The sequence below is a fragment of the Monodelphis domestica genome, chromosome 2, assembly GCF_027887165.1.
Source record: "Monodelphis domestica isolate mMonDom1 chromosome 2, mMonDom1.pri, whole genome shotgun sequence".
Classification (NCBI taxonomy): Eukaryota; Metazoa; Chordata; class Mammalia; order Didelphimorphia; family Didelphidae; genus Monodelphis; species Monodelphis domestica.
Window position 1 is genome coordinate 317,376,257 of NC_077228.1, and position 72,089 is coordinate 317,448,345.

Below are 72,089 nucleotides of genomic sequence, written 5' to 3' on the forward strand. Positions count from 1 at the left end.
AAAGAAATAAAATCTATGAAATAGTAAAAGTAAAATTTAACAAAAATCATAAGATCTAAAACAATTAAAAAAATTTTAGTATCACTGCTGTGGGGTGCAGAAGTGTACTCCTGGGGTTCGGGAAGGATACCTTTTGCAAGACTCCGAAACTTAACTTAAAAGTAAAGAGAGATTTTGTTAGTAATTTTGAATTTTTGGCAAGCAAGACAGCATGGGTGAATGCCTCAGTTCTGAGGTTTTTATATTCAATGAGGACTTGACTCTGGGGCAAGGCATTGGGGAGGAGTTTTCCTTGAAGACATGGGGGTGATTCTCATGATTTGGATCAATGGGACAATCAAAGGAGGATAATCCTCTCAGGGTCAGATCTATTGGGCTGGGAGTCAAGGGAGCAAAGGAATTTCCCTGATAATAGTTTGCCTGAGTTTCTGGGGGTGCAATGCCCATGACATCACCTCTCCAATATCTTTTTTCTGTCCTCTTCTCTCTACTCCATTAGCCATCATGGTTGTTCAGTAACTCATTAACTTTTGAATGGAGTGATGTAATAACTATTCAAACTGGTCTACCTCACATTACTCTCCCCTCCAATTTATCTTCCATACAATTGCCAAAATAATCCTCTTAAAGCATCTGACCATTTAACTATGTTCCTTAATAAAGTCTATTGTCTCCTTATTCCCTACAATATAAAATATAAAGTCCAGTTTGACTTTGAAAACTTTTCACTACTTGATTGCTTCCTGTCTTTCAAAACCTTCTATGTATTACAGTGCTCTACAATTCTGTAGTTCAATTATATTCATTACTTGACATCCCTTATACAAAATGCTCCATTTTCCATTTCTGTTCCTTTAAACTAGCTGTCCCTAACACCTGTAATGTACTCTTTCCTCAGTGCTACTTCTTAAAATACCAGCCTTTTTTCAACTCTCAGCTCACATAATATCTTCTCAAAAGACATTTCCCAGGGTTCTCTACCTTCCCCCAGTTTCTAGTGCTTTCTCCAGAAATGTTAACTTACATCTACACTGCAAAATTCTTTAATGCACTTACTTATGTATGTGCCATATAGTAAATATTTAAAGAATGCTTGTTTAATTGATTGCTGTCTCAATAGATGTTATTTTTATTGAAGTGGCTATTTCCTTTCATAATGCAGAGTACAACTTTACTAATTCATACAATATACAATTCTTTTCATGTTTTTATGCAAATTCACCAAAGAATGTACCCAGGATGATTGTAGTCTTCTAGATTTTTCTGATAAAATTTGGATAGCAGTGGGATATACTTGCTGCCTAATTATTATCCTTAGCCTTTTCACATGTTTATACCATTTTCTTTTCTGGTCATACATCTCTCTGAGGCTTTGTCTAATCTATCAATTGATCATATTAATACCAACCAATTCCTATTATAAATTGTCATTTCATCATTACAATATCAGTGAAAGAAAAACATTGCTTTAAAATGGCTTTTGTTGAAAAGGTCATTAAAATTAATGAACCATTTCAAAACTTATTTGTCCTGTTCAATTATTGAATTATATCATTTGTTATAAAACCTGTGAAATTTGCCACATACAGACATATGAGCATATGTCTATATGTGTGTTTATATATTTTTTTCACCTGACAGGTATTTATACTTTATGCAAAAGAATCATTTGTGTGTGGCTTGATAGAGATAGATATGAATGAATACCGTAGAATGACATCTAGTATAAAACTATATGGGCAATGAACATTTTTCTTAGTATAGTGGAAAGATGATTTGATATCAAGACACTAGGCATCATGGAAAGTGGATTTGTCATCACAGAAATGACTATCAAATCCAAACACTGATACTTCCTACAGATTTTAGCTTGGGCACATTACTTAACTGCTGAGTGTGCTAAGGATAACTTAGTTAAGCCACTCCAGTTAATTTATATTCATTGCTTAATGTCTTTTTATACCTCATCTCCTTTGCATGTAATTTCTTTCAATATTAAGCATTTTAGTGATAAATTGTATCTACAGACTTATTAGTAAGTAATACTCCCAATAATTGATCGAATAACTATGCATGTATGTAATAAATCAGTAATCAAATAATCATAGTGTGAATAAAATAAGAACAATAAAAATTCCCTCTACTATCTTGGCATGATAGCCTTGCCAACAGAAGTTTGTGCATTCCTTCTAGCATCTTGTAATAGATCCAGATATTCCTGAGGCTGTCAATGTATGATATCTCATTTAGGTACAAAATATACTTGGCTCTCTTTATATCACAATGTATGCAACAGGCTGCTATGTAATCTGCCCCATAGAAAGAAGATAAGAGAAACCATGGCCTAAACCTTCAGAGAAGATTCACCTATTAGACCTTCTTGAATGGAAATTAAAGTTGGTTGCCTTACCTCTAGAAAAAAAGACATTGTGGTTTTGCTTCTTTCAAGGGGAAATTTGTATAATCTGATTCTTGATAAAGTATAAATACCTATTAACTGAAAAACTCATGGCCTCAGACAATACTGACTTTGTGCTTTCTACATTGACAATAAAACCAGGTTTACTCAGAAAATCATTCCCCAAAATCTTTCTTTCATGAAAGCCCAGTCTTCATTTCTTAATTGAAGAAACTGGTAGAGTGTTGGTAAAAGTAGCTAAGTTGCTTAATGTTATTATAGTTACAATATTGCTATTACTGTGTATAGAATTCTTCTGGTTCTACACACCTTGAAAAGTTCATATAAATCTTCCATGTTTTTAAATTTTTTTTAACTATGCCCTTGCTCATTTCTTACAAGACAAAACTATTCCATTACAATTATATATCACAAATTCTTCAGAAATTCCCCAGTTGATGCACATCTCCTCAATTTCCAATTATCCTCTCCCCACACCCCGGAAGTACTGTAATATTTTACATGTCTGGCTGCTTTTTTATTTTATTTAATCTCTTTGGAATACAGACCCAGAAGTAAAATTATTGAATCATGTCATATATAAAATTTTATAACCATTTGAGCATAGTTCCATATTGTTCCCTGGAATGATTATCCAGTTCACAACTACATCAATAGTAAATTAGTGTATATGGATCTCATCCACAGTATCAGTTATAGGTATCAGTAATGCCTATTGATTTAAAAACTGCTCAGGATATACTCCATTAGGAAGTCAAATGCTTTGTTTTTTTAACCCTTACCTTCCATCTTAGAATCAATACTGATTCTAAGGCAGAAGAGTGGTAAAGGATAGGCAATGGGGGTTAAGTGACTTGCCTAGGGTCACACAGCTAGGAAGTGTCTCAGGCCAGATTTGATCCCAGAACCTTTGATCTCTGGGCCAGGCTCTCAATCCACTGAGCCAACCAGCTGCCCTCAAGTCAAACACTTTTGGTGGTCATGTCTATTTTTTCTGCCTTATGTTGCATTTCAAAAAGATATAAGATCATATTCTGAAAATAAACAAAGTACTTTTACATCAAAAAATAACATCTTATAAGGTTGTACCTGATATTGTTAAAACAAAATATGCAACTTTCAAAGAAGTTACAAAGAAATGGGTTGAGCGATGCATTTAGAATAAAATCATGAAACAAGAGAATAGTAAATAAATATACTAATACATATATTTTAATTAATATATTAAATATATTTAATAGAATATTTAATTCATTTATTTGTTAATTTATTAATTGGCTTATTAATAAATTAAATAAAAATTAAAAATAATAAAAATAAAGCAATATGACTTTAGTTAACCAGAAAAACTAAGAATTTTCATGAATATTTTCATGTTTAGATAACATATTAAAGGCATTAACAATATTCCATTGACTTAGTAATAACAAGAAAAATCAGTGTGCAAAGGAGCATTAGAAAAAGAGAAAATAGAATGGAGAAATAATTAAATAATAACATTCTATTAAAATATGTAATTCCTCATAAGTGAATTTGCATGTGTGTGTGCCTATGTGTCTATGCATGTGTATAGAATTTGGGAAAAGATAAAGTGAAGACAACTGAGTAAGGAAAATGAGATAAGTATGAAAGGCAATTAGAGAGAGAGATTCTCTTTCATCTGTCATGGGAATGCAGATGAGTCAGGCACTTTTTTGGTAGTGTGTGTGTGTGTGTGTGTGTGTGTGTGTGTGTGTGTGTGTTTCTTCTATCTGGACAGCTTTGCAAGAACAAGAAATATAATGAGTTTTAGGATATCATGAGTTGAATCTTTCTATTAGTAAAGGGAACACTGAAGATGTCATAGCACTTTCTCTAGAGATGATAATTATTTAATAGGGCATTTTCAATGTAATCCATTTGACAGTGGAGACTTTAGTCCCTAAGTAGATGACATATATTTTAGCATGGTATTTGTTCCCATTGAAGGGAGGGAAAAGTGCCTGCAAGAGAATCTGCTTCTTAAGGTGGCTTACAAAGGGGACATATGCCCAGATTTAGACTGTATTTCCTTTCTGAAACATTTTTTTATCTGACCTTGGGAAAAAGAGGATAGGAACAAAAATGAATTAAAAGGGAATATAATAATAAAAGTAAATTTATTGTCTTTGTGATTAAGCACAATAAAGGAAGATGGAAAAAATTGGGGGAGGGGTTCCAGATTAAAATTAGCACATGAAAAGTGATTTTCAAAGGCACACATTCTGATTTAAAAGAGAGAAAAATGGGGGCAGCTGGTTGGCATTCTGGATTGAGAGCCAGGCCTAGAGATGGTAGATCCTAGGTTCAAATCTGGCCTCAGACACTTCCTATATGTATGACCCTGGGCAAGTCAATTAACCCCCATTGTCTAGCCCTTAACATTCTTCTGCCTTAGAACCAATGCACAGTATTTAATCTAAGACAGTAGGTAAGGGCTTTAAAAAATAAAATAAAAAAATAAAGAGAAAAAATTAAAATCTCTATATAAATTTGAAAGGAATGAAAGAAATATGATTATAATATTAATGCAAGTGGATTAAATTCAATAATAAATGAAATAATTGAGGAATGAATTTTAAAAAGCCAACAATTTGCTGTATATAAGAAACACATACTAAAACAATGAGGGACTGGACCAACTTTCAGCATGTTATTCCAAAATAAGAACTATTTATATTTATACCCTTAGGGGAAATAAAAAGGGAACCAAATTATGCTTGAAGATCCTATAGGCAAACAAACTGTATCCTCATTTTTAATAGAGATATTAAATAGCATGAGATTCTCAAATATTAATTTTTCTCAATTGCAAAAAAGAATTGGATATCAATAAAATAATTTTGGAAGATTTTATAAATAAATGGAAATTAAATAATTAAATATTAAAACAAATGATAGTTTTCAAAGTTTGACTTTCAATGATAATTTGTTTGTATGTACATTTACATATATATCAATGCATATATAAATATTATAAATGCATATATACATACATTTTCACTGTATTTTTTTATTTCTTGACTATGAGATATTATAAACTTTATGCATTGTTGTGTATATTCCCTTGTCTCTCTAATCCACTACTGAATAAATGAGCCAGTAGTCCCATGGGATATCTACATCAAGACACTTTTATATTCAATTATAACATGCTTGATCCCATTGAACAATGTATTGACTATTATGGAATATTAAGGAAATGGTATCGAAATGGTATCACTTGATTTTTTCCTTTCAATAGCAATAAGTTGATTACTATATTAACAAAACAAAGTCACATATAAACACAACTATAAGATAAATAATGTTCAAGTATCTGAAGTGATTTTTATTCATCACATTCATAGACAAATGCTTTATAAAAGCCTAAGATCCTTGGAAATTGAAACAAAAGATAAACTATTCATTAATACTTCAATTATTTAGTGACTTCACTTTATGTGCCAACCTATACTTCCTTATTTTAGGAAACTCAAAAAAAGGAAAAATTTCTCCATCTCATTAGAGAATTAAACTATTGTGCAATTTTTATAATTACAAATTGACTTCAACCTCTTAAAAGTTAAGTGACTTTTCCAAGGTCTCCAAGCTAATATGTATAAGACATTGAGAGTAAAATTTCATTCTCTTTCCATGTTGCCTTTATAAGTAAAATACTTGTATTTGTGACAGAAACAGCAAAAAAAAAAATCAAGTCTACAAGTATAGTAGAAAGAGTTCTTCACCAGTAACTTCCTTTACCAATGAAATGTCACTTCCTTGATGAAACTTTCCTAGATTCCATTGATTGTCAATGAACTTTTGCAACTATATAATGTAATTATATGTCAATTGCGTGATATTTCAACGAAGCAGTTATCTGTCTCCTGGTTTATCAGGCATAGATTGACTATTTCTTATTCTTTGCAAATAATATTAATGTCCTGCTACATAATTATCACAATCACTCCAGAGGGAGACTTTAACTAGGTATATCTATGGATAACAGTGCATAAATTGGACTGCTCATTATTCCTCACTCTTGACACATGCCTTTTCCCGTTTTTTTTTTCTGTTTGTATATTTTGTATGCTTTTGATAATATCTTTTGTGTTTCTTCTTACAAGTCTATCATGGTTGGTACTATAACTGTCTACTTAATCCCACCATACATCTCTCTTCTGTTCTTTGGGTCCCATGGAATTCAGATTCTTCTAAACCCATTTATCCAATGGTATACCCATTTCCCCTCCCCCCCCCAAATGTTTTGTTTAGAAAAAGAGATTTTATGGAAGGGGCATCTTTTAATTGTTGCAACTACTGTACATTTTCTTTAAAGTAATTCAGTACATTTTTCTCCTATACAATACTGTGTATTATTTTTTTTGTCATGGATTGACACAATATTTGTTTATGAACTATAAGGATAAATTAGGAATTTGGGAAAATTTAGGGGTTTGGTAGTTAAAGACTGTCTGAAAGCCTGAAGCCTAGTTTGAAATACTAAGCCAGAGTTCATGCTTGGAATTCTGAGGGACTTGAAGAGTGGAGTGACCAACTGTCAAGGGGCTCTTGGAGCTTAACTGTCTCTTTCCTGGGGAAACTTGGAAAACCGGAGTGACAGTTTGGATAGGAGAGAAAGTGCAAGTTGGAGAGTTGTTGAACTAAGAAGACCAATAGAAGAAGAAGAAAGATCTCTTTTGCATCTCTGTGTGGCTGAAGGCTAGAGGCAGTTTCCTGAGGCCTAGCAAGACCCAGGAACTTGATGTAGCCTGACTAGGCTAAAAACTTGGCTAGCCTATCAGTTGAAGAAATGAACTGAATTTTACTTGGAGGCAGTAATTTAAGATTTATATAAGGATATTAACTATTAGAAATGAGTTTATTTAGAATAGATTTGCTTTTAGAATAGTATAAGGAGATCAGTGTAGACATGAAATTTCACGTGGAAGAGACCTTGTGGGAGGTCGTGGAAAGGGGAGTGGGACAAGGTAGACCCCTTTTAGGTTTAGGAAATACTGTCCTCAAACATGTGTTTCATTTCTCCTTACCTTTCCTCAAAACTGTTAAATCTTATTAAATTGAGTTTTTTTTGTTTGTACCAGTTGCCTCCAATGTTGTATCAATCAGTCTTTCTTAGGCAGGTTACAAGTCCTCAGGTTTAGATCACCTGGCAATCAACTGATTTACTAACAACAGCAACCAAATCCTGAAGATAAAGTGTATCCCATTTTCAACTCTACAGAACTAACTCAATGGGCTGCCAATAAAACATTTTATTATCTGGGCAAAATGCCTTCTTCATCTATTTTGCTGTTTCCTATATAAAGTTTTCTTTCTCCCAAACATTTGGATATATACCTACTGTCTTCTCTGATAAAAAAAAAAAAAGGTTTCTTGGGATAAGGACATTTTATTATTTTCCTCTATCTCCAGGGTTAAGCATATTCCCAGCTAGATAATAGTTGCTTAATAGATGTTTGTTGATAAATTTAAAGTTCAGTCCAGTTATTTCAGAGAGACCATGGAAAACACTGACATGTTTTGTGATATTTCAGGGCTTGATGTAATCAACATATTTCTCTGAATATAATTCATTGCATGATATTAATACAAGGATTGTTTTAAAATGTCATCAAGGAATCTTGTATAATTCTTAAAATAATCTTTGGAGATATTTTATTAGAGAAGAATACTTAAGTCTGAATTTTCTTATTCAAAATATTTTTTTCTCACAGCCAGCAAACAAAACATAACCATATTGTACTCCCAAGATTGCAGTCAACTGTATGTCTGTAGAAAATAATTTATGGAAGCCTACCTGTTACTTTCTTAAGTTCTTTCTTAATCCAAGTGTTCATCAAGTTTATTTTCAAATAAAGAAAATATTTTACATCTATTATATAAATTAATGTAATATATATATATGCATATATGTATGCATATGTTCATGTGTGAATATATATTTTTATTAATCTTTTCCCTTGATGTCTCTACCACCTTTGATACTATCAGTCTCTTCTTGATATTCTCTTTCCTGATTTTTAGGGAAAAACTATTCTTTCCTTTCCTCTCCAAACTATATGACCATTCTTTCTCAGTCTCTTTTGCCAGCTCATGCCTGCTAACTATGAACCCACCCCCCCCCAATAGCATTTAAACTTGGGCCCTCCTCTCATCTCCCTCTACCCTATTTAACTTGGTGATCTCATTAGCTCTTATGGTTTAAATTATCATCTCAGTGATAACAATTATCACTCTAGTTTTCCAGACCTGTCCTCCTTGCTTGTCTTCAATTTTTCATCTATAACTGACTAATTAGATATCTTAAAATGAATGTTTTATGACTATAAATAACTCAAATGCCAAAAACTGAACTCATTTTTTTTTATTTTGACATCTTTCCTTACCACTCTTGAAGGCATATTCATTCTTTTCAGTCCCCCAATTTCTCAAATTAAGTCAGTTTCTTTTCCTTCCAAAATTTTAACCCCTCACAATTTGTTGCCAAAGTCTGCCAATACCACCTTCTTTCCTCTGATAGTGCTGCTAGCCTAGTAGAGGATCTCATCTTCTTACACCTGGAATATTTCAATAATCTTCTGGGTGGTCTATCTTCAACTTTTCTCATCCCATGCCAGTACATACTCCATTCAGTCACAAAAGTGATTTTCTTAAAGCATATATCTGTCCACATCACTCATCTATGCAGTAAACTACAATTTCCTCTTTACTATATATTCTTCGATCTTTGGCCTCCTTGCTATTACTCAAACAATGTATTTCATCTCTTGGGTTTAAGGAATTTTCAGTGGCTATCCTCTATGCTTGTAATGCTCTTTCCTTTCATTTCTACCATATGGTTTCCTTAGCTTTCTTCAAGTCCCAGCCAAAGCACTCTACTTTGCAAAAAGCCTTTCTCAAATTCTTAATTCTGTTGCCTTCCCTATGTTAATTCCTATTTATCTTGATGGAGATTTCCTGTACATATTTGAATATGTATACCACAGATTGTTAATTCCTTCAGTGTAGGGGCTATCTTTTGCCATTTTTTGTCTATCCCCAGAACTTAGAATATTGCCTACCACTTAACAGGTACTTAATAAATACGTACTCATTTATCTAAGAAAAGAAGCTTCTCTCTCTCCTGTCTCTCTCTCTCTCTCTCTCTCTCTCTCTCTCTCTCTCTCTCTCTCTCTCTCTCTCTCTCTCTCTCTCTCTGTCTCTCTCTCCTCTTTCTTTCTCTACTCTCTCACAGTCTCTTGTTCTCTCTTTCTGTTTGTGTCTCTGTTATGTCTGTATGTCTTTCTGTCTGTCTCAGATTCTCTCCCTCATCTCTCTTAAACATTTACATTTTTCCCCCTTCTGGTTATCTTCAGATTGAATTCACTGGCAATTTTTAAAACTTTGTTGACTTCCATATTAACTTCTTTGTATATCTAATTAGGCCTAACTAGTTAACTGACTTTATGTGCTATAGTTTTATTTCCTTTTCTGAAGATCGTTTCATAGAAATAGTGGTTTCTCTTTTTTCAATACTGAATTTAGGATACTACAGAAATTTAAGCATTACATATTTGTTATCTTCCTTTCCAATTTATCTTTAAAATAGTATGAAACAATAAGGCTCAGTTGTTTTCAAGTAAACCTTTCTGCAGATTAATTTCCTTCCTAGTTTTCCTTATTATATTTTTTCTTTTTAATATTCTTTCCTTCTCCTTTATAATATTTTGTAATGAAATTATATTATATATCATTGATAATTATCAGTCATTAGTTTTGATAAATGGTATTGATATCTTCCTACTGTGCAATGAATTTCCTAGAGACTAATACTGACTGAAAATGCAACTTTTTCAAACATGATATCCATAGTTATTTGTAAGCAGTAAATATATGTAATAAATAATTGTTAAATTAATAAATAAATGGCTCTTATACAGGACACTGATTTCCCATATTGCTCTAGTCCTATTAATGCTTCAGTACTTAGATTCATTTAAAACTAGAATTGGAAGGAGGTAGCAAGATGGCTCAGTGGATTGAGACCAAGATCTGGGGATGGGTCCGCCTGGGTTCTAATCCAGCCTCAAATACTTCTTAGCTGTGTGAGACTGAGCAATCCCCATTACCTAGCCCTTACCACTCTTCTGTCTTGGAAACAATACACTTTATTGAATCTAAGATGGAAGACAAGGATTTCTAATTTAAAAAATGAAAGGATACTTAAACAAATATCTGGCCCATAATAACTACTTTTGGATGCATAAAGATAGCTGAACCACACATATTGATGGTTGGTTGTCTATGAACTGCAATAGATTCTTCAGAATTATAGATTCTATAATTCTCCTTAATAGGAATAATGAATTTGTTTTCTTTCAAGGCATTTATCTAAAATTATAAGTTGAGTAAAGCTCCCTTTGAATATTGAGAGGTTGCCTGAAATTATGGATGAAAGTTAACTTCATCATCTTGATTACTGTGGTTCAAGTCCTATCTTTAACTATACTATTTGTGTGATACTAGGCAAGTCACTACTCGGGGTCCCAGTTAACTCTCTAAGGCTATAATTTGCAGAGCTTTTGTTGATCTGCTATATCAGAGTGAGTGTCCTCATCATTGAATCCTATATACTGCTGAAAAAAACACAAGACTAAACTGAAAAAAATATATATATATGTATATATATATTTCCATTTTCTGTTTCCTTGCAATGGCATTTTATGTGTATATATATTTCATATATAAAATATTTCATTGATATTCATCTCTATCATACCTTACCAATGATGATAAATGACCTAAACAAGGACCTGAGCCCATATCTTTTCACATTCTTTCCATCTTCTGAAGCAACACAATCAATCCATGGCTACAGTTTTGCTATATAATATACAGCCTATGGGGAAAAAAAGCTGTTCTTCCTCTGGTGTCACAGGGGAGTACAGAATCCCTATGTGCCCTTACAGCAGCCTGTTCCCCCCACATAGTTGAGGAGGTTGGGGAGCTTATGTAATACCTTCTTAACTCCACACATGTGTGCTCCTTTTCTGAACTGAATGTACTCATAGATGTTAAGGAATTTAAACTAGTCTATCTAAATCTGCTCAAAAAACCCTTCATTTAAGCATTTTCTTCAATTCTTCAGATTTTTCTTTAGCTGATGTTTCAAAATCAACCTTTAAGTAAGATATAGACAAAGCATTTTAAATAGCAGGAAGGATATGATGATGTTTAAAAGTAAAAACAAGGGCACAGCAGAGATCAGAGGTATGTTTTCTAAGAATCAAGTTGTTTTGTTATACTTTGCCATATATATTTTTGTATATAAATATGTGTATATTATGCATGTTGTTCCACCTGGTTCTGGTTTCCCAAATTAAGAGGCACACCGGATAATGTAAAAGCAAGAGGTACTGCTTTATTATAAGCTCAAGCTTGGGTCTCAATGCCTCCAAGGCAGATGGGACCCTGAGTGAACAGGAGGGGAGGATTATACAGGGTAGGTTTGAGCTGTAAAAGAGGATATCTTATCAGTACAGTTGGGAAACATAGATTAGGGTTCGGCCCCTGTGGTCAAGTGTCAGCTCATGGTGCCTAGTTCTGTTTTTCTTCTTCAGAACAGTTGGGGAACTCTGGGTGGGGTTAGGTCATGGATCAAGAGTCTTTGGGAGGATGAGTCCTTTGGTTGTTCAGACCTTACAAAGTGTATACAAAATGTGTGTATCTATGTGGGCAATGTATATATGTGGGCAAAAACTCAAATGTATCCTCATTAAATTTTCACATTTTTATCTCTATGTTTCTATACTATACTGGGATACACTTAAGCCTTATACAGAGAGAAAAGGAAAGCTTTATCTGCCCTCAACTGCTCCAGACACCTGAATGAAAAACAAATGAAGTGAATATCTGTTATGTGAACAGTCTTATATTAGATGTTGTGGGAAAGAAAAGGCAGTTGTTGGATGGAGTCTGAGGACTGGGGATCAAATCTTGCTTCTTTCACAGTGTCTGTGTTATTGATCAAATCCCTTAACATTTTTATACTTGAGCTTCCTCATTAGCATTTGGATTAAATTATGTCATCAGTCCTTCTAAATCTATATCTATGATCACTCACTCAGTGGATTTAGGATTGTAATTTGTATGAATATTTTAAATTATCCACCATTATTAAGCTTAAGATTTAATAGGTAACAATAGACTCAGTCTATTATTAGCTAACATAATTTGATCATTATTAATAAGGGAATAATATTTTATATTGGAGAATAGATGTCATCTGTTATTCATTTTGTTATTATTATTAATTTGTTTACAATATATTATTTACCTGAGGCAGCTAGGTGGCTTAATGGATAGAGTTCTATACCTGGAGTCAAAACGACCTAAGTTCAAATCTGGACCCAAATTCTCCCTAGCTTCCTGTCCCTGGGCAAGTCACTTAACCTCTGACTGTCTGACCAATGTCATCCATTGGTCATCCACAGCATAAAGAAATGGCAAACCTCTCCGGTATCATTGATAAGAAAATTCATGAATAGCTATGGTCCATAGGATCACAAAGAGCCAGACACAACTGAATGAATTAAAAATGAAAATTATTAAGCTACATTAATCTTCAATAAATTGCAGAGAGAAAACCACTATCCTCAAAAATGATGGATATATGGAGTGCGGTTTTTGCCTGAGGCTACTTTTAGAGTCTCTATCTCTGCTCCTGTGGTTCACACTCTTCAGCCTCCTGGGGTGCCAAGTCTATCTGCTCTCAGGGGTAGGCCCCTGGTGGTCTTAGTCAGCTCCCAAGGAGCTAGAGTTACCCCTTGCTAGCTCTCAATCTGGCACTGAAGGTGGGGTGGGGGAGGGTTGATCAGATCAGAGGTTTTGATGGGAGCTATTTCAACCCCTTAGAGTGTGGAAATGCCCAAATCCTACATACCTTCAATGCTATGCCCTACTGTGGGGTCCCTTCATTCATTTGAACTTGTGTTTGTTTTTTTTTTGTTTTTTTCCTTTTGAGGTAGTCTATGTTGGTCTGTGGTGAGGAGAGTAAGAATCTGCCTTCTACACAGCAGCTATCTTAACCTGGAAGTCTCCTAAAATTCATTTTGGAGTGATCAGTTTTGCTCTCTTATATATGCAAAACTACACTGTGAAAAATGGAAGAAAAAAAATCCATTCAGCATTATTCCATATGTAAACCTTAAAATTTCCCAGACCCTACTTTATAAGATTGGATTAAGACCATTCCCCATTTGGGCAGTGAACTCTACTTAAAGCAGGAATGTGAAAATTCTACTTTACCTACTTGGGTCTGCCCTAGGGGAAGATAAAGTTGTAAACTCTTTTCTGAACAATGAAAAGTACTTAAACCCATACTTTTCTTAAGCTAAGTACCTATAAAGATCAAGCAACTTGTGAATTTACAAGGAACAAAGAACTGGAAAACTTACTCAGAGCTTTCCTGGTGTGAATTACTCAAAAATCCACACCTTCTTAGGTGTAGACTAAGAATGGGCAGTCCTTTAGAAACATCTACAGTGATTGGTAGATGTAAGGACTTAAGGGAGGTGACAGAGGAAATTTTGCCCTTAAAAATAAGAGCTCAGAGAAGAGCAAAAGTTCTGGTTTCTGATTCTCATTCTGAAGGAGAGCTCCTTGAGGAGCTCCTCTGAGGGGCTCTGTCCCTCTGGGGTAGGAGCTCTGGAGGCTCTTGAGAGAGGCCCTTTGAAACAATCTCTGGCTGGAAGACTCTTTGAGGAAGGACACTGGCCTGGTGTCATTAGAATTCCTTACTTAGACAGATCTTATGGTGAGTTATAAAAAACTGACTGATTTCTCTTTTAAGACTCAGGTCTAGGCCATATTGGCTTGAGGCTCTTCATACTTATTCCTTTCTTACTTTCTCTCTCTTTCTTTGAGTACTCATTGTATTGTTAATTAAAATCTCTATAAAACCCAATTGACTTGGGTATTTGAATAATTGGGAATATTTCCCTGGCAACCACCTTATATTTGATTTAAAAACCAAGACACTGTAGTGAAACATATTTCTGTGGTCAAAATTTACTCACCCTTTCTTATATCTATCACAATTTATATCTTCCACTATTTTTATCACTACAGTTTAAGACCTCAACCATTTTAAATCTTACACATATCTGGTGTCCCAGCACCCTGGTTATTTGGAGCCACAGGTCTCTACTTTAACATGCAACCAGGCTTATTTTTTATTCACAGAAATTCATGTTAGAAGTTAAGTGACCTCTTCATCACAGAGCCATTATAGCTTAGGTAAAGGATTTGTATATATATCCTCCTGACTCTCGGATCTACTATCTAATGTATTTATGAAGCTCTTTCTCATTCTGGAGTGATTCTTTCTAAAGTTATATTTTCTATGTGCATGTGTGCTTCCAAAACTATTGTTAGAATTTAATAAACACATTTGCAAAAACCTTTTTATATAAGGAGACTAAAAGTGATATTTTAGGATTCATACTCTCTACCAGTTTAACAAATATAAATTTTAAAGGAGCCTACTGGAAGTAATAACCCCATTTGGTTTCTCTAACAGAAGAGAAGCTCAAATGAAGACTAAGGTCAAAATTTCAGAACAAGAAATGAGGGAGAGGCTTGCCGTGGCAGGTCATTGGGAGAAATAGACTTGTCAGGTATAATTTTAAGGAGATAAGTCTGATGTCAGAATGATTTGAGTTCAGATTTTACCTCAAAGACTTAACAGATGTGTAATCCTGGAGAAATCACTTAATCGCTGTTTTATTCAGTTTCCTCATTTGTAAGATGGATATGATAATACTACCTATTTCCTAGGGTTATTGTGAGGAAAAAATATGCTAGTAATTATAAAATGTTTAGCACAGTGCCTGGAACATAGTAAATGCTATATAAATGTTACTTAACTTTATTTACTAATTTTATAATTATTCTTTAGATTAAACCATGCAGATAACTAAATGCTTAAGATATTTATGTATAGAGCTAAAACAGATTCCATGTGATTTATATGAAAGTTTTATTTTGTTATTCAATTAATTTCAATTATTTTCCTCTACAACTCCTTTTCTCAATATTCTCCCCAAAATCCCTTACTCTCACTTCTCCTGACCACATTTATCCATAAAAGGATCTCATGCTCTGTAGCTTAACCTTTGCTTCTTTACTAAGAAATGTAGTCTTTCAGGCAGTTCTCATGCTGGGTTGAGGAAAGTGTTTGTATATCCTGCATATACCTGCTTATTTTTTTAAATTATTTTTACTATTCAGAATAACTGCTTACCAAACATATTTTATTTCCTTTGTGCTTCCGGCTAAATTCTGCCCAATAAAACAAACTAAGCAGATGGCAGACTGAAATAGTAAAGGTAGAACAAAAATGTCCAAATATAGCTTGAGATAAACTGAAAATTATGGTAGCATAAACTTGGAGTTTGATGAATCTGAGATGCAGGAATCCTCTCAAATTTTGAAATCATTCAGTTATGCTAGATATACATAAATGAAGCAAAAAGTGATATTTTCATAAGGGGGTCCCTTGAAAATAATCTCTAACTTTTCCCAAATTCATTTTTGTTACAATGAAAATCTCAAACTGATTTATATAATGCAGATTAATGGAAGCACGTTGTTTCATATATTTATTGTGTATTAAATAATATAATTTTAATTTAATAAGATCATGCAAAAATATGAAAATACAATCCTATTAAGGTGATTATAATGTAGAAAAAGGAGAGAGAGGGAATGATTTTGGAATAAAATATATTAAAATTACTCAAATGGCTCCACAATATCAAGTTAATTGTTCTGTTTTTGTTTCTTTTATTTTTTTATCATAACTCATCTTTGCCTGTCCATATTATGCTTCCTTCATCCATGACCTCTCAAAAATGCATGACAAGGGCTTCAACTCAAATTTTGGGGAGTTTTCTTCCTTTCTTGTAATATTATAAATGTTCCAGTTGAGTAGTCTAATGATAATTTCTCAACACTACTTCAGGGATTCAATGGGAATGTGGGACAAGTGAAACATTCTGGATGAATATGAAACATTTTCTGGGTCTCTGACAGACAGTGATGTGGGGTTAGGATATGATCCATTATCTCTAATTTGAAGAGTATATTTGCTAAGTTGATGAGCTCGTTCATTTTTTTATTCCACATATTCCATTTATATCATACCAATTTTTCTATCCTAGTGAGTAGAGTCCTCCAAAGAATGCAGCTTCCTAAATTGAAAGGCTTGTGGCAAGAACTTGTTTGTCAGTGTCTAAAAGGATATTATATTTTTATGTAAATATCATATACCTCCTATTATCTTGAAAATAATAGGAAGACAGGGCCTGAGTGCTGTTTGGTCTTCATGCTACCTTTCTTACTATTGTTATTCAGTCATTTTTCAATTGTGTCTGACTCTTCATGGCCCCATTTTGACTTTTCTTGGCAAAGATATCAGAGTTGTTTGCCATTTGTTCCTCCAACTCATTTTACAGATAAAAAAACTGAGGCAAACATGGTTTACTAATAGTTACCTAGTGCTCACAGCTGGTAAAGTATCTGAGGCCAGATTTGAACTCATGAAAATGACTTTTCCTGATTCTAAACTCATTTCTCTATCCTCAGCATCATCTAGCTATCTCTTATTGATACTGTAGGTGAAAAACATATGTTTTTAATTAAGTTGAGTTCAATTATATTGTATTGAATTTAAATTGGTATAAAGATATGGTCAAAAAGCTTATACACTTCTGATTTGATATGAGGGCAAAGAGGTTAGAAACAAAAGAGACAATAAATCTATGATACTTTGTGAGAAAATATCTGGTATACTTTATTTGACTCTACAAAGTTTAGAAAATCTATTGAAATTCTCAACTTCATTTAAAGATGATAGCCAAAATTTTGAAAAGACTAAAGAATGTACCATTCAACAATCAAGTGGGAAAATACTATGGATTTAGTTTAGAGAAGGAAAGGTCTTGAAGAGGAAAATAAAACTATCTTCATGTATTTAAAATTTTCTCCTATGAAAGAAGGAATAAATGTTTTATTTAATTTAATTCCCAAGGACAACACCAGTAGGCATGAGTGAAAGTTATAGAGAAATGTGTTTACAGTAGATATTTGTAAAAATTACTAAAAATTAGTAGTCAAAAAGTGTAATAGAGTGTCTCTCATGTTGATGGCTACTCATCAGGTAAAATATCCAAAGAAAGGGTAGGTAATTATTTCTTCAATATGTTTTGGCAAAATTGTTTTCAATTATGTATTGAGTTAATAAGGTTGCTGAATTGCTCTTCCACAATAAAATCCTAAGTGACAGTATTCTATGATAGTGATTCTCACTCTTTTCTGACCATTTATCTAGCTCCTTCACAGATTTTCATTATCCTTCCAGTACTTACCTTTAAACATCACAGAAGGTTCTGTCTCCAGACATATGTTTTATTTTTTCTCTTGACATTTTCTTTTGGAAAGTCAAAGGTCATATTTTTTTTTAGCCCCTGAAGTTTTCCTTTCCTACTTAACTTCAAAATGATCTCTCCCTATTTAAATTTACCTTGCCATGTTGTTTATATTTTTCTCTTTCTATTATCACATTTTACCTGTTATTATATTTTTATCAGAATTATTCACCATTTGACCTGAATATAAAGAAGGAAATTATAAGCAAATGAGGTATACTTGTCAGATCTTTGGGAAAAGAAAGACTTTAAAACCAAGTAAGAGCTAGAAAAAAAATCACAAAATGTAAAATCAATAATTTTGATTACATCAAATTCAAAAGGTTTTGTACAAAAAAATGCATCCAAAATTAGAAGGAAAGCAACAAATTGGGAAAAAATCTTCATTACAAAAACCTATGATAAAGGTCTAATTACTCAAATTTATGAAGAGCTAAACCAATTGTACAAAAAATCAAGCAATTCTCCAATTGATAAATGGGTAAGGGACATGGATAGGCAATTTTCAGTTAAAGAAATCAAAACTATTAATAAGCACATGAAAAAGTGTTCAAAATCTCTTATAATCAGAGAAATGCAAATCAGAACAACTCTGAGGTATCACCTCACACCTAGCAGATTGGCTAATATGACAGCAACAGAAAGTAATGAATTCTGGAAGGGAAGTTGGGACAGTGATGTATTGCTGGTGGAATTGTGAGTTGATCCGGCCATTCTGGAGGGTGTAAGATTTAAAATGGTTGAGGTCTTAAACTGTACTGATTAAAATAGTGGAAGATATAAATTGTGATAGATATAAGAGAGGGTGAGTAAATTTTGACCGCAGAAAATATGTTTCACTACAGTGTCTTGGTTTTTAAATCAAATATAAGGTGGTCACCAGGGAAATATTCCCAATTATTCAAATACCCAAGTCAACTGGGTTTTATAGAGATTTTAATTAATACAATTATGTGGAATTAAAGAAAAGAGAGAAAGAGAGAAAAAGGAAATAAGTATGAAGGGCCTTAAGCCAACATGGCCTAGACCTGAGTCTTAGAGAGATCAGTCAGTCAGTCTTTTAACACTCACCACAAGGTCTGCCTAAGCAAGGATTCTAGTGACACCAGGCCAGCATCATCTCAGTTGCTTTCACTAGCTCCCTCCTCCATCTGAATGTTTGAGAATCAGTCCTTCCTCAATCTGAATGTTTCAGAATGGGTCCTCCTCAATCTGAATGTTTCAGAATGATCTCTAGCTCTTCTCTGAGCTCTTATTTTTAAGGGCAAAATCTCCTATGTCCCCTCCCCTAAGTTCTTCCATCTATCAATCACTGTAGATGATTTCCAAAAGACAGCCCATTTTGAATTCACAGCTGAGTAGATTAATCTATTTAGTAAGTCAGAAAAAAAAATGCTGCTGTGTCAACTAATTTCATTAAGAGAAAACCTCTGAGTAAGTTTTCACCTTTTAGGTCTAAGTAGTTTACAAGTTGCCCCACCTTTATAGGCACCTAGCATCCCATTGTATCAATTCCAAAAACAGGCATGGCTCAAAGAACTCCTTTCCTTTATAAGTATGGTTTTCAAGTACTTTCATTGTTTAGCAAGGAGTTTTCTCCCCTAAAGCAGTCTTAAGTAGGGGTGGAGTAGGGATACTCCCATAGCAAGGAGTTTTTACTTTCAAGTAGAGTTCTCACTATCTGTTAGGGAATTATTTCAAGTAGGGAATTGGAGGATTCCTCAATGTGGAGTAAAATTTTTAACATTCACAGGTCTGTGAAATTTTAAGGTTTATAAGGGTGATTTGGTACTATGTCCAAAGGGAGCTAAAAGACTGTCTGTCCTTTGATCCATCCATAGCACTGCTGGGTTTGTACCCCACTGAGATAATAAGGAAAAAGACATGTACAAGAATATTCATAGCTTCACTCTTTGTGGTGGCAAAAAATTGGAAAATGAGTGGATGCCCTTCAATTGGGGAATGGCTGAGCAAATTGTGGTATATGTTGGTGATGGAATACTATTATGCTCAAAGGAATGATGAAGTAGAGGAATTCCATGGAAACTGGAACAACCTCCAGTAATTGATGCAGAGTGAGAGGAGCAGAACCAGGAAAACATTGTACACAGAGACTGATACACTGTGGTACAGTCGAATGTAATAGACTTCTCCATTAGTTGCAATGCAGTGATCCTGAACAACTTGGAGGAATCTATGAGAAAAACCATTATCCACATTCAGAGGGAAAACTGGGAGTAGAAACACAGAATGTAGACTCTAAATGAACATCCTAGTTGAAACATCAACAATGTGGAAATAGGTTCTGATCAAGGTCATAAGAAATACCTAATGAAATTGTGAATTTGAATGGAAATTCAGAATTGTATCCAAAATAAGTTCCCTATGATAGTTCAAGGACATTTGATTCCCTTTGTCACATCAGAGTATCTAATAGATTATCATACTTCTTTAAATTACATCTAAAATACCATCTTTTGCAGGAAGCCTTTAACAATCAATCTTGCTTAATTCTTTTCTCTGTTAATTATTTCCTGTTTATCCTGTCTGTATATATATATTTTTATTTAGAATATTTTTTCATGGTTAAATGATTCATGTTCTTTCCCACCCCACATGTCCTCCCCACTCCTGAATCCAACAAGCAGTTCAACAGGGTTATACATGTATCATTATTAAAAACCTTTTTCTGTGTTATTCATATGTGCAATAGTGATCATTTAACATCAAAAACCCTTTGCACATAGTTCCAAATTGCCCTCCAGTATGGCTGGATCAATTCACAACTCCACTATCAGTGTGTTAGTGTTCCAGTTTTGCCATATCTCCCCCAACATTTATCCCTTCCCTTTGCTGCCATATTGGCCAGTCTGCTATGTGTGAGGTGGTACCTCAGCATTGCTTTAATTTACATTTCTCTAGTCAGGAGGGATTTAAAATACTTTTGTATGTGCTTATTGATATATATATATATATATATATATATATATATATATTTAATTTCCTCATGTGAAAACTGCCTATTCATGTCCTTTGACAATTTTATTAATTGGACTTACTTTTTTATGTATTTGGAAAATTAAAACTTTTCCAGAGAGTTTTGTTATAAAAATGTTCTCCCAGTTTGTTGCTTTCCTTCTAATTCTGGTTGCATTGGTTTTGTTTGTACAAAAAAAAAACTTTTAAATTTGATATAATCAAAGTCATTCATTTCACATTTTGCAGTATTCTCTATCTCTTGCTTAGTCTTAAATTCCTTCCTTTCCACAGATCTGATATATTCTGTCTGTATATAACTGGCTTTTTATATATTTGTTTTCAGGTTAGTTCCCTCCTTTAGATTGTAAGCTTCTTGAGAACAAAGACTGTTTTTTTTTTCCTATCCCCAATACTCACATGATATAGCTCCTGACACATTTAATATTTGTTTATTGGTTGGTGTTGATTAAATGAAAATCTTCTATTCTAGTGAAAACTTATAAATACTCAAGTTAGGGCACTCTAATGCCTAAGAGTCATTGAACAAAGGGGTTAACTTTATATATGATGAGAGACTAAACTCAGAAATATTTTATATTCCAAGTTCTAAGTTCTTAAGACTAGAAGTATAATAGGCTGTCTTGCTCCTCTGGAGTCAGTATTTCATTAAATTTTCTTACTGATGCCTAATAACAGTATACAAGCCAGCTTGACTTAGTCTGCATACTCAAAAATTAGGTGGAGCCAGCATCATTGCTTCGCAAGGGTGTTTTAGTAAGAGGAACTGTGTGGGTAGTTTCAGATAAATGAAAAGCTACATTTTAAGTGTTTAAATTACAGAACAAATGACTCTAATAATTTAGCTTAACTGCTAAAATGCCTCTGGAAGATCTGATTAAAATAAAAGCATTTATAAAATTCAGGAGGCAAGAACCACAAGAATAGACACATCCAAACACAAACTATTTTCTTGGGGATATTAAAGAAGAACTAGTTTTAAATAAACATGACAAAAAGATAATTCTTCAGGTTATGGAAGAATAATATTTGGCTATTAAAATACAAAGAAGACATGTTTCATTTCTAGTAGTGCAATTAAAATCTTTGATATTTAAAAATTTTGTTTCTTTGCTACATTATAATATTCAGTTAACTCTCCCCTTTCCCCCATTAGAGCAGACATGGACTTATTAAACATGAAATTACCTTGAGATATTTTCTTAAAACTTAGTTATTTTTTTCTTTTAGAAACACACTTAGAATCATTAATACTATTTTAATTTAAAAATATTTTTCATTTTTGTGTTATTTGTTGGTATCAAGTCTTTTTTCTTGAATAAATAGTATTAACATTGTTATTTTTACTTGAAAGAACAAATGTAAATAGCATCTACTTTATTTATCTTTACATGTGCCTCTATTGCATACTTGCCTTTTTTTCATGTGATAGGGATATGTTTTGCAATTTGATGAAGCCTAGCAACCCCTTCTCAGAATAATATTTGAAATGAATGAAATATAATACACAAGATTACAAAAGATAATTATATTGAAATATAGTTATTAAAATACGGGAAAAGTCTATGGATCCCATGTTAAGAACCTTTGTGTAATATAGTGAAAAATTGAGATATACCTTGTTGAGATTCTGTTGAGATTCTTTTTCCTTTCAACTTCTAGGCACTGGTTAGCTGCTCTTTGGAATCAGATGCTTTAGTGAGTATTGCCCCAAACTATTTCTGTCATCATGAGCATCAATGATCATGGCACACTTTGGCTTTTTCCTTAGGCAACATCCAAATTGAGTGTTAAAAGAGAAACAAGTAATATATAAGTAGGTAGGTGTTCTGTAATATTGATCAATAATGGTCCAAATGGAGCAATGGATGAATTATTTTTTGTAATAAACTTTTGGAATTCTACTATAAATCAAATAAGTCCAATTGATACATTACTTAACTCAAGGAAAATTCAATTATTTAGGAGGCAGAGAAAGTTAAGATGGTGAAATGTTATAATATAAATATCTGAGAGGAAGAAGGAAGAGATAAATGTTTGGAAATTAAAGGAAATTTTGGGAGAATATAATACTTTTCATAAAATCATACACTTAAAGTTAGAAGGAAGGAGACAAACACTATCATTTTTTCAGATAAGAAAATTAAAGCCCAATGAAATTAATTTAACAAAGTCAGTAAGTTGCTGAGTAGAGTTTAATCAGTTTTCTAATTTCAACTTCATTTATTTCTTCAATACCACAGTAACTCCATTTATCATATAGGAGTTCATGATTATAAAGGAAAATGTTTAGTCAAGAATTTATGAAGTTGTATGAAGAAATAGAGAAAAAATTGTATATGAGTTCATGGCCAAACATTTCAGAAGGAAATATGAAGATTACTCAAGACAAATGGGGCTTATTCTAAAAAATAAGATAATTCTACATAGAGACTGTTCTTTTGAATTCATAAATATAATGAAATCCCATATGAGGAAACTTCATTTATCCCTGAGCACAATAGGAACTTTTCTAAAATAGCTTTAAGAGCACAAAGAGATTAATGAGTTGTTTAGAATCATGCAACAGAAAAAAAGTCACATTAGAATTTTTAAAAGATCTTCCTGACTTTGAGGCTAACACTCTATCCACTGCACTACATTGCCTCCAACATGACATAATTATAAGCAATTTCAAAGAATGTAGAACTTCAGTTAATCAATAAGCATTTATTATCCAGGCACTGTGCTAAGGAACAACCAAGAGACAAAAGTATAGATACACAGGAAGCTCCTTGATAAGTTAAATTTTTTAAAAGGACAGTAGTGGTTTATATTAGAGTTAAGAAATGAAAGAAACCAAGACTTGTAGACATCTCCAAAATGTTCTATTGACTTAAAATAATGTATCCAGAAAGATATTTTGAAAGCCTTCAATACGTGATTCACAAATCCTTCACTATTATCCCATTGAATTTGACCATATCTTAAGATACAGGAAATTGCTTCTTGAATTAGAAACCACTTAATAACTCGCATTTTCCCAAATCAAATAAGCAATGGCTTAGGAAAAAGTAAAATCAACTGAAATTTCGAAGTGAAATGCAATTACTGCATCTATTGATCCACCAAATAGGAAACATTACAAAGGGAGGAGATAGAAAAATATATGCAATCTCATTTCCAAAAAGTGAAAATCATGGAACAGAATGAAAATTCCATAGAAAAAAGTATGGAATGACAATTTGTAAAGAGTTGGTATAAGACATTAATATGTCATTTGTTGGTGAAGTAGATATTCAAGAAATGGGTGTGAAATGGTATAGATTTTCTAGTGTTTCTATTTTGAATTATATTCATAATAAATTTCAAATTTACCACTACCTTGGGACTAACATATATGAAGAAATTGAAGTGGCCCTTATGAATCTGCCTTTAGAAAATAAGCAATGTATGTCAATTTTGTCGCATATGGTATACACCTTAGATTATTTGCCAAACTTAGCAAATTAGAAAAAAGTGAAATTGACTAAGACCTTAAAAGTGTATATAAAAAATACATAACATAGGTATGCATGTTTAAAACATTCAACCATCAGTTTTAAGCACAATAAAAATAAGTTTTCATTGAAAAAAATTAAAAAATCAAGTTATTTTTACCAAATAAAATGCAAATAAGAAAACCACAATAACTATAAGCCATATACCTGTTTTCTCATTTCTATAAAAATCTTTATGAAACTGGAACATCCATTCATCATGAAAGCTGATAGAGAGAAGTAAACTTCTAAAGACCTATTTTTCCAATAGGAGACAGCATCCTCAAAATGACACAATTTAATGAGGTATAAATAATGAAATGTATCATTATGTTTACTACTCTTTTAAAAACTTTTTTCTAGAACAAAATATAATCTTAAATTCAATATTTCTTTCAATTATATTTTAAAATTATACAAGATCACTTCATTCATTTAGTCATACAGAGAGTTTTCATTCATCTGCTGATCATCAATAATAAAATATAGGCATACTTTTGGAAAGTATTCACTACAATTTTAATAAGTGTTCTCCCACATTCAAAAGGAAGATGATCCAGTGTAGTTGATGAAGCTTTTAAATCAGTCTCCCTCTTTCCCCTCCCTAAGGTTACTTGCCTTCCAACCCCATCCCTTTTTATTATTCCCTTCTTAATATAGTACCTTTTAAGTGATCCCCCCCTTGTATTGCTCACCTCCACACCACCCTGTTTATTGCCTGTCTACTTCTCTATTGGGCATGATACAATTCTTTGCCCAATGGATCTCTCTGTTCTTCCCCCTCTGAGCCCATTACAATGGGGGTAAGATTTAAGTGTTACCTGTTGCCAATCTCTTTTTCCTTTATATTGTATTGGTCTTCTCCCCACTCCCCAACTGCCTATACATGTTTTTATGAAATATATTTTACCCCATTTCATTTCTTTCCCTTTTATTTTAGAATTATATTCTTTTTTTTTTTACCTCTTGGGGAATTTTGTCACATCATCTTATATATTTTACCACCATACATTCTAAGTGTACTTCTAGCTACTGTGATGATAAAAATTTTTAAGAGTTACAAATATCATCTTTTCATATAGGAATAAAAGTCATTTGATCTTATTGAGTCCATGTAAGAAATTAAATTTAAGTTTTTATGCTAAATATGGAAGTTTTAAAGTAATATTATGGTGGCTAATTTGAAAATGAACTCAATTAACAAGTCTCTTAGTCACTCTTAACAATTTAGTTTAATATAGATATAGTAAAAGAAAGTAATGTAGGAAGGAAATAGAAAGTATTGCCGAACTATATACCCTATAATTTCTGTCCAGCTCACCACCTGGCAAGGGCTCTCAAGTCCTGATATTCGTGTAGAGCTGTGGTAGTCTCTTAAGTCAGGAGTCAGAGTTTTAGTGGTGTCTTCAGCAAGGGTTCCACCAATGCAGCCTCCTTGAGGAAAGGAACCAATCTCTCCAGAAGCCAGGAAAGGAAGGAGAGCTACTCACCCAGGAAGACAACTCAGGATCTAGGGAAAGAGTCTCCTTCTTCAGTCAAGCTCACCAATGCAGTCTCCAAAAACAACCTCCAAAGGAGAAGTTGAAAGGAGAAGTCCCTTGGACAGGAAGTTCAGGACTTCTTGTAATCCTTTTCCACATCACTCCCTGTTCCTTCCCCACTTTATGGGAACCAAATGCATATCTTTCAATTTGCCTAGCACTTCCTAAGGGGTCTTTGGAGTTGTTGCCCACTTTAGCAAGTGATTTGCAAACTCTCTTATTTAGTATCAAGTAAAGGTACTTTAAGTTATTGATTTGATTAACTAAAAATAGGCAAAGGGAGAGTTAATCCTATTTTCACATCCCTTATTTTTTTTCACTTTAAACATTATTTTATTTGGTCATTTCCAAACATTATTAATTGGAAACAAAGATCATTTCCTTTTCCTCCCCCTCACCCCCTTCACACCACCTCTCCCATAGCTGATGCACGATTCCACTGGGTATCACATGTGTTCTTGGTTCGAACCCATTTCCATGTTGTTGGTATTTCCATTAGAGTGTTCATTTAGAATCTCTCCTCAGTCATATCCCCTTCACCCCTGTAGTCAAGCAGTTGCTTTTCCTCGGTGTTTTTAGTCCCATAGTTTATCCTCTGCTTGTGGATAGTGTTTTTTAGATCCCTGCAGATTTTTCAGGGACATTGCATCAACACTAATGAAGAAGTCCATTACCTTCCATTGTACCACAATGTATCAGTCTCTGTGTATAATGTTTTCCTGGTTCTGCTCCTTTCCCTCTGCATCACTTCTTGGAGGTCGTTCAATTATCCATGGAATTCCTCTACTAAATTATTCCTTTTAGCACAATAGTATTCCATCACCAACATATACCACAATTTGTTCAGCCATTCCCCAATTGAAGGGCATCCCCTTGTTTTCCAATTTTTGGTCACCACAAAGAGCTCAGCTGTGAATATTCTTGAACAAGTCTTTTATTTATTGTGTCTTTGGGGTACAAGCCCAGCAGTGCTATAGCTGGATAAAAGTGCAGACAGTCTTTTATCACCCTTTGGGCATAGTTCCAAATTGCTCTCCAGAATGGTTGGATCAATTCACAACTGCACCAGCAATGAATTAATGTCCCTATTTTGCCACATCCCCTCCAGCATTCATTACTTTGCAGTCATGTTAGCCAATCTGCTAGGTGTGGGCTGATACCTCAGAGTTGTTTGGCTTTGCATCTCTCTGATTATAAGAGATGTAGAACACTTTTTCATGTGCTTATTAATAGTTTTGATTTCTTTATCTGAAAATTGCCTATACCTATCCCTTGCCCATTTATCAATTATAGAATGGCTTGATTTTTTGTACAATTGATGTAGCTCTTTGTAAATTTGAGCAATTAAACCTTTGTCAGAGGTTTTTATGAAGATTGTTTCCCAATTTGTTGCTTCCCTTCTGATTTTAGTTACATTGGTTTTGTTGGTACAAAAACTTTTTAATTTAATGTATTACAGATTATTTATTTTACATTTTGTGACTTTCTAAGTCTTGCTTGGTTTTAAAGCCTCTCCCTTCCCAAAGGTCTGAAATGTATTCTATTCTGTGTTTGCCTAATTTTCTTATAGTTTCCTTCTTTATGTTCAAGTCATTCACCCATTTTGAACTTATCTTGGTGTAGGGTGTGAGGTGTTGATCTAGACCTAATCTTTCCCACACTGTCCTCCAATTTTCCCAAAAGTTTTTATGAAAAAATGGATTTTTGTCCCAAAAGCTGGGATCTTTGGGTTTGTCATATACTGTCTTACTGAGGTCACTTACCCTGAGTCTATTCCACTGATCCTCCTTTCTGTCCCTTAGCCAGTATCAAATTGTTTTGATGACCGCTGCTTTATAATACAGTCTGAGATCTGGGGCTGCAAGGCCCCCTTCCATTGTATTATTTTTTCATTATTTCCCTGGATATCCTTGATCTTTGTTCTTTCAAATGAACTTTGTTATGATTTTTTCTAGATCAGTAAAAATTTTTTTTGGAAGTTCCATGGGTATTGCACTAAATAGATAGATGAATTTGGGTAGGATGGTCATTTTTATTATATTGGGTCATCCTACCCATGAGCAGTTAATGTTTTTCCAATTGTTCAAGTCTAGTTTTAGTTGTGTGGAGAGAGTTTTGTAGTTGTGTTAATAAAGTACCTGTGTTTGTCTCGGGAGATATATTCCTACGTATTTTATTTGTCTAAGGTAATTTTGAATGGGATTTCTCTTTCTACTTTTTTCTGCTGAGCTGTGTTGGAAATATATAGAAATGCTGATGACTTGTGTGGGTTTATTTTGTATCCTGCAACTTTGCTAAAGCTCTTGATTATTTCGATTAGCTTTTTGGTTGAATCTCTAGCATTCTTTAAGTAGACCATCATGTCATCTGCAAAGAGTGATAACTTGGTCTCCTCATTGCCAATTTTAATGCCTTCAATTTCTTTTTCTTCTCTAATTGCTACTGCTAGTGTTTCTAGTACAATGTCAAATAATAGAGGTGATAATGGGCATCCTTGTTTCACTCCTGATCTTAATGGAAATGCATCTAGTTTATCCCCATTGCAGATGATATTAGTTGATGGTTTTAGATATATACTGTTTATTATTTTTAGGAAAGACCCTTCTATTCCTATGCTTTCTAGTGTTTTTAATAGGAATGGGTGTTATATTTTATTAAAGGCTTTTTCTGCGTCTATTGAAATAATCATGTGATTTTTGTTGGTTTGCTTGTTGATGTGGTCAATTATGTGGATGGTTTTCCTAATATTGAACCAGCCCTGCATCCCTGGTATAAATCCTACTTGATCATGGTGAATGACTCTTCTGATCACTTGCTGGAGTCTTTTTGCTAGTATCCTATTTAAGATTTTTGCATCTATATTCATTAAGGAGATTGGTCTATAATTTTCTTTCTCTGTTTTTGGCCTGCCTGGTTTTGGAATTAGTACATGTTTGTGTCATAAAAGGAATTTGGTAGAACTCCCTCTTTGCTTATTATGTCAAATAGTTTGTATAGTATTGGGGATAGTTGTTCTCTGAATGTTTGATAGAATTCATTGGTGAATCCATCAGGCCCTGGGGATTTTTGTCTAAGAAGTTCTTTGATGGCCCGTTTGATTTCTGTTTCTGATATGGGATTATTTAAGAATTCTATTTCTTCTTCTGTTAGTCTAGGCAATTTATATTTTTGTAAATATTCTTCCATATCACTTAGATTGGTATATTTATGGCCATATAGTTGGGCAAAGTAGTTTTTTACTGATTGCCTTAATTTCCTCTTTGTTGGAGGTGAGGTCCCCCTTTTCATCCTTGATGCTGTTAATTTGCCTTTCTTCTTTCCTTTTTTAAATTAAATTGACCAGTACTTTGTCTATTTTGTCTGTTTTTTCAAAGTACTAGCTTCCAGTCTTGTTTATTAGCTCAATAGTTCTTTCACTTTTGATTTTATTAATTTCTCCCATAATTTTTAGGATCTCTAGTTTTGTTTTCTTCTGGTGGGTTTTAATTTGTTCTTTCTCAAGTTTTTTTTTTTTATTTGCATTTCCAATTCATTGATCTCTTTCCTCCCTAATTTGTTAATATATGCACTCATGGATATGAATTTTCCTCTAAGTACTGTCTTGGCTGCAACCCATAAGGTTTGAAAGGATGTCTCACCTTTGTCATTTTCCTCAATGAAATTGTTAATTGTTTCTATGATTTCTTCTCTAACTATCCGATTTTGGAGTATCATATTATTTAATTTCCAATTAATTGTTGATTTGGCTCTCCATGTACCCTTTCTGATCAATATTTTTATTGCTTTATATGATCTGAAAAGGTTGTATTTATTATTTCTTCTTTTCTGCATTTGAGTGCCATGTTTCTGTGACCTAATGTATGATCTATTTTTGTGAATGTGCCCTGTGGTGCTGAGAAGGTGTAGTCCTTTTTGTCCCTATTTTTCTTCATATGTCTATTAACTTTGATTTTTCTAAGATTTCATTCACCTTTTTTACCTCTTTCTTATATATTTTTTGTTTGATTTATCTAAATTTGATAGTGGTTGGTTCAAGTCTCCCACTAATATGGTTTTACTGTCTATTTCCTCCTTCAATTCTCCTAGTTTCTCCATTAAGAATTTGGATGCTATTCCATTTGGTGCATACATGTTGATTAGTGATATTTCCTCATTGTCTATACTCCCTTTTAACAGAATATATTTACCTTCCCTATCCCTTTTGATCAGGTCTATTTTTGCTTTGGCTTTGTCAGATATCATGATTGCAACTCCTGACTTCTTTCTATCAGTTGAGGCCCAAAAGGTCTTACTCCAACCTTTAATTCTAACCTTGTGAGTGTCAACCCGCCTCATATGTGTTTCTTGAAGACAACAAATGGTAGGGTTTGGGGTTCTAATCCAATCTTCTATTTGTCTACGTTTTATGGGTGAATTCATCCCATTCACGTTCAAAGTTATGATTGTCATTTGTGGATTCGCTGGCATTTTGATATCTTCCCCTAGTTTACTCCCTCCCCCTCCCCCTCCTTGATTTTCCTTTCTTTCTTACCTTGTTGGATAGGATAGAATTCAGGATCCCACTGGATTTAGATGTTCTTCCCTCTCAGATCTGATTTCACTGAGAGTAAGGTTTAAGTAATACCACTTCACGTTCTCTTCCTCTCCTTCTCATATGACAGTTCTTACCCTCCCCTTCCCATGTGTACCTTTGTATGGGAAAGTTTATTCTATTTAGTACCCCCCACCCATTTCCCCCCTCCCTTTTTTTTCTTTGCCCCCCCTTTCACCAAATCTTCTTGATGCCCCAATCTTTCCCTATGTATGATTCTTCTAACTACTCTTATGATGCATACAATTTTTGAGAGTTAAACAATACATTTTCCCCACATATTAGTATATATAATTTGATATAAATGTAGTCCTTATAGAAGAGAGTTTGACTTAAAGAAAAAGATAAGATTTATCTCCCTTTCCCTTTCTTTCATATTTACCTTTTCATGTTTCTCTTGCTTTCTGTGAATGGATATCAAATTTTCCACTAAGTTCTGGTCTTTTCTTAGCAAATGCTTGGAAATCTTCTATTTTGTTGAATGTCCATACTTTCCCCTGGAAGGATATAGTCATTTTTGCTGGGTAGTTGATTCTTGGTTGGAGACCCAGCTCTCTTGTCTTTGTAAATATCATGTTCCATGCTTTGCGGTCTCTTAGTGTGTTAGCTGCTAAGTCCTGCATTATCCTGTTGGGAGCCTCCCTATATCTGAAGCTCCTCTTCTTGGCTTCTTGTAGGATTTTCTCCTTTTCTTGGAAGCTCTTGAATTTGGTGATTACATTTTTGGGGGTTGTCTTTTGGGGATTTAGTATAGAGGGTGTTCTATGAAACCTTTCTATTTCTATTTTGCCCCCTTGCTCCAGAACATGTGGGCAATTTTCTTCTATAATATAGTAAAAAAAAAAAAATAATAAAATCTTCTATAATATAATATCCTGTAGAATAGCATCTAAGTTTTTGTTTTTCTCTGGTTTTTCAGGGAGACCGCTCATTTGGAGGTTATCTCTTCTTCCTCTGTTTTCCAAATCTGTGACCTTTTCAGTGAGATATTTCATTTTTTCTTCTAATACATTAATTTTTTGGCTTTGCTTTATTGATTCTTGCTGTTTTGTAATCTCGTTGTCTTCCATTTGCTTAATTCTGGTCATTAGGGACTGGTTTTGCTTTTCAGCTTTGTCTGCCCTTTTATTAGATGCTTCCTGCTCCTTCTCCAATTGTGAAGTCTAATCTATCAGACTGATGATCTCTTTCTCCCATTTCTTTCCAAAAGGTTTCCATCTTTGGGGTAAGCTCCAGTTTGAGATCTTCCAGAGCTTGTGGATAGTTTCCATTTTGGTAGGCATGTTCTGATTTTGTTTGGATTTCATCCTCATTCTCTTCTTTTCCTTGGGTACCCCCTCCATAAAAGTTTTCAATAGTCATTTTTTTCTTCCCTTTTTCTTGGAGGCTTGATTTTGGGACATTTGGGGATTTGAGCCATCCCTTTGGTGGTTTTATTCCACTTTCTTTTTTGGTCTGGGGTCTGGGTGATGTGGGCGAGTTTTCTGTGAATTTAGGTTGCCTCAGACTAGTTCTTCCCAGCCTCCAACGTTTCTTAGAGTGCAGGTCCCTTTGCTCAGCACTGCAGCCCCTTTGCTCAGTTCAGCCTCTCAGTGCGGCCACCCCTTTGCTCAGCTCAGCCTCTCATCGCAGCCTCCCCTTTGCTCAGCTCAGCCTCTCATCACAGCCTCCCCTTTGCTCAGCGCAGCCTCTCAGCGAGGTCGCCCCTTTGCTCATCACAGGCTCTCAGCTCCCATTTGGTCAGCGCAGCCTCTCAGCGCCTCCACCCCTTTGCTTAGCGCAGCCTCTCAGCATGGCCACCCCTTTACTCAGCTCAGGATTTTCCCGTGAAACCACCCTGAGAGGTCATTTCCTTGCAGTCTTTAGATCCCAAGGACCCTGGTGTTCCCCCCCAGACAGAGATGCTCCTCACTCCCTCACTGTCCCAGTGAGCGCTCTGATAGCTTACTCTGGTTTGGTGGGGTGTGTGGGGGAGGCTCAGTTCACGTTTTTGTGTGAGCTTTTCCTCCTCCTTATAGTGTGGAAATGTTCAAACCCCACGTACCTTCATTTCTGTGAGGTACTAGGGGGTCCCTCCGTTCTTCCAAAGATGATTTTTATGCTCTTTTGAGATAGTCTATTTCGTTTGGTGCCGGGAAGGGGAAGCGAGTCACATCTAGATTACAGCCATGTTTACCTGGAAGTCTTTTTTCTTTCTTAATTACCTTTTTGTACCTCTTTTGTACCTCTTTTGAATTCTGTATTTGGGTATTGAATTCCTATTTTACTTGCCTTTTATTCAGGAATTCCTCTATTTTATTAAATGGTCATACTTCCCCCTGCAGTAATATAGTCAATTTTTTTGAGTAGTTGATTCTTGGTGTAGGCCCAGTTCCCCTTGCCTTCCAAAATATCATATTCCATGCCTTCTGGTCCTTCAGTGTGGATATAGCCAAGTCCCGAGTTATCCTGACTGTTGCTCCATGATTTCTGAAATGTTTCTTTTTTATCAGCTTGTAGTATCTTCTCCTTGCAAGGGTCTGGAAGTACTTGAACATGGCTATAATATTCCATATACTTTGTCATTTAGGGATTTAATGAAGGAGATAATCTGTGGATTCTTTCAATGTCTATTTTACCTTCTTGTTCAAGAATAGCAGGGAAGTTTTCTTGGATAATGAACTGTAGAATGATGTCTGGGCATTTTCTTTGGTCATGATTTTCATGTAGTCCAGTGATTTTTAAATTGTCTTTACTTGATCCATTTTCCAGGTCATTTGTTTTTATCAATGACATATTTCCTATTTTCTTCAATTTTTTCATTCATTTTATTTTATTTTATAGAATTCTTGTTGCCTTGTGAAGTCATTCACTTCTAATTGTTCAATTTTAATTTTTAAAGAATGAATTTCATCCCTGAATTTTTGATTCTCCTTTTCCTTTTGATCTATTTTTCTTTGTTTTCATTTTTTACTTTCATTGCTTCATTTTTGAGCTGGTCAATTCTGACTTTTCAGTTACTATTTTCTTGTTTTAGTTCATGCGCCTATGTTTTCAGATGACCTATTTTGCTTTTTAATTTCTTTTTCCAATTTTCTTCAGCCTCTCATATTTGTTTTTTGAATTCTTTTTTAAGCTCTTTGAGAGCTTAGGTCCAATTTACTGTAGCTTCTGAGTTTTTTCTTGTTGTTCCTTGGTCCTCCTCTGTTCCATTTTTTCTTTGATCATTACCTGAATAGATGTTGTAGATAGTATTTTCTTTTTTCTTCTTCTGTTGTTTACTCTTAATTTTTCCTTCTTTCCCCCTCCTTATGGGCTTCATTCTTGCTCCTCTGTTTGTTTACTAAATCTATGTTTTTATGCTTTTCTGTCCTGAAGGGACTTTTTCCTCTTATCTGTTGTTAAACTGGATTAGGCCAATTGAGCTGACCTGTTGTATTAATTTGTCTTGAGGCCAAATCTTCCCCAGCTGCTAGCAGAGGCTGAAGAAGAACATGAAGGTATGGAGCCTGAAGGCAATTATCCCCATCCCTCCCTTCTGCTCCTTACTCCCAGCTGCCTAACTGCCAGGAGCTGGATCAAAGACCTGAGCTTTCTGTGATGGTACCAAGGTACTCCATTGTAGTTGCAGTCTTCACCTTGGAATCCCACAGTCAACTTGAATCGTACTGCAAGTCTCAGTGCAGGAGGTGATGCAGGGGTATTGGATCTTTCCATTATACTCAAAAATTCATCTTTATATGTGTAACTTTCAAGTTCAATGAAATAGGAGATACCTGTGGTTTTGTCTTGCTGTTGAGTTTGGCTATCTGTCTATTTTAAAGTATTTGTTTCTGCTTTTGGTGTGGAAGTAAAGTCACAGAGGACTCAGCTTTTACTGCTCCTAAACCATCATCTTGACTCCCAATGAAGCTTTTTAGATATTAATTCATGAATGCAGTAGCTGATTTAAATATTCCCTACAATACCACAGGACCCTATTAATGAACTAAATGGAAATTCAAAGATATCAGAGGAGCAAAAAAACACAAGAAAAAGGGGACTACATAATACCAAAAATAGATTGCTCAAAGGTACACAAGTACATTTACAATATTAAATATGTAAAAGAAAATAATGGAAGCAATAACCACAATAGGTCACATTAATGAATGTCATATTTTTAAAATGTTTCCAAAATGCTTACACTAGACAAAGAAAGAGATTCACTAAATTTGTTTTCTGATATATGATATTGATTAATAAACAAGGAGTAAGAAAAACAGAAAAGGAACTCTATAGAATTTGAAGTGAATTTGAAATACATTTAGAGTAAAATTTAGAGTAAATATAAAATAAAATACTAGAAAGAAGTTTAAAACAATATATGACAAATATCATACATTATAACAAGGTGGGATTTATATCAGGTATTCAAGTCCAGTTCAATATTAGGAAAACTACCAAGTTGTTTAACCATACCAAAACCAAAAATTATGATTGTATCAAGAGATGCAGAAAAAGTCATTCACAAAATACAATATCATTTCCTATTAAAAACACTGAAAACATAGGAATCAAGACTTTCATTAAAAGATAGGCAGTAATTATCTAAAACCATCAACATGTGTTATCTACAAGGAGGAAACCAAGAAGCCTTCTTAATATGATCAGGGTTAAATCCAGGATTTCCATTAGTGCCATTGTTAAACTAAATATAGTAGCTACAGCAATAAGAGAAAGAGAATAAAAGGAATATTAAATATAAATAGAATAAGCAATGAGGAAACAATGTTATCACTCTTTTCAGACAGTATATTGATATACTAAGATTCAGACATACAATTAATCCTAATCAAATTAGGAGAATAGAGAAAGTTTGGTTATCAGATTTATGGATAGGAAGATAATTTATGAGCAAACAAATGGTAAAGAACATTATGAAAAGAAAAATTAATCATTTTAGTTACATAAAATTAGAAAGATAAGGCACAAACAAAACCTATGCAACTAAGATGAGGACACTAGAAAACATGAAAAAAATAATTTTCCAGCAAGTTTCAATTCTCAAACATGTAGAATACAAAGTCAAATTCATCAAAATATGAGTCATTCTCCAACTGATAGAGTCAAAGGATATGAACAGGTAGTATTCAGAAGAATTCAAAGCTATTTATGACTATATGAAATGCAAATAACAACGTCTCTGAGGTAAAATCTCACACCTGTTAAATTGGCTACTATGACAAAAAAGGGAAATTATAAATTTTGGTGGGTTTGTGGAAAAAGTGAGACACTAATTCACTTTTTGTGCAGTTGTGAACTAAGTGAACCATTCTGGATAGCAATATGCAAATATGTCTGAAAGACTTTAAAACTATGTGGAACCTTCTACCTAGTAATACCACTACTAGGTCTGTATCTTTAAAAGATCAAAGAAAGGAGAAAAGGGTTGTTGGGTTTTTTTTGTATAAAAAAATTTAACAGCTCTTTTTGTGATGGCAAAAAATTGGAAATTAAATAGATGTTCATCAATAGGAAAATTACTAAATTGTAATATATGATCATAATGGAATACTCTTGTGCTATGAGAAATAATGAATAGATGATTTCAGAAAAAGCTTGTGAAGTTAAATAAACTGATGCAAAATGAAGTGAGTACAACCAGAAAATGTTTTCTACATTAACAGTAATATGGTACAATGTTGAACTGAAAAATGACAGCTCCTCTGAGCAGTACAATCATGCAAGACAATTCCCAAGAACTTATGGTGAAAAAATGCTAGCCACTTCCAGAATATATCCAGTATATTCTGAATATAATTTGAAGTAGACCTTTTTAAAACATTTTGTTTGTTTTATTTTATTTTATTTTTAGGTTTGGTCTGTATTTTCCTTCACAGTATGATGTATGAAATTATATTTTGCATGGCTTCACATTTATAATCTATATCAAATTGTTTTCCTTTTCTAGGATAGAGATAGGATGAAGGAAAGGAGAAAACTGGAAAACCAACATTTTTTTTAAAAAGAATGTTAATTTTTTCACATGTAATTATAAAAATATGGAAAAAAATACTAAATTGTATAGCATGTTTTTATACTTAAACAACTTTGAGAGGTAGGTAATATTATCTCCATTTTTACCTTCAGGAAACTGAGGCTAGCAGGTTATATGTCATTCCCAGATCATCCAGGAGGTGAATATATGAAGACAGACACAGATTCATATTCTTACCTTCAATCTCTACAATCTATACATTGCATGACCACACTCACATACTATATACATTCCCTATTAAAGACATTTTTTGGAAAAGATATAAGAAGACTTGCTAGCTGAGCAATGTGGGTCTGGTACAATTGACATCAGTAATGAAAATACTTAACATTAATTAATTGCAGAGAAAGTACTAACATTTTCTACTAAAAATAGCTACCTTTTTGCAGTACTTCATAGTTTACAACTCACATTACGTATGTTATATCATATAACTTTCATAACAATTTTATTATGTGGATATTCCAAATTTTATGGATAAAAAATAATTTAAGATAATTAACTTGACAAGCTTCACACAACTGGTAAGTGATAAAACTGAGATATTCCCAAATATTCTATCTTCAAAACTAGAGTTCTTATGAAAGATGAAAGGAAGTCAAATTCCACTGACGAATACATAAATGTGAAAAGATCCATAGAGACATTGTTAGAAATCACAGCATTAGCTGAAGTTAATAAAAGAAGCAAAACAACAATTTTATTTATTTTATGCTTTTTTAAACTTGATTTTTAGTGTCCAAATAAAAATGAACAAGAAACATTATCAGGGGAAGGGGGCAGGGGTGGAGTTTTTAAGTTTTCAACAGACAACAAATAGACAGAAATACTTATCCTATATTTTGCTCCCATATTCTTCACCAAAGAGAATGACCTTCCATTGTAAAGTGCAGAACATATACCATTAAGAGAGAATTAAATCTGATGACAAGGGAGAAGATAAAAGGAAAAGAAAAGCTAGGTACTTTAAAACTGCCTCTTAGAGCAGACAAATTGCATCCCCAAGTGATAAAGAGAAGTTTCAATAGTACACTTTTGAGAAATCATGGAAAAAGAAAAATTACAGAAAGATAACTTAAAGAACATATTCTTTTAATTTGCAAAACAGGAAGAAAATGAAATCTATATAGCTAAGCTTGATGACTATACACATTAAATGTTTTATAACTCAAAATTATATGACAGTTAGCATCATGCTTTTAATGTGACATTTTTATTGAATTACTATATTATTAAGCATTGGGGACAAATAAGTATAATTTATTTGGATTTGAATATAGCATTTTATTTTTTTAGAATACTTTAAATATGACTTCTATTTTTAAAATTTTTTTTAAATATTTAGCCAGTTTGGAATATTATTCCTTGGTTAGAAGAATCATATTCTTTCCCTACCTCCTTTCCCTACCTCCTTTCCCCCACCCCTCCCATAGCCAACTCGCAATTTCACTGAGTATCACATGTGTCCTCAATCAGATCCCATTTTCATGTTGATGTTTGCACTAGGATGTTTACCCAGAGTCTATATCCTCAATCATATCCCCCTTGACCCATGTAATCAAGCAGTTGTTTTTCATTGGTGTTGCCACTCCCACAGTTTTCCCCCTGAATGTGGATAGTGTTCCCTCTCGTAGATCCCTCCGAGTTGTTCAGGATCACTGCAATGCCACTAATGGAGAAATTCTTTACATTTGATTGTGCCACAGTGTATCAGTCTCTGTGTACAATGTTCTCCTGGTTCTGCTCCTCTCACTCTGCATCAATTCCTGGAGGTCATTCCAGTTCCCATGGAATTTCTCCAGTTTATTATTTCTTTGAGCACAATAGTATTCCATCACCAACATATACCATACTTTGTTCAGCCATTCCCCAATTGAAGGGCATCCCCTCATTTTCCAGTTTTTTGCCACCACAAAAATCACAGCTTTGAATATTCTTGTACATGTCTTTTTCCTTATTATCTCTTTGGGGTACAAATCCAGCAGTGCTATGACTGGAACAAAGGGAAGACATTCTTTTAGCAACTTTTTGGCATAATACAAGTTGGCCTTCAGAATGGTTGGATCAATTCACAACTCCACCAGCAATGCATTCATGTCCCAACTTTGCCACATCCTCTCTAGCATTCATTACTTTCCTTTGCTGTCATGGTAGCCAATCTGCTAGGTGTGAGGTAACACCTCAGAGTTGTTTTGATTTGTATCTCTCTGATTAAAAGAGATTTAGAACACTTTTTCATGTGCCTTTTAATAGTTTTGATTTCTTTAACTAATAATTGCCTGTTCATGTCCCTTGCCCATTTATCATTTGGAGAATGGCTTGATTTTTTGTACAATTGATTTCGTTCTTTATAAATTTGAGTAATTGGGCCTCTTTCAGAGGTTTTTTAATGGAGATTGTTTCCCAATTTGTTGTTTTCCTTCTAATTTTGGTTGCATTGGTTTTGTTTATAAAAAACTTTTTACTTTGATGTAGTCAAAATTATTTATTTTACATTTTGTGATTTTTTTCTAACTCTTTCTTGGTCTTAATGTCTTTCCTTTCCATGTATACTATTCTGTGTTCACCTAATTTGCTTATAGGTTCCTTCTTTATATTGAAGTAATTCACCCATTTGAAGTTTATTTTGGTGTAGGGTATGAGATATTGATCAAACCTAAGCTCTCCTATACTATATTCCAATTTTCCCAGCAGTTTTTATTAAATAGTGGATTTTGGTCCCAAAAGCTGGGATATTTGGGCTTATCATAGACTATCTTGCTGATAGTCTATTCCACTGATCCTCCTTTCTGTCTTTTAGTCAGTACAATATTGTTTTGTAAATATAGCATTTTAAAAATGATGATCACTTTTTGATTAAGAGAGAAAAATGAACTAATAGTAATATAATTATAGTGACATTGTTGTCTGAGTATCAGTGACAGAATAGTGTTGCCTAATATCTACTGTCATCTGTGGTGATGATAGCAATGGGAGGAAAAATTCACACTCCATACACAGAGAACCTGCCCAGCTCACTCAGATTTCTGACTAAAAAGGGAAAGTAAAACCTACATAGTGATGGCAAATTGTGCACAGGAGCAAACACCTTCCAAGAAAAACAAAAAAAGGCAGTGACCCTCGAAAATGTTTATGGAAAAAAACCCAGGCTACAGAGGAAATACAAAAGGAAATTCAAACAAAGACAAAACCTTCTAAAAATGGAAATTGTCCACAAGCTCTGCAAGAATTTAAATTGGAGCTTATAAAAAAGATGGAAGCCCTCTGGCAAAGATAAGTGGGAAATGATTCAAAGAGAAAGCCAAAAATTATAGCAGAAAATCAAAAGATTAAAGCATAAAACAAGGCCTTATGGACCTGAATTGATCAACTGGAAACCAATGATCTTGCAGAGCAGCAAGAATTAGTAAAGCAAAGCCAAAAGACTTACAAAATAGGAGAAAACATAAAATATCTCACTAACAAGGTGACAGGTTGAGAAAACAAAGGGAGGAGAGACAATTTGAGAATCATTGAAATCCCAGAAATAAACAGAAATCTTGACATCATACTACAAAAATCATCCAAGAAATCTACCCTGATGTTCTTGAACAAGGGGGAAAAATAGACATTTAAAGAGTTCATAGAACACCCTCTACACTATATCCCCAAAAGATAACTCCCAGGAATGTAATTACCAAGTTTCAGAGCTTTAAAGCTAAGGAGAAAATTCTACAAGAAGCCAAAAAGATACAATTCAGATATGAAGAAGCACCAATTAGGATCACATAAGACCTGGCAACTTCCACACTAAAGGACCGCAAGGTTGGGGACATGATATTCAGAAAGGCAGGAGAACTGGGTCTTCAACCAAGAATCACCTATCCATCAAAACTGAGTATCTACTTCTAGAGGAAAGTATGGGCATCCAACAAAATAGAAAGATTTTCAAGTATTTGTAAAGAAAATACTAGAACTAAGTGGAAAGTTTGATATCCATACACAAAGATCAAGAGAAACATGAAAAGGTAAATAAGAAAGAGAAGGAAAAGGAGAAAAAATGTTTTATATATTCAAACTTTTCTATAAGGGCTACAATTAGATCAAATTATATATATATATATATATATATATATATATATATACACATATTAGGACAAAAAGACTGAAAGAATGAATATATTAAAAAATTCCACACAAAACAAATATTATTGAGATAGTTACATTTAAGGCACAAACCCAGAAGAACAAATCCAAAAACTTATAGGTAAAATTGAATTAAAATCAACTCAAAAGTTAATTTGGAATTCCTGAGAAAAATGAGATGCACAAACATATATTTTAAATCATTTTATAAAAAAGAAAATATCAGAAAAATGTTGGAAAAGAAATGTTATAGTGTATATAATTGGAAAATAAAGTAAAAGCTGAACAGAAGAAATAAACAAGTCATACGAGAAAGAGATTCCTTGAAAATAAGAATAAAATAGATCAAATGAAAATTGTTCCATGAGGCACAAGAAATATTAAAATAAAGCAATGTGAATAAAAGAATGTATAGAATTTCATTAAAAAGGAAGGAAAGAAAAAAAGAAGAAAGAAAAAAGAAAGATGTATTTCAATAAATCATAAAAGAATAATCTCCAAAACTTTTAGATATATAAGTGAAAGAGAAAATACAAAAAAAAATTCACTTATCACTACATAGAAGATTATTCAAAATGAAATCTTTTAGGAATGTCATAACTAAAATTCAAAGTTTCTATGTCCGAAAAAATATATACTTCAAAAACCCAGGAAAAATAACAAGAACATTTAAGCCCTGAGAAGGCATAGTAAAAATCAAATAAAATTTAGCCAGTACTCAAAAGGAACAAAAGATGACAACATAAAATTTTCTATTAGGAATATATGTGTGTGTGTGTGTGTGTGTATCTGTGTGTGTGAATGTGTGTGTGTGTTTCTATTAGCCTGAACCCCTGAGAAAGTCAGGTTGACTCACCCCTGGGCAATAGGAGCTGAGGTAAAGTCTGCTTAGGTTTCTCCTCACAAAGTCCCTTCAATTGGGAAGTTTTGGAGGGAGAGATTTCCAGTCACCAGCAGGAAAAATGGGTAACCCTCAAGAGAAAGTCTTTATCCACCTTCTCTCTTTGATGTCTCTATACAGAGATCCTCACTGCACTCCTCACCAGAGTCTTCTCTCCTCAGGAAATTCACTCCTGGGGCCCCTCCCCCATTGAGGTGATCAATTTCACATACTCTTCAATGTGGCACGTTTTCTTTACTACTAGCCTCTATCACAGTAGTTTGATGAGTATGGCACTAAATAAGTATATCAGTTTAGGTAGGATTGTCATTTTTTTTATGTTAGCTTGTCCTACCCATGAGCAATTAATGTTTTTCCAATTATTTAGATCTAGTTTTAATTGTGTGGAAAGAGTTTTGTAGTTTGGTTCATATTGTTTCTGTGTATGTCTCAGCAGATAGATTCCTAAGTATTTTATATTGTGTAGGGTAGTTTTAAATGGATGCTGAGATGGGTTGGAGATATACAGAAATCCTAATGATTTATGTGGGTTTATTTTGTATCCTTCAATTTTGCTAAAGTTGTTGATTATTTCCACCAGCTTTTTATTTGATTCTCTAGGATTCTTTAAGTTGACCATCATATCATCCGCAAAGAGTGATAGCTTAGTCTCCTCATTGCCTATTTTAATATCTTCAATTTCTTTTTCTTCTCTAATTGCTAATGTTAGTGTTTCTAGTACAATGTTAAATAATAGGGGTGATAATGGGCATCCTTGTTTCACTCCTGAACTTATTGGAAATGCTTCTAATTTATCCCCATTGCAGATGATGTTTGTTGATGGTTTTAGAAATATTCTGGCTATTATTTTTAGGAAAGACCCTTCTATTCCTATATTGTCTAAGGTTTTCAATAGGAATGAGATTTTGCATTTTGTCAAAGGTTTTCTCTGTGTCTATTGAGATAACCATGTCATTTTTGTTGGTTTGCTTGTTGATATGGTCAATTATATGGATGGTTTTCCTAATATTAGAACCACCCTTGCATTCCTAGTATAAATCCCCCCTGATCATAATGAATAACCCTCATGATAATTTGCTGGAGTCTTTTTGCTAGTATCCTATTTAATATTTTTGCATCTATATTCATTAAGGAGATTGGTATATAGTTTTCTATCTCTGTTTTTGATCTGCTTGGATTTGAAATCAGTACCATATTTGTGTAATGAAAGGAATTTGGAAGAACTCCCTCTTTGCTTATTATGTCAAATAGTTTGTATACTATTGGGATTAGTTGTTTTTTGAATGTTTGAGAGAATTCATTTGTGAATCCATCAGGCCCAGGGCATTTTATTTTTTTAGATAGTTCTTTGATGGCTTGTTCAATTTCTTTTTTGATATGAGATTATTTAGTCTATTTCTTCTTCTGTTCATCTAGGTAATTTATATTTTTGTAAATATTCATTGCCATATTTATTGCCATGTAATTGGACAAAATAGTTTTTAATGTTTGTCTTAATTTTCTCTTCATTAGAGGTGAGATCTCTTTTTTCAACTTTGATACTTTTAATTTGGTTTTCTTATTTAATTTTTTATTAGATTGACCAGTACTTTTTTCTATTTTATTGTTTTCTTTTCCAAAATACTGGATTCTGGTCTTATTTAATAATTCAATAATTCTTTTAACTTCAATTTTTAAATTTCTCCTTTAAATTTTAGTATCTCTAATTTAGTTTTCATCAGAGCACTTTTAATTTCTTCACTTTCTAAGTTTTTTTTTTAATTTGCATGCTCAATTTATTGACCTCTGCCCTCCCTGATTTGTTAATATATGAACTCAAGGATATAAATTTCCCCCTGAGTACTGCTTTTGGTGTATCCCATAGATTTTGAAAGGTTATCTCATCATTGTTATTTTCTTCAATGAAAATATTGTTTCTACAATTTGTTCTTTAATTAACCAATTTTGAAGAATCATATTAAACCAATATTTGAGAATCCTATTACTGATCATTTTAAATATATCGTGTTTATTATTTTGAGGAATGACCCTTTAAGAAGACATTTATTAATGAAAAAGAGGTATATTCCTTTCAATTTTCTTTTAGTTTTCTCCAAAGTTCTATCAAATGCAATTTTTCTAAAATTATATTCACTTTTTAAATTTCTTTCTTGTTTATTTTTTATTGCATTTGTCTCATTCTGAGAGGTGAAAGACAACGTCCCCTATTATTATGGTTTTAATCATCTATTTCCTTATTTAGTAATTTAAATTCTTTAAAAATTGAATGCTATATCATTTTGTGCATATATGTTTAGTTTGGGTATTACATCATTGTCCATAGTACCTTTAATCTAGAATAAAATTCCTTCTTTATCTCTTTTGATTAGATTACTTTTTATTTTTGCTTTGTTCAAGATCATGATTGCTACCCCTGCTCTTTTTATGTTTGCTGAACATAATAGATTCCTTATCTCTTTCAATCAGGTTGATTTTTTTTGTCTTACATGATTTCACATGTAAAATCATAACTATTGGTAATAATTATTACCTCTGTTTCTTTCTTATTTCTGTTAACACATAATAATTTCTGCCTTACCTTTCCTCTATAAGGAGACTACCTGATTCAGATGTGCTTCTTGTAAGTTGCATATTTGGCTTTTGATCAATTCTGTCCACTAGTTTTTTTATGAATGAGTTCACTACATTCACATTTTTATTTCACATATTTATTGAGGCAGTTGCAGCCATTTTTGAATTGTTCTTTTCTTGGTTTGTGCCATGTTCCCCTCTGTCATCATAATTATGTTTTTGATTGTTTTTTTGAAGTTTATTATGTAACATTTTGCTATATATTAAATTTGGCCTCTGTTCCATAGTAGTCCTGTTGGGGGATCTAACTGCAATGTTGCAAGAGTAAAAGTCTCACTGCAGATTTGCATTGCTGGGGAGCCTCACTAAGAGCTTGTATTGTGGGGAACACTGATGCATGTACATCTGGGAGTCCTCACTCCTTATTTGAACAAGTGGTGATCCTAAATGCTGGCTTCTACAGTGGTGGACTTCAGTTGCTGATTTGCAAAATGAGAGACTTCATAATTTGCATGCAAAGTGGGAGGTGTCACTTCTGACTTCCCATGGAGTTGAGTTCTTGGTGTTTTTTTTTTCCATAATAGGAATGTGGAGTTGAGTTTCACACTGAGGTTAAAATGCTGTATGCCTGGGAATGTGGTGATGCCCTTGGGAGAAGTTAAGGGGAAAATAATGAGTTATAAATATTAAAGTTGAGATACCTACATGATTGAGGTGGACAAAAGGCTGTTGCTGTTATATGACTGAAATATCTTACTTGATAAAAATTAACCTGGAAAATAGATCTGATATATGACTATAGCTCAAGATAACCATTATGGCTGAACTAATTGTTATAAGAATAATATGTTTACCTTTCATGCTTTGCTTATATAGATGAGTGGGATGATGGTATGTGAACCAAAAAAAATGGTATGCCAATAATTTCTAAGAATTAAAAAAAATCAATTTTTAACTATCTTAATTTATATATACATATATATGCATGCATATATAAATTCCCATGTACTCAATCATCAATACTTAAGCATTTAACATTCATGACTTCTAGCATTGCCATGATTTTATTAGTAACCTCATTTGGACTTTTACATTGGTAGCCTCACACCTATGGAGCTATGTAGAAAAAAAATGAGGCACAAGTTTTTTAAGTGGCTGGTATACTATTAGGCCCTTCACTGATCTTGAACATCTCTACCCTACTAGACTAAATAACTCTCCTTACATTAATTGTATATTTTAATTGTTTGCCTTTAAATCTCAATTTCTGTGTTGTAATTATGCTCCCAAAGCATAGTGTAAGTTCTTTGAGTTCTCTATCCTAGAGTGTAGTCAATAATATGACTTAGTGAGAAAGTAAAAGTATTAGATAAATTCTGTACCCAAATATCTGCAAGTACTATTGGGAATGTGTTTGGTATTAATGAATGTACATATTTTTTATCCCCAAGAATTAGGAAGGACAGAGTTTCAGATGTGATTTTGAGACTTTTCCAGCCACAGAATATTCCAATACCAGAGACTTAAGTCCCACCAACTTTTACTTGGCTTTCACAGAGAGGCCAGTTTAAAACAGTAAATATATGACATGATGCCCTTACATTTCCATAAGACAAAGTGAAAATAAAATAGTTTACAAATATTTTAATTTTAAACATTTTATTTTATATTGAGTATTTATGATACTGTAGATTTTATGTGTTAAGTTGCTTTTGTTTCAAATCCATATTTTATTGAGAAATTAGCAAAAGAGTTCAATAAGTCTAAGTAATTACTAGTAAGAATAAGGTTTAGCATACTACCAATATTATTATGTATACTACATTTTGTGGCTTACTTTATGGTTAGTGTGTTAGGAAAATGGATATTATCAGAAAAATGCTTTCTTTTTGGTGGTTGCAGGAAGCTAATACGTTATTTCTCAATGAATCAATATATCAATATCCAAATTTTTTAACTTTTGTGCCATCTTTTTAGAAATGTTACCATTATGAAATTTGACATTTTAATATAGAATTTTATTAATTACTGCAAAGCTTTGGGTTTTCTTCTACAAGCATAACTTATTTTTATTATAAATATATGAGATACTTAAGTGTAGTAATGATGCTAAAAGATTTGCTGTCCACATACAAAATTGTTCTCTACTTAAATTATGTCACAAAACATCATCAAGAACCACTGTAATGCAGCAAAGGAAAGTGGTAAATGTTGGAGGGGATGTGGCAAAATGGGACACTAGTACATTGCTGATGGAGTTGTGAATTGATCCAGCCATTCTGGAAGGCAATTTGGAATTATGCCCAAAAGGCTTTAAAAGACTGTATGCTCTTTGATCTAGCAATACCACTGTTGGGTTTGTACTTCAAAGATATAATAAAGAAAAATGTTTGCACAAAAAAAATTTATACCTGCTCTTTTTGGTGGCAAAAAATTGGAAAATAAGTGGGTGTCCATTGATTGGGGAATGGCTGAACAAATTGTGATCTATAATGGTGATGGAATACTATTGTGCTAAAAGGAATGATGATCTGGAGGATTTCTTATGAACTGGGAAGACCTCCAGGAACTGAGGCAGAATGAAATGAGTAGAACCAGGAGAACATTGTACACAGAGACTGAAACATTGTGGAACAATCAAATGTAATAAACTCTACTACTAATGGCAATGCAATGATAAAAAACAAAACAAAACAAAACAAACAAAAAAAAAAACAGTCCTGAGGGACTTATGAGAAAGATTGCTATCCACATCCCAGGAAAGAATTGTGGCAGTAGAAATGCAGAAGAAAAACATTGATCATTCCATGGGTATATGATTAGGGGTTTGTGTTTTAAAAGATCACTCTATTACAAATATTAATAATATAGAAATAGGGTATGAGGAATAATACATGTATAACCCGGTGGGATTGTTTATCAGCTCTGGGAAGGGGAAAGGAAGAGAGGAGGGAGAGAACATGAATCATGTAACCATGGGAAATATTCAAAATTAATTATTTATTTTCTTTAAAAAGAACCACTGTCATGAAATATGGCACTTTTCTTGGAGACAATTTTATTTTTTTCCTTTTAGCAGATAGACTTTAATTTTTTCATTGCCCTTTTACCCATTATTATCTTTCTGAGCTATTCTGAAATTTACTTTGATGTTAAAGAGAGTGTTATATCAATATAGGTTGTTAATCACTAGATAATACACATGTAACTCACAAAAAATTATAGATCTCCACGGAAAAACTTTTAAACAATTTCTCCACTTAGTGGACTCTTTCCCTCAATGATATCAAATTGTCATTTTGACATGATAATTCTAAAATATTAATGTAATCAAGGAAATATGGTGACTGAAGACCGTGATTATAAATTCAGAAGCCCAGTTGAACAAAGTAATGTAGAAATTTAAAATAAAAACTTTATCTCCAAACAAGAAAAAAAATCCAAACATAAGAAGTAGGAATTTAAAGTCATTTATCTCAAAGTCTTCCTAGCCTCTTGAAACAAAAGGACAATAAGAACACATTAAAACCAAATAATATATCTATTCCATTCAGGCTATGTTTTTATAATTTATTATAAGATAGATCAAAACAGATTTGGAAAGTATTATAAAACTGTGCATTTTTACTAAAACATAGGGTTCACCTTTTCACAAAAACTGAAGAAGGGGGCAGCTAGGTGGATTGAGAGTCAGATCCAGAGATGAGCGGTCCTGGGTTCAAATTTGGCCTCAGACACTTCCTAGCTGTGTGACCCTGGACAAGTCACCCCCCCATTGCCTAGCCCTTACCACTCTTCTGCCTTAGAATCAATATTGATTCTGAGATGGAAGGTAAGGGTTAATTAAAAAAATTGAAGAAAAATAACATTTCTTTACTAGATAGGATTTTGATTGATATTTTCAGAGCACAAATAGTAGGCTGAAAAATACATAGAAATACTTTTGGGACAAAGAGATCTCAAGTCAATACAGACATGCTTCTGGTTTTTAAAATACATTCTTAAGTGGTTTATCTTCAAATAGAAGCCATAAAATAACTACATTAAAAAATGAAATTGAAAGATATTTAATATCTGATTTTAATGATAATTTTACTAAAATATGTAGTCAAATAAGCATCAAACAAATATCTGAATCATTCAAAGTTGTTTATAAAAATGAAAAGATTTACATTCGCAAGTGTAGATCAGGTCATTGCCAATAAAAATTATAGAGAAATTAATCTTAAAAAGCTTGCATATATTTATTGAGGCAGTTTGTTGAATAAATGAGAATAAGCTTTATGTTGTATTGTTGCATTTGCAAAAATATGGTATCTACAATCATAGAATCATAGAAAGATGTATTTAGATATTTAAGTCTGTACACTAGAAATTAATTATTATTTATAGACTAACAGATGATACATCCTTATACTACAAAACAGAACAAAATATCTGTGAAAATTCAACCAATAAACTACATCAGTACTAGAATATCATTATAGAAATTATATTCTACACAACTAGTAAAACTGATCCATACAATTCAAAGAAGGATATTTTGATAGAGAATGATACAGCAAATACTCCTAATCTATCAACATAGAAAGAAAAGCTTTTAAAATTATAGAAATATAGTAGAAGAAAATTAAACCACGTGAAAACAGAATAAACAAGATATAGATTGTCATTTTATGTAGTTGTAGAGTTATCTTGAAGGTGTTTTTTGTTGAATTTTCTGAAGATCAGGTGACATCAATACTTGGTTTCAAAAACAAGAAAACATGGGATTTTTATCCACTGGTATAATGATCTTCAAAGCTTAAATTATAAAAGAATAATTGGATAACATGTCTTCAAATATTTCTAACTGAATCTCATAAAACCAAAAGAATATGTAATAGTTTATATCACAATACTGATATTAGTAACATCTTGCACAATATCTTATGGCCATATCTTCACTCTTTTTATTTTTAATTTTCCAGATTATATGTTGATACAATTGTTAAAATTGATTTTATGACATTTTGTAATCCATGTTTTATCCCTCCCTCCAACTCTCTTCTCCTCCCCAAAAAGGCTGATAATGTTATTTAGGTTGTACAAATATCATATAATACACATTTCTATGTTTGGCATGTTGTGACACAAGACACTTATTGCTTATGAGAGAGAAAAATTCATGGAGGATATAAAGTGAAAAATGGGATGTATCAATCTGCATTCAGGCTTTTCCTGTTCCTTATATGGTGATGGATATCCCTTTTTATCATGAGTCTCTTAGAGTTTTCCTGGATCATTTCCTTGTTGATAATAGTTGTCATGCATTGTTGATCATCATGTATTATTGTTGTTACTATGAAGAATGTTCTCCTGGTTTTGCTCAAGTCATTTTTAAGTTCATATAAGTCTTTCCAGATATTTTTGTGATCAAATTTTTGTCATTTCCTATGGCACAATAGTATTCATTATAAGCATATACCACAGCTTCTTCCATTTACATACTGATGGTTATCCTTCAGTTTCCAGTTATTTACCACCGCAAAAAGAGCTGCCATAAGTATTTATGTATAGGCAGGTTTTTTTGTCCTATCTTTAATCTTTTGGGGATACAGTCTTAGTAGTTGTAGTGAAGAGTCAATGAGTAATCACATAATCTTTGACCCTTTGGGCATGGTTCCAGATTGCTATCAAAATGTTTGTATCAGATCAGAGTTCCACCAGTGGTATACTGGTATCCCATTTTTTCCACATCCCCTCCAAGATTTATCATTTTTCCTTTTCTGATGTTTCTTTTTGAAGCCAGTCTGATGGGTATGAGGTGGTACTGAAGAGTTGTTTTAATTTCATTTCTTTAATTAATATTGACTTGGAGTACATTTCCCTTACTAAAGATAGTTTCTGTTTCTTCACATGAGAATGATCTATTCCCTATTCTTTGACCATTTGTCAATAGTGCAAAATTCACCCCTTTTTAAAAAAGTGTTCTCCTACCTATTAACTCATGTTAACTTTGTATGATAATGAATAAAAACTGAATTTATAGACATGGATCCAGAAATCTCAGATATGAGAAGTTAAGAAAATTGTTAAAAGTAAAAAGATAGTGAAAACCAACAACAACAAAAGAAAACTAACACAAACATTTGGTTCTCTATAAAGAACTAGTAATGTCTCTATCTATAAAGATTTGAAAAAGATGGATTTATAAGAAACTAATGATGTTAGAGCATCACATATGAAATGTGGACTATTATTTTTGTATAGCAATTATATTGATTTTGTTAGTTTATATCAAAATGTTGGGATAAATTATGAGCATGTTAATTTTAGATATAAATAATTATAATCAGGACTTATGAGTAGTTAACCATAACCTTTAACTCATCTAGAATTAGCAGGTAAAATATATACTTACTCCAAAACTTTGAATACTCCAAAATAATACTCCAAAACTTTGAACTATTTTGTAATAGTACTCATGAAAATGTTAAAAAGAACAACAATAAAATAAATGTAGGTTAATTTAGCTATGAAATAAATATTAGTATAGTTAATTCAATTTTTTAATAATTTATTATCTTCTAAATTTTACACAAATATATGTAAATATTTCCTAGTCATCAAAATGAGAATATAAAACTATCTAGGAAATGGGAAAAATTCTTGACAAAAATTAAGACCAAGTAAACTATAATATTCTTTTGGAGGTTTTTTTTTAATCTTCCCAAGTACTATAGAGCAATCTAATCTTCTCAGAGAAGAATGCTTTATAGTCATCTTCTATATAATCCATAATCAAAACAATTGTTTTAGTTAGGAGCATCTTGACAATTCATTTGTGCCAAGTGAGAATAAAGAAAGGGTTAATATTTCCAGTTAGCAATAGCCTATGGAAATACTACAGGGCTTTTTCTTTTATCAGAGTTGTTTCCTCAAGAGAGAAGACTATGCAGTTCCTGCAGCTGTTCCTGCTGAATGAGAATGTTATTATGTTCATTGTAACAGATGTTGCACCTGGAGGTTCATCTTTTACTTTCATAAAAATTTCATCCCAGAACAGGAAATTTTTATGAAACATCAATAATTTTACAAAATAAAACTCAATGCAAATTTTAAACTGTTTCAGGAAAAACAATGAACATTCACTAGTTTGATGAAGTTAGTGTCATTTAATGAACTTACTCATAATTTCAAAGACTGCTTCAAACAATTAGTGACAAATGAACATACCTATTTGTGACTAGCTTCAAATCTGAATTTATTTGTGCTCAGAATATAATTTCTTTTTGTAATGACAATTTGATTTGAGTTGTAAATAGTATTTATGCCTCTTTACTTGAGTGTGTGTGGAAGACACTCTATCTTGGCAAATTTGTCCTTGAATATGTATAAAGTGTTCCATGCCTCTCCAGCTTTTCTTTCTCTTCTTACAGTTTTCTTTCTATAGAAGAAAGAAGGCAAAAGGACTAGGATAAATTGGACTATTTATCTTGAAAGGTGGCTCTTTGACTTACTGATCACTGAAGTTACCTTCCAACTATTATACACTTTTAGCGATGAATTGAGGAGAAACATATAGAAAAAATTCAAGGAGAGTTAGTATTCTGAAGCTTCTCTTTCCATATTCTTGTCCATGTTTTTCACAATTCCTTAATAAGTAATACCCAGCATGTTGGAGGCTTTATTGTAATTTGTTCAATGTTTTGGTTGGAATTTCCTATGCATCATTTTACAATATCTATTTGTTCTCTCTCCTTCTTTCATGACAACCACATACTAATACAGTTTTGTTAAAGAAAATTCCTTCCCTCTATACCTCTGTGGACACCACAGGGACAGAAGAGGAAACACATGAAGTGATAAAACTTTAAACACTTGATGAATTTAAGGAAGCAGACCTGTCACTAAAACCACTACCATTTTCATAGTAACATGATCTCATAAAAAATTTACTCGTGATAGTTCATAGGTTATCTTGTCCAGCCCCCTTATTCAAAAGTGACTAGAATATTCTTACTCTGTTGTTATATATTTGTCAAAGTAATTAACTCCTTTTTTCCCCTTCTGAGTATATATTGACTATTCAACCCTACCACTAAGTTAGCAATTTATCATCAACCTGTAATTAGTGGAAGGACTAGTTTCTTGGGTATCTTTTAATTTACTCTTCATATCCCTGAACCAAGTCCATGTGAGTTTGTTTACTAAAGATGAACTTATATATGATCAAACAAACCACATAGGTAGATCAACTGGAAATAGGACCCAACTCTGATATATTAAATTATTTTTCCTTTCTCCTCACAATATGTTGCTAATAATCTTTTGAGTTATTTTTGTAACATATATGATATAAAAATTAGTACTTATATTAGTTTGTAATTTCTCTGACTCTGGAATTACTGAAGAGATATTAATCAAAGGAAATAGTTTATTTTTATCATCTGAATTGTTTCAAATTAAAAAAGACAGAGGGAAATTGAGATATATTCCAGTTAACTGAATAAAAGAATTTCATTAGTTAAAATTTGAAAAATTCATATATTTCAAGAACTTTTGGTCATGGGGAATGCTGAGTACTCTTTCTAAGATTGTTGTTGCTAGCTCAGCAAAGAGGCAAGTTGTTTTCTTTCACATCTTTAGCACTGAAAAAATGCTTAACAAAGAGTATTTAGTTTTTTCTCAAACATCTCCCAATTTGCTAATGGGAACATTAAATGCCTTCTTCCTCTCCATTGGTTTCTTGCTAATCTTCCCTCTAGAGATTTCTCTACTCAATAAGAAATATGGATGGATTTCTCACTCTGAAAATCTCTACATTGAAAAAAGTCTGATTAGGACTTCAGGTTTATTTATTGATTTTGAATTAGAGACTAGAAACTTCACAAAATACAACTTGCTTGTGAGAAAGTGAATTCTTTACTTGATAGGTCAAAGTTTAACCAATAAGTCTTCTACAACAATTCTAGGAAAGCAGTTCTATGTAAGTAAAATTACTTCCTTAAAAACAACAACAACAACAACAACAACAACAACATAAAGATTAAATCTGAAACTTAAACTGGATCATATCACTTTCTCAGAATATGCTAATATTTTGAAAATAGACACAAAATAGAAGTATTTAAATACATTAAATAATATTTTAAACAAATACTGAAAACAACTATGCTGCTTCACTGTTTTATTTATGAAAAATAATATGTAAAAAACAAACTATTTTTATTCCAAAGTGATTATAGCAGAATGTAAACTACAAAAGTCTGACCTGATCATTAGTAGTATCATTTTGTGAGTTTAGAGGGATATGGATTGGGAGAGGAGGCAAGTTTTGTTTTTCCTTTGAGCTATAGGTGTAATCAAAGTTATGTTAATGGTCATGCTGTGCATTCTGGTATTATTACCTTGGAAAATTAAAATAATCACTAGGGATGTGGGTAAAGGAGGGAATTGACCTGCAGGTAATTGCATTTTTTAAGTCACCCACAAAAGAAGGCTGTATTGTATTGGCAAAGGATGTTAAACCATTTCCAAATCCCATGAGTCTAATTGCAAAAGTGTCATATTTTCTAAGACTTGTAGTTTTGTTATAAACTTCATCTTTATAGCTAGTGATATCAATACTACCATTATATGCTTTTGTCTGAAATGCTTTCAGAATAACAATCCTCATATCTTGACATCCAAAAAGTATAGCTTCCCTGAGCCATTTAATATCTTCTTTTCAATTGACTGAGAGGAAAAAATTATATTAATATACTTAACATATTTCATTGATATATGGGAAAATTTATATTCATAAAACTAAATACATAGTTATTCATGTATGAACAGTATTATGATGGTACATTTGTGATTTAAATATAATGTCATATATGACTTCACATGAAAGTATTAAAGCAGGGAGTCAATGTTTTTTCAAGTATTTTGTGTTATTATCTGTATTGGACACTGCTTGCAATTAGCATGATGATTAATTAAACTTTCTGGTAACCCAGCTACTATTCGGTCAAGATAAACTTAATAATGGCTCAAATGTGATTTAAATAGAGCTATTCAAAATTATTCATAACTGAATTTCATTTTTAAGAGGTCTTGGAGAAATGCACTCTTCAGAGGGCCTGATCTCCATGATATATTCTCCAAGTTCAAAGAAATAGGAGATAAAAGATGTTTTAATATAACTATTCAGAAACTAAGCATTTAAACAATAGAATAAATGTTCTCTTTGAGAGGCGTACACTGAAGAGTTAGCTGAAGAACATGGTTAGTCTGTTGATTACTTGGCTAGCTAAGTAGCTAGGTTCCTATTATGATTTAATAGGACATAACCCTAATATTGGTCAGAACCTAATAAATGCTAGGAGCTTTTCTCTTGGTAATGTCCTAAGGAGACTCTAATGACACTGGTTCCACATCTCATTGTGGTTATTTACATGAGCTCTCCTTCCACATAGTGCAATATCCTAGCAGGCTATGGGCTATGCATCAGGGTGAGGTTAGAGAGGACAAACTATTGTCTTAATATCACAAGCAAATTGAAAAAAAAAACCTAAAAAACCAGGATGCACAACAGAACTCAATTGGCAAAAACTCAACCCTTACCTAAGCTTTCTGCTTTTGAATCCAGATCAGCCTTTGGCAATGGTGCTTCTGAAAATGTATTTGGAAACTAGTCTACATCAAGAGCACCAAGGTCAAAAGATATTTGTGCTAGGTGTTCCCATCATTTGATATTAATGAAGAATTTAAAATTCCTCTGGAGCTGTCACAGTGAAAAATAAATTAGATGAAGAGGTTGTGTATTGTCTTTATTAATAAGTAGTGTCAGAGAGTTAGAAAGTCAGAAATAACAGGGGGAGAGTCTTCCTTTTAAAACAACTTTCATGAAAATGGTTAATACAATTTGATTCCCACTGAAATACAATATATGTTGTCTAGCAACATCTCTAAACAAATAAAATATAAAGCTTCAATAAATGGAATAAATGCAAAATATGATTCTTAGAGCTATAGCCTCAACATCCAATCCCATATTCTCCACAAGCTTCAGTATGAACTTCACAAAACATGAGAAAGTTTAAGAACATTGTGTCTGCTCTGAGACCAATGTGATCTTGCATCAGATGACTCACCTCAAATCATTTCTAGCACAGGACTAAGTGAGCCTGTATTCCTTTGCCATTACATCCATGGCTACTGAAAAAAAGTTATAACATATAATATGTTGTCAAGATTTCTTAGAGGGATTGACTACAATGTCTAAACAAAGATAAGTATGAGTTTCATCTACAATAATTTTTATGTAAATCAAAAGAATTTTGAATCTTTGGTATGATCACAGATCATTTCTCTTCCCACTGAAGTGCCCAGTAAATTGATCCCAAGGATGAAACAATGATCAACAATATAACATAGGAGGGAGTTTATTAAACAAACTGCAGTTTGGGCACAAGACTCTAAAATGGCTTGAGCCCTGTTTTGGGGGCTTGGAGGTTTTTTATACACTGGAGTGACCAGGAACTTTTGTGGTAGGGGGAGTGCACAAGAATTCCTGGGGTGGGGGAAGTGAACAGGAACTTGACAGGAACTCTTGGGGCTGGGGTGTTATCACTTCCTGGCATATGTCAAGAGGGGGAGTGACAGGAACTTCTGGGGTGAGAGGGACAGGGAGGGGAAAGAATAGGTTTGGGAGCTGGTTCTTCATTCCCCACTTCTTCTGCTGTACATGAGGAATCTTCCTCATGTGACCGTATCACACTATAAGGGGATTCATTAGGAGTCAGGGTTTGATCATTCTGGCAAAGGACCATTAGCTGGATCGTGTTAATGTGATGCTTGCTCCTTGACAAAGGCTACTAGGCAATTAAGAATATATGGACCAAAGGTTAAAAAGGAGAAGGAGGAGGATCAGGGGACCTAATAATGTAGATATGAGGGTTGCCAGCCAGGGAGAGCATTGAAAAATTTGTTTATACCATGATTTTTGTGACTACTTCTCCTTTTGGCATCTGGCGAGGCCTTCTTGTAGTTTGCACATAGAGTCCTTAACTAGCCCTGTATGATCAGAATAAAAGCAACTTTCCTCTTTTAAGGACACACAGAGGCCACCTTGCTGCAGAAATAGGAGGTATAATCCTCACCTGTTTTGGAGTACTACCTGTGACAGGGAGGTAAGAGATTTTTCAAGGTGGGTGACAGAAGTCTCAATCCTAGCGAGATCCTCATCTACTGCTGCTCTAAGTGCCGAGAGACTCTGATGGTACAGAGTGAGAAAGGCAACACCTGTCCCTACCCCAGTGAGGCCAAAGATGGTGGTGAGGGTGCTGGTGGTTATTGGCTCTCTGCTTGTTCTAATGGGAGTACCTGACCAGGGTTCCCAAAATCCAAGGACATTATCCTCGGTTTGATAGAGGATGCGGGGCACAACGACAGTAAGGAGGCACATATTATGTGTCTGTTGTACAAGGGGTCAGACCAGTAGTCATGCATAACTGCAGGGCTCTGGCTGGAGGGATAAGGTATTTACCAGTCATTGGGGTAGAGTGTTGGGCACAGATGTGAGACTGTGGGTGGGAATTATTCCCTATGCAGTGACCAGTTCCAAGAACAGATTGCATGGTCATGCCCAACCTCCTCTCATTCCAGTCACTCTTGGGGGAGGGGGAGACTCTTGCTGGGAATTATTAAAGCTTGAATTCAGGGCAATAGCATCATAGTAGGGGGGCTGGGTGTCAAGGCAGAGCCAACACGAATCAGTCAGATTTGGAGAGGTCTGATTTAAGGAAGTGTATGAAGCTTGCAAGAGGGACCACAGGGGAAGGGGATTCTTGGGGTACTAGGAAGGGGCCAAGGGGGTTAGGTGTAGCCATGGGTAGAGGGGATGAATCTGTTGAGGAGCTGGGATTTTGTATTTGTAGAGTAGGCTTGCTGGGGTTGGCAGGGAATGTAGACAGGGTGGGTTTGGCAGGGAGTGTGGGCAGGGTAGGTTTGCTGGGGTTGGAAGGGATTTGCAGGGGATTCAATACTCTAGTGGGGTCAAATAGGGACATAGCCTAGGTAGGGAGATTGGGTTCCTTCTTAATCATGAACAACCCTCCATGGTCCACATCACTCATGTAGGCATGTATGCCCCAAGCACGGCCAAAAAACCATCCTGGATGCTGTGGGCTAAGGACCACCAAACTGAGGTACTGACAATCTATCCAGAATTTCATCAGTCCTGTCGCTATGGATGCCCTAGCTTTGTGTGGGGTTCACAGCCCTGGGGTCCCCAGGAGAGAGAGAGAAAGAGGTCCGGCCTAGCTGGAGACCAACCAGTTGACCATGTCTCACATCCCCAAAAGGAGCAATAGTAATGTCCTCGGGTGTTACAATAGGACAGTCCTGGATTTGAGGAAGGGCAAATATAATAGTCGTTGTAGGTGAAGTGCATATATGGAGCTCTGGGGACCTCAGAGGCACTGGATTTGGCTGTGACAATAAAGTTTCAGGGGAGGAGAGTAAAACTAGAGGCACCAGAAGTGATGTGAGTTTCTAGCATAGCAGAGGAGTCCCGACTTCCCAGGGTCCATCTCCAAGGCTGGTGGAGATTACAGAATGACCTTCAGTGAGGTTAATAAAAGAAACCAGTCTGGATCAAGCCCAACATTGTGACTAGGGCATACAGCAGCATCATGTGTTTCTGTCCTCAGTGATGCGCACCTTAAGCAGGTCAGTCAGGTGCCGGGTTACTTTCCACCTCTTCCTGACGGATGACGAGGGTGAAGCAGCTGGACAGACGTGAGAATGATGGATCCAAGGTCCAATTTCATCTACCTTAAGAACAGAAGGGGTTTCAAAGGGAACAACATAGGGTCCTTTCCAGTGAGACTGGAGGTTCCCCTTCCTATGATTTTTGACCTAAACCCTTTCCCCAAGTTGGAAGTCATGAGGAGTATGTGGTGGTGCCTGAAAAAGTTCCCTTAATCAGGGCCATATATTTTGATGGAGGGCTGCCAGCCTCAACAGCATAGACCTAAGGTCTCTCCTGATGCGAGGTGTCAGGGAGGTGGGAGGGTTAGATAGGATCGGGGAAAGGGAACCAAAAAGATTCTCATAGAGTGAAGAGAATATGGGCTGGGTGTGTTCTGGGCTTGGAACAAGGCTAAAGGAAGGAGGGTCACCCAGTCTATGCCAATCTTGAGGGCCAATTTAGGTAAGGTCTCCTTGATTGTCCTATTCATTCTCTCTACCTGTCTGGAGCTCTGGGGATTATACTCACAATGTAATTTCCAATCTATTCCCAGGGCTGTCATGACTGTCTGCGTGATTTTACTCATGAATGCTGGTTCATATCTGAACCAATAGAAGTGGGGAATACAAATTGGGGGATAATTTCTTCCAGGAGATTTTTGGCCACTGTCTGAGCTGTTTCAGTTTTAGTTGGGAACATTTCAGGATAGCCTGAAAAGGTGTCAGTAAAAACCAAGGATACCCGAATCTGAATCGTGTAGGCTTTACTTTGGTAAAGTCCACTTCCCAGGACTGACAGTGGTGATCTCCCCGTAGGAGGTGGCCGATGTGATTGCCAGGTTTGGCTGAATGCATTAACTGACAGGCCCAACAAGCCTCCACGAGGCAGTCCAGGAATCTCCGCCTCCCCGGGAAGTGCAATTGTCCTTTTTCCAGGAACTGGGATAGTTTTCTGTCCCCTAGATGGGTAAGGAGGTACAGGTGGGTGCTCAGCAGCTGCCCCAGAGTTTCAGGGAGAAGTGTATTGCCCTCTGAGTCTTTATACCAGAGACCATCCTTCTTCCCCTCTTGCTTTTGTATCCATGTGAGGTCTATCTCAGAATACTGGGGTTCCCCTTCAGGGGAAAGTGGAATCACCATGGAAATGGCTAAAAGGGGGGCATTGAGCTCTACTTCTCATGCTGTCTGGTCTATTGCCCCTTTCCCTCCAGCCTCCAGAGATTCCCCCTTCTGCTTTCCAGGAATGTGAACCACTGACACCTTCTTTGGCAGACATGGCTGATAGAAGGCCCTGGATTTCAGTCAAATATGTAACCTCCTTTCTCCTGGCCACCAAGAATCCTTTTTCCCAGTAGATAGGCACATGGACAAGTAGGGTGGCAAAAGTGTACCTGCTATTGCTGTATACTGTCAGGCATTTCCCTTCCACCTCTTCCAGGGCTTTCTGCAGAGCAATCAGTTCTTCTGGAAGGGCGGCTGCCCAGATGAGGTTACCAGAAGCATCAATCACCACAGCATCGGCCCATCATTGCCAGTTTATGATGAAGCTGTTGCCATCTGTAAACCACACATGGTCTGCATTCGGGAGAGGCACATAGGAGAGATCTGGATGGGCAGAGGTGGCGGTGGCTAGGATTTCTTAACAGTCATGTAGTGGCCCACCTGGTTCTGAGTCAGGTAGCAGGGTTGCGGGGTTCAAGGCAGAAGTCACATGGAATGAGATTCAGGGGACATTTAGTAACAGACTCTGGTAGTGGGCAAGGCGAGCATTGGATAGCCACCTGTTGGGAAGCTGTCTAAGGACCCCCTCGATTGCATGGGAGGTGGGCACGTGGAGGGCCCGCCTGAGTGTTAGTTTGTCAGCATCTCATACTAGGAGTGCTACTGCATCCAGGATCTGCAGACAAGGGGGCCACCCCAGGGATTCTGGGTCCAGCTGTTTGGAAAGGTATGCAGCAGGTCTATCCCAGGGACCCAATTTATGCATCAGAACCCCCTTAGCTATCTCCTTCGTCTTGGCCACATAAAGTCAGAAAGGTTTCTCAGGGTCGGGAAGAGACAGTGCTGGGGTGGTTAGCATGGCATCTTTCAGTGCCTGGAAGGCAATGTCCACACTGGGGGACCAAGTCCACCCCAGATTTTCCCTTGAACCCTTGTACAGTTGCTGGGCAGTTCAGCAAACCCAGGAATCCAGAGGCGGCAATATCCAATGGATCCAAGAAACTCTATGACTTGTCAGGGTCCTGTTGAGGTGGAGATTCCCAGGACCCTTTTCTGCATAGCAATGGTTAGCCACCATTGTCCCCTGTGAAGTTTGTACCCCAGATATGTGACTTCCCTTGCTACTATGACAGCCTTCCTAATGCTGAGTCTGTAACCGAGCTGCTCTAGAGTTCTTAAAAGGGCCAAAGTGGCCTCCTTGAAGGCGGCCTGGGTGGTGGGCAGCTAATAGGAGGTCATCGACATATTGGAGGGGTAACATGGGGGTGTCCTACCCATAACTCTGAAAGATATGAGGTGAGAGCATCCTTGAAAATTGAGGGGCTATTTTTGAACCCTTGGGGCATCCAGGTTATCTAACCTGTTGTCTGCATTTGGTCATCATGCCATTCAAAGATGAATAGGGTCTAGCTAATGGGGGCCAGGGGCAATGTGAACAAGGCATTCTTTAAATCCAGTGTGGTGTACCAGACAAAGTCTGGTGGCAATGAACTAAGCAGGGTGTATGGATTAGGGACTGTGGGATGAATGCTCTCAATCCTCTGATTGACCTCTCTCAGATCTTGGACTGGGCAGCAGTCCTGGCTTTCAGGTTTGCTGATAGGCAGGAGAGGAGTATTCCTAGGGCTTTGGCAGGAAATGAGGATGGCTGATGCTTTAAGCCTTATTGATATGCGGGGTTATCCCCCTCCTGACTTCAAGGGGCATGGGGTGTTGGAAGACCTGAACCTGAGTTAATCCTGGTTTCAGAGTGACCATGACGGGAGGCTGTTGTCCTGCCAATCCTACACCAGCCAACTCTGCCCAAACCCCTGGGAAAAGGTCCATCCAAGGGTGAACTGTTTCAGGGACCTTCGCTGGAGTGGGGTCAAAGTGAAGGTGATATTCATCACACAGGGAAAGGGTCAAGACGAGGAGGGGTGACCCATGGGAATCTGTGACTGACATTGGAGTCGGTGAAGTGAATGTGGGTGCCCGCTTTGTGCAAGAGGTCCCACCCCAACAGTGGGGCTGGGCAATGGGGATCACAAGGAAGGAGTGAGTCACTTGGTGGTGCCCAAGGTCTACCCGATGGTTGGTAGTCCAGTTGTAGCACTTAGTGCCCATGGCACCCTGCACCCAGTTGGCCTTGGAAGAAACAGACCCAGTCTGGTTTTTAAGAACTGAAAATTGGGCATCAATGTCTACCAGGAAGTTCACTGGTTTCCCCTCCACTTTTAAGGTTACTTAGGACTCTGGGAGGAGCTCAGAGTCCCATGTCCCTTAGTCATCTGTCTCCTGGGCCCACAGGACCTTCAGGTGCTGGTCACAGCTCCGTACTTTCGGGTTGATCAAAATCCCAAATGGGGTAGTTTAGGGGAATGCATCATCAATGAGTTTGGGCTGGTTTATGGGTCTGCCATCGATTCCAGGAACATTTTTCCTGGCTTCCAGGAGAATCCATTCCTTCTCCTCAGTGGTAAAGAGAACCTGCAAAAGCTGCTGACAATTGTCCCATGTGGGGTTATGAGTAAAAAGAAGAGAATCTAGTAAAGAGATTAGTTTTGGGGTTGATCAGAAAAGGAGGGGTTTTGCATTTTCCAATTATAAACATTACTGGAAGAAAATGGCCAATATTGATATACTCAGGGCCCACCCAGGACTGTGGGTCCAATGACCCTGACAGGGACAGCAGTGATGGATGTGAGTTCCTGAGGTTTGGGGGTGCCTTGTCTGCCCCGGCTACAAGTGCCATGAGCTGGCCCCCCACCTTCTGCCACATTCTTGGGCTCTATGTGAGAGTATAAGGGGGAATAAGGTGGTGGTGACGGTGGCAGGTCCAGGGGCTCAGGGGCTGCCTCTGGTAACACTAATGGGGCTGAGGTTTCTGGCTCAGAAGATATCCCAGTGTGCCTGCACCTCTTTTTGCTAACATCCTCTGGGAGGGTCAAGGCCTTAAGGACTCCCTTTGAAGGAGCATGGTGATCTGAGGGAAGAAAGGATTGGAGCCACAGCAGGGGTTCCAGGACTAGGTCTTGCCAGGTAAGAAAATAAGGAATCTGATTGGGGTGGCCGGGATCTAAAACCTGGGCCCGGACCTTGGAAATAACCTCTAAGTTGAGGGTCCCCTCCTTGGGCCATCCCAGACTAAATGTCGGCCACTCTGAAAAGCAGAGGGTAACAAGTTTACTCTTTTTGATGGACATGGAAAAGTTGTGGGCCCTCGCCTTAAAGACAGAGAAAAGGGTAGTCATGAGGGAGGACAGAGTGGACTCCCCCTGTCCCATAATGGCCTGTAGGATGAAAGGAGTAGTAGGCCATACACAAAGGTGGTGAACATGAAAGCAGATAGGGAAATACATGATGGACTGGACAACCAAGACAGACACAACAAATATGAATGTTGGGTTGGATGTGCTCCTCTACTCACCCCAAGGGGCAAGAGGTGAGTGGTCCCAAAAACATAGCAGTGTTCTGGGCTTCCCCTGGGGCCACATCCTCTTCCTCTAGTTCATCCACTGGGTTTTTGAATTCTAACTGGGGGCCTCTAACCACCCTGAATCCCAACTGGGGGGCCTCTAACCACCCTGAACTGGGGACTCGAACCCTGGGAAAGGGCCTTTAACTTCTACAGTGGGTACTCTAACCCCATAATTAAGTCAACTAAACCAACTGGCCAGAATACCCTGCTTAAGGGAGTCAAGCCCGACAGGTCCTTCCCATGCCTCATCTAAGGGAGAGGGAATCAGGGATCCTTAGGTGAAGGTAACCAAGATAGGTGTCAGTCTTTGTCCACATGCTTCCCAGCATTTCTGACCTATCCCCTCACAGGAAATAGGAACTGTGTAATTTCCTGGTCCACACTCAGAATTAGGTGGGTGGTTCTCTTGTCAATAGGCTGTCCCCATATAACCACCAGGGCTGGTGACCAGTGGTCAACCACTTAGCCATATGTCAATGACTCAGGAGACCTTATCCCCTCATTCTCACACAATATTCTCTGCACATTCATTCAACACCTCCAGAGGCTACTCACCAGACCCTACCATCCTCCACTGAGATGTGACATGTTCCCAATCCCGTCGTCTTGAGTTGGCTTGGCGACAGGGGTCCCCTCCCTCTGTTGGTCAGACTCTGTTTCCTTCTTGGAATCCTGGGTAAGACCCCATATGAAGTGCCTAGTAAATCTATCCCAAGGATGAAACAATGACCAACAATGTAACCCACAGGAGGGAGTTTATTAAACAAACTGAAGTTTGGGCTCAGCACTCTAAAAATGGCTGGAGCCCTGTTTCTGGGGCTTACAGGCTTTTTGGACACTGAAATGGTCAGGAAATTTTGTGGTAGGGGGAGTGCACAGGAACTCCTGGGGTGGGGGGAGTGAACATGAACTTGACAGGAACTCCTGGGGCTGGAGTGTTATCAGTTCCTGGCATATGTCAAGAGAGAGAGTAACAGGAACTTCTGGGGTTGGGGGTCGTTATGGGCTCCTGGCATATGTCAGGAGGGGAAATGACAGGAACTTCTGGGGTGAGGGGGGCAGGGAGGGGAAAGAATAGGTTTAGGAGCTGGTTCTTCACTACTATTCTGCTAAATCATAAATCTACATGAAAGGAAAGGAGATGTTTACTGCAGCACAAACAAGTCTGAAACACATGTTGACTGCCTGAGGAAATATTAGCTCAAAATAAATAGGCAAATCTCCAAATGTATTTACTACTAACAGGAAAATCAACTTTCTAATGTGAAGCCATTATAATTCAGTTCTAAAGAAACTGATGTGAAGAAAATGGAGGTTGCCTATATTTATGCCCTATGTTCTATTGGAGTAGACCATTATTAGATTATCTACCAGAGAAGCTATAGTAAGGGGGAAAGAGGTGGTGGAAGGACTCTGTTATACACATAATCCAGAGTGCAGATAGATAACAAAATAAATTTGTGACTAGTTTCCATAATTATAAAACTTTGATAAGTTATAGTTCCTTTCTATCTTCAAAGACATTAGAATACAGGAAGAGAAATAAAAATAGTTAGAGTAAATAATAATATACAAACATGGTTTTGAGAGTTATAAAATGCAACATAAAAAATATCTGAAGACAAAAGTCATAGGTACATAGATTTATATTCAGGAAATTCCTACGGGATCATGTAGCCTGTAGCAGTCCACCCCTAGCTATGGGCAAGGGAAACAGTTAGTATGTACAGAGTGTCTTAGAAGAGAGCATGCTCAGTCTTGAGTATGCTCAGTCTTGAGCATGGCTGGGAAAGCCTCTTACCCTTGACCCCAACTTCCCCCAGGTTAGGTGGGAAAACAGGTTTCTTTGTGTTCACCTGGCTAAGAGAATCCACACCTATACCTTGTCATTAACCAATGATAATAATCCCTATGTATTGTGTATATTTCATATCAAAGAGATTAAATATGGGGCACAGCAAGCTCCTCCTCTCTCTTCCTCACTTGGATCTCAGCTCTCACTGAAACCTGTCCTTGCTGGAGCTTGGCCTCTGGCCAAGCTCCATCTTTGATTCCTTTCCTGATCTACCTCTCCCACCTGGGACCTGGCCTTCGGCCAGGCACTCTCTTTTCTGTATCATATCTCTGACCTGTGTGGTATTAAATCTGGATCACTGGACGGGTATAAGCCTTCTGAGTAGTCCACTGATTGGAGTTTCTGCTGTGGCTCCTTGATAATTAATAAGGCCTGGATTTCTGACTCATTCCTGCCACCTCATATCTCTAATTTGACTCTGCCACCCCCCTTGTGGCATACAGAACTTCTATCCTTCCTCTATCTTCCTACTTTGAGGCTTCTTGCTGGATCGAGGAAGCTTCATAGCCCAACTAAATAATCTTGCTTTTGAAATGAGTAAAAAGAAGCACAGAAGGCAAGCAAGCTGGCCCAATTTGCATAGGTAATTAAGAATCAGAGCCAAAATTTGAATTCAAGTCTTCTGTCACTAATTCTAATACTTTCCTCCCCATTGTAACATAGTCTTTGATAAGTGGGGAAGAACGTACACAGTGATTTTGGGAGAAGTATTGGGTTGGGATTTTAAAGACAGATAAACTTTCAAAAGAGGAAGGTGTGAACTAAGATATTCTGGAAGTATATAGCATTTTGAGTAAAAATACAGAGGAGATGAGAAGAAACTACATTTCAGAGGAGAAAAAAGAAGTTCAAAGTGTCCAAGGACTGGGGCATGTTTGGGAGCTAAGAGGGTGGAATAAAGGATCCTACAATCCCTCAATCCTTCTATATACAAACAAAAAAGAAAATAAATTGCCTCAAGACAGTTACAAAAGGTTTCTCTCTCATCAGAGTGAGAAAACAGTATCCTAGGCAGCACGACATTGGTGTGAATCAGCAGATCTGAGACAAATCCAACATGCTGCTATTCCACCATAGGCCACAAAGCTTCAGAATGGAACAAGGTCAACTTGAGCTATTTGACACTGGTATAGAAATTATAAAAGGAAGGATTGGAGACCATCCCAGGCAAGGCCACTTATTGTGGACAGCAAACTCAGGGACAGCAGGCAACATAAATTCTCACTTGGCAGTAGAGTGCCAGAGATAGCAAAGTAGCAGATTTGAGGATCAGCCCAGCTGAAGCCACTCTCCAGGGATATTAAAGTCAGAGAGGGCAGGAACCAATGCAGTCTCACTTGGCAGCAGAGCATGTGAGGCAGTTAAGAAATAGAGTGCCTAGAGAAAGGAGCAATACCCACTGGGGCCCAAGCCACTTGTTAGAGTCAGGAAAGTTACAGAATGTGGACCAGCATATCCTACAAAATAAAGGGGGAAACTGGCAACACAGGATACTGAATCTAGCTGGATAAAACAGCTAAAAGCCTCCTCAGAGCAAGCCAGCAGGATTATCTCCTCAAAAGATACACAATAGGAAACAAAGCCAGCCAAACTTTTCCCAATTATCATAGAAGAGCACTTAAAATCTTGGAGTTGTTTGCCCTCTACTCCAGGAAGGGAAAAACTTCAACATATATATAAGACAACATAAAAAATAAACTAGAAAAATTAGGGGGAAAATACATATTTTTTTTTAATTCTAAGCTTGGAAAGTTACTTTTGTGAAAAGGAAGACTAAAATACAACCAGGAGAGGACAACAGTGCCAAAAAGGAAACATGTGAATCCTAAAAGAAAAGTTTTAAAATATGTAGGGCACTAAAAGAAACCTTGAAAGTACCTGAAACAAAGCTCAAAACCAAATAACAAAGGAAGTGACAGTAAAATATATAATTTTGGGAAAAAATTCACTGAGGAAACAACTACCTAAAAACAAAAGTAGGCCAAAAAGAAATGAAGTTACAAAAATGCATCCAATAAAATGATAGCCTAAGGAAGAAAATTGACCAAATTGAAATGAAAGGGGAGGGAGGGACACAGAAGAAAACAACTCTTTAAAGAGTAGATTTGGAAGAGTTTACAGTTGGAACCAAGATAACAGAGCAATCTAGAGCAGCTCTCTGCCAACATGAGAATCCTCTTCAATCAAGACTAAAATATCACCACAAAATGAATACAGGAGTGAAAAAACCAACAAGGAGACAGAGTAAAGCGGCTTTCAAGAAAAGAAAAACCCAAAAGGTAGGCAAAGAACATCTAGGGCACTGAAGTAGAAGGAGAGTAGAGCCAACAAGAAGCTGTAGCAAGGAGGGAAAAGCAATCCAAGAGCAAGACACACACACACACACACACACACACACACAGACACACACACACACACACAGACACACACACACACACACATGCACCTTGAAATTTAAAATCTGTGGAGAAGTCTGGAATTACAACCAAGGGAATTTTAGTCTGGACTTGAGATAAGGACTTGGTTCACATTTTGGGGTGGTTGATAGTACTAATTACTAAGTACTGATCCTTTGAACTAAAGTTCAGGCTGGAGTTCTAAGACAGGACAATCAAGAATACATATGATTGGATCAAATGCACAGCCCCTGGGCTGATCAAGATCAGAGTGAGATCAAAAGCTTATGCCTAAGCCTGAGGCAAACCTTTAAACTATAAGCATCTCAAGGGAAAATTGAAACTTCAGGGGTAGGGGAGTCTCTCAGCCCTCAGACCATCACATCATTTCCCCAAGCCTACCTATAATTAGATAGTAAAAAGGAGTAAACAACAACAAAAAAATATATAAATCTAAAGAATTTTTATGAAGTCAAATAACAAGGTACAGACACAGAAAAGGAGAGTCAAAGGAAAGGAAACACACACAAAGTCCAAAAGAAAAATATGGATAGGATACAGATTCTGGAAAAAACTAAAAATGAACTTCAAAAACAAATTAAGAGAAGCGGAAGAAAGGTGGAAAGAGAGATGAAAGTGATACAAAAAGAAATGGGCCAATTGAAAAAGGAGAACCAAAAACTGACAGAGGAAAATCAGGCATTAAAAAATCAGAATTAAACATTAAGAAACTAATGATTTCATGAGAAATTAATGAACAATAAAGTAGAATCAAAGGAATAAAAACAACCAGAGGAAAACATGAAATATCTTATTGATAAAATAACTGACCTAGAAAATAGATCTTGCAAAGACAATTTGAGAATCATTGGACAACCTGAAAACCATGATTAAGAAAGAGCCTTGGACATCATATTACAAGAAATTATCAAAGATAACTGCACAGAGATCTTGAAAGCAGAGATTAAAACTCAAATTGAAAAAAATTGCAGATTGCCTGTAGAAAGAAATCCTCAATTTACAACTTCTAGGAATATAATAACTAAGTTGAAGAGCCATCAATTCAAGGAAAAATATTTCAAACAGCCAGAAAGATACCATTCAAATACCATGGTGCTACAATCAGGATGACACAGGACCTAGCAGTTTCTACATTAAAGGATCAAAAGGCATGGAATAAGATATTCAGGAAGACAAAAGATTTTAGTTTACAACCCAGAGTCACCTATTGAGCAAAACTGAGTATATTGTTCCAGTGTCAAAATGAGCATTCCATGAGATATAAGTTTTCCAAGCATTACTTAGAAATAAGGCAGACCTAAACAAAAAATTTGAGGTCCAAACACAAGACACAAGAGAAGCCCAAAAAGGTAAATAAGAAAGAGAAAATTTAAGGGATTCAATAAGGTCAAAATGATTATGTCTACATGGAAAGAGGATATCTGTAATTCTCAAAAATTACTCTCAGTAGTAAAGAAGAGAGAAGGAATTTACTCAGAATGAGTGTGGAAAAGTAAGCTGATTATGATGATATGATATATATATGAAGATATAGGATGATATGTTGAACATGTAAATTTGAGGATAATTAATGATATGTATTTATGATATGATATGTAGTCATATTAATGATTTGTAAAAAAGAATCAGTCAAGCACTGAAAGAGAGGATAGTATTGAGAGAAAAGGGAGGGAGGAGATAGATTGGGATAAATTGTATAACAAAAAGAGGAGTGAAAAATCAATACAGAGAGGGGAGCATAGGATGGTGGCAGGGAGTGTTTAAACATTACTTTCATTGTAAGTGGCTGAGAAAGGATAAAACAAGTATACTCAGTAGGGCATCAATTTCTATCTTACCCTACTCAGTGGGGTATTGAGTTCTATCTTATGCCACATAGAATTAGAAGGAAGATATGACAAAGGAAGATGCAGGGGGGAAGTGGGAGGATGACAAAAAGCAAAATACTGATGATGAGGAGGAAAAGACATTAAGGGAATAGAGTAGGAATTAAAGGGGATAATCTGATGGGGGGAAATACACAGTTAACAATCATAATGCTAAATGTGAATGGATTGAACTCAACCATAAAATAGAAGTGGATAGCAAAGTGGATTAAAAAACAGAATCCTACTATATGTTGTTTACAAGAAACACACTTGAGGCAGGATTGAACACACAGATTCAAAGTAAAAGGCTGGATCAGAATTTAATATGCATCATCTAAAACAGTGGTTCTCAACCTTTCTAATGCCGTGACCCTGCAATACAGTTCCTCATGTTGCAGTGACCCCAAACCAAAAAATTATTTTGGTGGCTACTTCAAAACTGTAATTTTGCTACAGTTATGATTTGGAATGTAAATACCTGATATGCATTATGTAATCTCATTGCTATAAATTGAGAGGCTGAGAACCACTGGTCTAAAGCAAAAAAATAAAAGCAGGAGTAGTAATCATGATACCAGACAAAGCCAGAGCAGAAATTGATCTAATTAAAAGAGATAAGGAAGGAAATTACATTTTGCTAATAAACAATGAAGTAAAATCATTACTAAAATTATGCACCAAATGGTATAGCACATACTTTTCTAAAGGAAAAAAAATTAAAGGAGCTAAAGGAGGAAATAAATAGTAAGATCATACTAGTGAGGAATCTTCACCTTGCCATTTTACAACTAGCTAAACAGAACCAAAAAATAAATAAGGAAGAAGTAAGGGAAGTGAATGAAATAGAAGAAAAATTATCATTAATAGATATCTGTAGAAAAGTGAACAGGGATGAAAAAGAATATACCTTCTTCTCAGCATGGTACATATTCAAAGATTGACCATGTACTGGGGCATAGCAATATAGCAAACAAATCCAGAAAAGCAAAAATTATAAGTACAACTTTTCAGATAAGTATGCAATAAAAATTATACTTAGCAAGGGTCCATGGAAAGGCAAATTTAAAAATAATTAGAAACTAATTAATCTAATTTTTCAAAACTGGTGGGTCAAAATATAAATCATAGAAACAATTACAAACTTCATTAAAGATAATAACAATGAGGAGATGACATATCAAAACTTATGGGATAAAGTCAAAGCAATACTCAGGGGAAAATTTATATCTCTACATACCTAGAGTAACAAAATCAATAGGGAGGAGATCAATGAATTAGGCTTGCAACTTAAAAAATTAGAAAAAGAACAAATTAAAAATCCCCAGATAAAAATAAATTGGAAATATTATAAATTAAAGAAGAAATTAATAAAATTGAAAATAAAAGAACTCTTGGACTAATCAATAAGACTAAGAGCTGGTAAATGACCCCATCTCAGAAAAAAGAAATTGAACCACCATCAAAGAACTTCCAAAGAAAAAATACCCAGGAACAGATGGATTGACAAGTGAATTCTATCAAATATTTAAAGAAAAACTAATCCCAATTCTATACAAATTATTTGTCAAAATAATCAAAGACAGAGTTCTACCAAATTCCTTTTATGATATACATATGGTACTGATTCCAAAGCCAATCAGGCAAAAAAAAACACAGAGAAAGACAACTTCTGACCAATCAACTTAATCAACATAGATGCAAAAATCTTAAATAAAATACTAGGGAAAAGACTACAACTAGTTATCACAAGGATTATTCAATAGGACCAGGTAGGATATTTTTTTTTTTTGGCATTCAACTTAGCCCTTTTATTTATTTTTATTTTTTTAGATAATATTTTATTTGATCATTTCCATGCATTATTCATTAAAGACAAAGATCATTTTATTTTCCTCCCCCTCCTACCCCCATAGCTAATGCATGATTCCACTGGGTACCACATGTGTTCTTGATTCGAATCCATTGTCATGTTGTTAGTATTTGCATTAGAGTTTTCGTTTAGAGTCTCTCCTCTGTCATGTCCCCTCAACCGCTGTAGTTGGGCAGTTGCTTTTCCTTGGTGTTTCTACTCCCACAGTTTGTCCTCTGCTTATGAATAGTGTTTTTTCTCCTAGATCCCTGCAGATTGTTCAGGGACATTACACCGCTACTAATGGAGAAGTCCAATATGTTCGATTATACCACAGTATATTACTCTTTGTGTACAATGTTCTCCTGGTTCTGCTCCTCTCGCTCTGCATCACTTCCTGGAGGTCTTTCCAGACTCCATGGAATTCCTCCACTTTATTATTCCTTTTTGCACAATAATATTCCATCACCAACATATAACAAAATTTGTTCAGAGATTCCCCAATTGAAAGGCATCCCCTCATTTTCCAATTTTTGGCCACCACAAAGAGCGCAGCTATGAATACTTTTGTACAAGTCTTTTTGTCCATTATCTCTTTGGGGTACAAACCCAGCAGTGCATTGGCTGGTCAAAGGGTAGACATTCTTTTATTGTCCTTTGGGCATAGTTCCAAATTGCCCTCCAGAATGGTTGGATCAGTTCACAACTCCACCAGCAATGAATTAATGTCCCTACTTTGCCACATCCCCTCCAGCATTCATTACTTTCCTTTGCTGTCACATTAGCCAATCTGCTTGGTGTGAGGTGATACCTCAGAGTTGTTTTGATTTGCATCTCTCTGATTATAAGATATTTAGAACACTTCTTCATGTGCTTTTTAATAGTTTTGATTTCTTTATCTGAAAACTGCCTATCCATGTCCCTTGCCCATTTATCAATTGGAGAATGGCTTGGATTTTTGTACAATAGATTTAGCTCTTTATAAATTTAAGTAAATAAACCTTTGTCAGAGGTTTTTATGAAGATTTTTTCCCAATTTCTTGTTGTACTTATGATTTTAGTTATATTGGTTTTGTTTGTACAAAAGCTTTTGAATTTGATGTAGTTGAAATTATTTATTTTACATTTTGTGACTCTTTCTATGTCTTGCTTGGTTTTAAAGCCTTTCCCCTCCCAAAGATCTGACATGTATACTATTCTGTGTTTACCCAATTTACTTATGGTTTCCTTCTTTATGTTTAAGTCATTCACCCATTTTGAATTTATCTTGGTGTAGGGTGTGAGGTGTTGATAAATTCCTAATCTCTCCCACAGTGTCTTCCAATTTTCTCAGCAGTTTTTATCGAATAGTGGATTTTTGTCCCAAAAGCTGGGTTCTTTGGGTTTATCGTATACTGTCTTGCTGAGGAGGCTTGCCCCCAGTCTATGCCACTGATCCTCCTTTCTGTCTCTTAGCCAGTACCAAATTGTTTTGATTTTGTTTATTTCCCTGGATATCCTTGATCTTTTGTTATTTCAAATGAA